General features: G+C 36.6%; 11 protein-coding genes and 1 pseudogene across 20 annotated transcripts in view; 8 read left to right on the top strand and 4 right to left on the bottom strand.

Annotated features, from left to right (window-relative positions):
- The window catches only part of LOC103951366 (calcium-dependent protein kinase 2), a 4,340-nt gene extending 1,920 nt beyond the window's left edge, over positions 1–2,420 (top strand). Inside the window, exons 2-8 of one of the 2 annotated variants that reach the window (XM_009362721.3) lie at positions 431–574; positions 688–840; positions 939–1,054; positions 1,191–1,358; positions 1,443–1,570; positions 1,810–1,909; positions 1,988–2,420. In XM_009362721.3, the coding sequence (XP_009360996.1) occupies positions 431–574; positions 688–840; positions 939–1,054; positions 1,191–1,358; positions 1,443–1,570; positions 1,810–1,909; positions 1,988–2,062 (884 nt within the window). In that variant the 3' untranslated portion in view covers positions 2,063–2,420. Of the gene's footprint in view, positions 1–430; positions 575–687; positions 841–938; positions 1,055–1,190; positions 1,571–1,809; positions 1,910–1,987 lie in introns of both variants that reach the window. The other variant, XM_018648450.2, reaches the window with a different exon arrangement.
- A 717-nt stretch (positions 2,421–3,137) lies between these two features.
- On the bottom strand, positions 3,138–4,479 carry LOC103951365 (protein translation factor SUI1 homolog). The gene is made up of 2 exons (XM_009362720.3): positions 4,323–4,479; positions 3,138–3,660 (listed from the first exon to the last, which is right to left on the bottom strand). The coding sequence occupies exon 2, from the start codon at positions 3,615–3,617 to the stop codon at positions 3,279–3,281; it is 339 nt and encodes a 112-aa protein (XP_009360995.1). The 5' UTR covers positions 3,618–3,660; positions 4,323–4,479; the 3' UTR covers positions 3,138–3,278.
- Positions 4,480–11,735: 7,256 nt separating this feature from the next.
- LOC103951364 (uncharacterized protein At4g14342) lies at positions 11,736–14,009 on the top strand. Its single transcript, XM_009362719.3, has 4 exons — positions 11,736–11,893; positions 12,704–12,789; positions 12,891–13,014; positions 13,692–14,009. Exons 1-4 carry the CDS (start codon positions 11,888–11,890, stop codon positions 13,737–13,739), a joined length of 264 nt encoding a protein of 87 aa, XP_009360994.1. The 5' UTR covers positions 11,736–11,887; the 3' UTR covers positions 13,740–14,009.
- Positions 14,010–14,078: 69 nt separating this feature from the next.
- LOC103951362 (AUGMIN subunit 4) lies at positions 14,079–18,784 on the bottom strand. 3 transcript variants are annotated; one of them, XM_048573283.1, is made up of 13 exons: positions 18,459–18,784; positions 18,338–18,385; positions 18,159–18,230; positions 16,727–17,056; positions 16,409–16,508; positions 15,702–15,771; positions 15,264–15,357; positions 15,096–15,167; positions 14,886–14,944; positions 14,705–14,773; positions 14,576–14,627; positions 14,405–14,482; positions 14,079–14,328 (listed from the first exon to the last, which is right to left on the bottom strand). In XM_048573283.1, exons 1-13 carry the CDS (start codon positions 18,594–18,596, stop codon positions 14,251–14,253), a joined length of 1,260 nt encoding a protein of 419 aa, XP_048429240.1. In that variant the 5' UTR covers positions 18,597–18,784; the 3' UTR covers positions 14,079–14,250. The 3 variants fall into 3 exon arrangements, with proteins under 3 accessions (XP_048429240.1, XP_048429241.1, XP_048429242.1); XM_048573284.1 differs by having other exon boundaries at positions 16,727–17,050; XM_048573285.1 differs by lacking the exon at positions 16,727–17,056.
- Positions 18,785–19,575: 791 nt separating this feature from the next.
- LOC103951361 (syntaxin-61) lies at positions 19,576–24,521 on the top strand. Of its 5 annotated transcripts, none has more exons than XM_009362714.3 (8): positions 19,576–19,728; positions 20,660–20,734; positions 21,031–21,144; positions 22,442–22,555; positions 22,903–23,087; positions 23,581–23,671; positions 23,902–23,967; positions 24,122–24,521. In XM_009362714.3, exons 2-8 carry the CDS (start codon positions 20,681–20,683, stop codon positions 24,230–24,232), a joined length of 735 nt encoding a protein of 244 aa, XP_009360989.2. In that variant the 5' UTR covers positions 19,576–19,728; positions 20,660–20,680; the 3' UTR covers positions 24,233–24,521. The 5 variants fall into 5 exon arrangements, with proteins under 5 accessions (XP_009360989.2, XP_009360990.2, XP_048429277.1 ...); XM_009362715.3 differs by having other exon boundaries at positions 19,591–19,728; positions 20,665–20,734; XM_009362716.2 differs by having other exon boundaries at positions 19,618–19,728; positions 20,665–20,734; positions 22,438–22,555.
- Positions 24,522–24,680: 159 nt separating this feature from the next.
- On the bottom strand, positions 24,681–29,818 carry LOC103951452 (aconitate hydratase, cytoplasmic). Its single transcript, XM_048573321.1, is given in 21 exon segments — positions 24,681–24,915; positions 25,074–25,085; positions 25,088–25,318; positions 25,394–25,492; positions 25,581–25,651; positions 25,654–26,059; positions 26,162–26,260; positions 26,470–26,591; positions 26,930–27,051; positions 27,125–27,192; positions 27,363–27,548; positions 27,855–27,863; positions 27,865–27,931; positions 28,013–28,092; positions 28,182–28,222; positions 28,352–28,510; positions 28,598–28,631; positions 28,633–28,743; positions 28,971–29,132; positions 29,329–29,514; positions 29,706–29,818. Coding segments are annotated over 21 exon segments (2,427 nt in total). The 5' UTR covers positions 29,802–29,818; the 3' UTR covers positions 24,681–24,849.
- Positions 29,819–30,835: 1,017 nt separating this feature from the next.
- Positions 30,836–34,816, bottom strand: LOC103951367 (NADH dehydrogenase [ubiquinone] 1 alpha subcomplex assembly factor 2). 2 transcript variants are annotated; one of them, XR_007254110.1, is made up of 9 exons: positions 34,389–34,816; positions 33,498–33,554; positions 33,207–33,259; positions 32,895–32,946; positions 32,097–32,162; positions 31,956–32,015; positions 31,603–31,698; positions 31,475–31,519; positions 30,836–31,244 (listed from the first exon to the last, which is right to left on the bottom strand). XR_007254110.1 is itself a non-coding variant. In XM_009362723.3 (9 exons), exons 1-9 carry the CDS (start codon positions 34,498–34,500, stop codon positions 31,181–31,183), a joined length of 552 nt encoding a protein of 183 aa, XP_009360998.2. In that variant the 5' UTR covers positions 34,501–34,811; the 3' UTR covers positions 30,836–31,180. The 2 variants fall into 2 exon arrangements, 1 of the variants encoding a protein (XP_009360998.2); XM_009362723.3 differs by having other exon boundaries at positions 31,656–31,698; positions 34,389–34,811.
- A 690-nt stretch (positions 34,817–35,506) lies between these two features.
- Positions 35,507–41,209, top strand: LOC103951453 (annotated as a pseudogene).
- Positions 41,210–48,721: 7,512 nt separating this feature from the next.
- LOC103951368 lies at positions 48,722–49,834 on the top strand. The gene is made up of 3 exons (XM_048573289.1): positions 48,722–48,977; positions 49,115–49,178; positions 49,385–49,834. The coding sequence occupies exons 1-3, from the start codon at positions 48,823–48,825 to the stop codon at positions 49,397–49,399; spliced, it is 234 nt and encodes a 77-aa protein (XP_048429246.1). The 5' UTR covers positions 48,722–48,822; the 3' UTR covers positions 49,400–49,834.
- Positions 49,406–50,034, top strand: LOC125468004 (nucleolin-like). The gene is made up of 2 exons (XM_048573314.1): positions 49,406–49,517; positions 49,562–50,034. Exons 1-2 carry the CDS (start codon positions 49,406–49,408, stop codon positions 50,032–50,034), a joined length of 585 nt encoding a protein of 194 aa, XP_048429271.1.
- A 6,533-nt stretch (positions 50,035–56,567) lies between these two features.
- LOC103951369 (probable beta-1,3-galactosyltransferase 2) lies at positions 56,568–61,590 on the top strand. Of its 2 annotated transcripts, none has more exons than XM_048573338.1 (11): positions 56,568–57,140; positions 57,973–58,066; positions 58,150–58,211; positions 58,288–58,499; positions 58,592–58,655; positions 59,250–59,322; positions 59,494–59,614; positions 59,850–59,937; positions 60,020–60,145; positions 60,235–60,344; positions 60,540–61,401. In XM_048573338.1, exons 1-11 carry the CDS (start codon positions 57,028–57,030, stop codon positions 60,557–60,559), a joined length of 1,083 nt encoding a protein of 360 aa, XP_048429295.1. In that variant the 5' UTR covers positions 56,568–57,027; the 3' UTR covers positions 60,560–61,401. The 2 variants fall into 2 exon arrangements, with proteins under 2 accessions (XP_048429295.1, XP_009361000.2); XM_009362725.3 differs by having other exon boundaries at positions 56,578–57,140; positions 61,159–61,590.
- Positions 61,591–63,204: 1,614 nt separating this feature from the next.
- LOC103951370 (CASP-like protein 2D1) lies at positions 63,205–64,797 on the top strand. Its single transcript, XM_009362727.3, has 3 exons — positions 63,205–63,532; positions 63,730–63,841; positions 64,353–64,797. Exons 1-3 carry the CDS (start codon positions 63,393–63,395, stop codon positions 64,614–64,616), a joined length of 516 nt encoding a protein of 171 aa, XP_009361002.2. The 5' UTR covers positions 63,205–63,392; the 3' UTR covers positions 64,617–64,797.
- The last annotated feature ends 3,110 nt before the right edge of the window (positions 64,798–67,907 follow it).

The raw sequence follows: 67,907 nt of genomic DNA, 5'->3' as shown, positions 1-67,907 counted from the left end.
AAGTTTCCCATAACTATAAATTGTGTTTACTTTTAGCACCATAATTAGAAACATGTATTTTAACACTTTTGTCGAACTTGGTTTTTCTGGAACAGGCCAAATATGTTGTTTGTCGTCTTTTGGACCTTCTTAATATGTTCTCTACTTTCATGGGTTTCACAGTTATCCTTAAGATGACATCATAGCGTCACTAGATTGTTTGCTTAAGATTTTCTTTTGTCAAATTTGCTTATGATTTTGGTGTTTCTCGTCTTTTAAAACTAGAGATGAGTAGATTCTGTATTTTCTTTGTAATTTACTAATTTACCACAGATATATGTACTATGCTCGACAACTGTTAGCATTTGGTGAATATTTTTCTTTATTGTGTATGTTATGCTTCCACTTGTAGCATAGCTATTCATTATCTTTTATGATAAACTCTTGTCAGGAAAGGTGTATCGTGATATGGTTGGGAGTGCTTACTATGTTGCTCCAGAAGTATTGCGACGCAGATATGGGAAGGAAATAGACATTTGGAGTGCAGGAGTTATATTGTATATTTTACTAAGTGGAGTGCCTCCATTTTGGGCAGGTAAAGACACAGTATTTTGTTTTGCTTAACATAATATCTTTGTGTACTAGTTTATAGGTTCTGTATTTTTCGTGTTGGTTTAAACAATTAATAGTTTCCAATGACTGATTTAGAAACGGAGAAGGGGATATTTGATGCCATAATGGAGGGAGAGATTGACTTTTCAAGTTCACCGTGGCCATCTATATCAAACAGTGCCAAGGACCTAGTCCGGAAGATGCTAACACAGGACCCTAAAAAACGTATCACTTCGAGTCAGGTTCTAGGTATAGATCTCTTCCTTTTACTTGATACTTTACTTGGCTTATTGTGTCTAGCAGATATATCTTGTAACTAAAACTTTTGAATTTGGGTGGCCAACCAGAACATCCATGGATCAGAGATGGCGGAGAAGCTTCAGACAAACCCATAGACAGTGCAGTGCTTTCTAGGATGAAGCAGTTCAGAGCTATGAACAAACTGAAAAAACTTGCATTGAAGGTATGTTGATCAAGAGGTTTTCGGACACAGACTACTTTGAATTTTGAATTGTGCTGTGATGGTACCATATACTCTGTAGATTGGATCTGATTGTGCTTCGATTCTAACTGTGTATAATTGATGAATATGGTTATAGGTTATTGCCGAAAATCTTTCTGAAGAAGAAATACATGGGCTGAAGGCAATGTTTACAAACTTGGACACTGACAATAGTGGAACCATCACTTATGATGAACTCAAGTCAGGATTGGCTCGACTTGGTTCTAAGCTCACAGAGGCTGAAGTCAAGCAGCTAATGGAAGCTGTACATATCATTCAATTTAAAATATCCAAGTTTTCTTTTACCTTTCGCATCCCACCCAACTCATATTCTGCATTTGCATTTCAGGCTGATGTGGATGGGAGTGGATCAATTGACTACCTTGAATTCATCACTGCTACAATGCATAGACACAGGCTAGAGAGGGACGAACATCTTTACAAAGCCTTTCAATATTTTGACAAAGATAATAGCGGGTAAGCTTTTTCTTCAAATCTCTAAGAATTGCGCACGCTTTCTTGGATGTTCATTTTCAAAGAACTAGAAAGTTGTAGGATGCTGCAGTTAATTACAATTCTGCGATAACTGACCTCAGCTCCTAGTCGCTCTGGATCCAGTTCTCATATTCTTAACCGCTAAATTAGATAAGATCAGGCTTATGGGTAAGCATGAATGATCGATTACCTAATGCTTTTTTTGTGTGTGTTTATTACAGGTTTATCACAAGAGACGAGCTAGAATCAGCAATGAAAGAGTATGGAATGGGTGACGAAGCTACGATTAGGGAAATAATATCGGAAGTTGATACAGATAATGTAAGTCAACATCCACACAACATTTTTGAATTTCTCCATTATCATGCACATTAGTACTCAATTCCATTGGGATTACAGGATGGTCGGATCAACTATGAAGAGTTCTCCACGATGATGAGAAGTGGAATGCAACCACAGGCCAAGCTATTCTAAAGTTTCGTTTTGTTGCCAATCTCCGACTGTTGCAAGCCATGAGTTCTGCTCGTAGAATATATATGTGTGAACTGAGGGAGGACCACGAGTCGCATGAGTGGTACTTCATGCTTGCTGCCGATTGCTTGCCGGAGAAATGAACGTTTTAGTTCGGATTGGTTCTGAGTTACAAGTGCAACAGTTTGTGCTGCACAAATTGTGCATAACAAGTCAGCATCTCTATTTTATCTTGTATTTGTCTTTGTTGTCTTGTCTACATTCTGGCGTGTCGATATTTTGAGGTAAATCATTTTAGCTCTCATGTTTGGCTCCGTACATTCTTTTTCACATTAATAAATGATGAGAAATAATTTTTGCACGTCTTTTTTCACCCCTACGCACTGTTTATTTTGGATTAAACAAATCGATGGAGAATCAAGTGTCAGAATTGAGAAGGCTGTGAAAAAGGTGAAAATGATAGATGCATAAATCACTTTCCTAAATGAAGGCTTCCTTGTACAGGGATTTGTAGGAAGGGAGGTGGTTTTACGCAATTATTTTTAGCTTCTCACACATCTATTTTATTTTCAGCTTCTGAATAATTAACAAGATTAAACAAGGATGTGTAAATTTCTCTTGTAAGAAATGCTATAGTTTTAATGTTAGCAACTCAACCCGTGTCGAAATAATTTGCACCGTCAGATCTTTGTCTCTCATCATGTAGTGGGTTTGTTAGTTGGTTTAGCCAGTCTATCTCTCTCGACACGAGCTGGAGTCCTCCACCTATTATTAGCTAGTCTAGCCAGTCTATCCCTCTCGTCAGGTGGAGTTCTCGACCTATTATTAGCTAGTGTATCCAGTATATCTCTCTTTTTGGTTTAGCCAGTCTATCTCTCTCGACACGAGCTGGAGTCCCCCACCTATTATTAGCTAGTTTAGCCAGTCAATCCCTCTCGTCACGGTGACGAGGTGGAGTTCTCGACCTATTATTAACAGAAAAAACATTAGAGTTGATTAACAATGAAATCCCATAAAATTGAACTGAAATCCTCATCAACCAACAAAAATGGAAGCAAATTAACAAAGACCAGCATCATGCATCAGAAGTCCATAAATTCCATATTATATAGACAATTCTGTTATTACAACCCCAGAACATCCAAACAAGCCAGGAGGTTCTGGGAGGTAGTAGCAAACTTAATACAACGGTAACAAACTCGACTACGACTCCAAGTCCTCAGAAACCATGAATCTTGATCTGATCCTTCTTGACAATCTTGGCCTGAACGAGAAACTGCAGCACGTTCTTGCGCTGATCGCCTTGGAGCTGAATTATCTTGCCGAGCTCTTTGTCCTGAACGACATTCCCGTTGCAGCAGAACTCTTTCTTAAGGTCCTTGAGGATCTTGTCGTAGCTGAAGTCCTTCTTCAGCCCTTGAACTGTCGTCAAGCACTTCTTTCCATTTCTCTGCTGCACCCGGATATGCACATACTCCTTGGCTCCGGGGGCATCTACGTCTTTGGCTTCGGCGAACGGGTCAAAAGCAGTTGGGATCTGAACGTCTCGTTCAACCATATATGTACTTTGCTTTGACTTGAGAAATCTACTGCAAATTCAGCTGCACACACACAACAAACAAAACATTGTTAGCCCTCCTCCCATGTCCTGTCCTCCACAAATATTGCTTCAATACCAAGTTACCAACAATCTTCCAACTAACTCGGATGATGGACACATGAAATTCAATTTATAAAACCATGATTAGCTCCATCTATGCCACAAATTATAATGACAGTTTTTGTTTATTTATCAATTCATAAAATCGTAAAGTTTCCCAAATCAAAAAGAAGAAAATTTAGCACTTGTAGAAATAAATGCATCGTGCTCATCTTATGGCGCCAATATCAACCCACAACAAAGCACATGGGCTTTGTGTAAATCCTCCAAGATCCAATTTTGCACGCTTATTTTCTCCTTCGGCACACCGTGTAGACATGATTTTGTTCTTGAATTGTCCGATCATTCATTCAATCCAAGGGCTGGAATAACCAAAGGTGTGCAGGGGAAGAAAAAAAAAGTGTGGACAAATCACATCCCAAGCACATGAAGAACATAACTTAATTTGTTCATGCATGATATGACATCCCAAACACCATATGACAGATTCACAGAAGCATCAGTATTTACAGACACACAAAAACATATAGCATCAACATCCTAAAACATCACTCGACAAAGAAATTAAAGAAAGAAAAACAAATCATTGGAATTGGATCGTACCAGAATAACAGAAAGCTGGAAGGAGTAAGGCTTCTTTTCGTTTTTTGTCGGGAAACCTTACTCAACGAACAAGCTTTGGAGGAGACAATATGAAGAAACTTGGGAGTCCTGGGGTCTATTTATATAGGCCTCGAGAGCCGTTGGCTGTAGCACCAGCACCACAAATTCAACAAAACACGGTTAACCTGAGCCGTTGGCTGTAGCAACTGGACGGACGAGATCGAGTGTCTGTTGACTTGAACGGTGAGATCAACCTGACGTGTGTGATTACTGATTAGTGGATTAAAATATATTTTTTAATTAGTTAATCTTTCCGGGGGAACGCTTACAATGAACGCACCCAGGCTGGCAAAATCCATGCAACTATGCAAGTGCAAGGAAAGCAACTTTAGAGCATCTTCAAAGAAGATATCAAAAAGATCATATCAGTAATAACGGTAATAAAAGACATCTTAGTCTTTTTCAACTGAAATGTCAATTCCTATAAGCCATGACATGGAAAGGCAGCAGAGGAAGTTGTTGTCAAATTTAATAGCAGCTTCAAATCTATTTTTAGTAATTAATAAATATTTTTCATAATTTTTATACTTGTCTTTTGTTTCAAAATACTAATTACAACTATACAAAGTAAATAATATAATAAATAATAGTTTAAATTTGACATATCAGTTAGAGAACAAAATTTATAAAAAAATCAATGTGCCACATAAGCCTTCAAATTTAAATTTTGTATTTAAACTTTAACATTTCCTTTGAAGAAAGTCTTATATGCAACATGTTTCTATGTTATTGTGGCATCGGGTCAACAACACATTGTTATTTGAAATTGGAATATCACGTGACTATTTCATGTAAGTTGTTCTTGATAAAAAGTAAGAGAAATTTATTCACTATTGCGTTAGCATTCTGTTTAATAATATATTATTATTTAAAATTCAAATATCAGTAGCGTTTCACGTAAATTGTTCTCGTGAGAAAAGGAAGACATTCGGTGGGAAGAAAGAAAGGAGGGTAAAGCGAGTGGGGGGCCACGACGAAGAATCCAGAACATTTGAGTTGATATAATAAAATGGGAACAAAGGGGTCCATCCAATCGGCATATCAAGATACGTGTGAATAATTGAACTGATTGGTTTGGTGGTACCTACACAGTTGGATAAGAAGCAAAGACCGTCTAAATCGGGCATTTTCTTTTTGTCAACTAAAGGCAGGAATTTTTATTAAACACACAATATAAATTTACAAACCACTGGGCCACGTACAAAATATACAAACCAAAAAGAACCATCCCAAATAACAGAAAAAGCCCTACCAAAGGTTGAGCTGAAACCAGAAAAGAACACCCTAGATCTCTGCTGCAGCCGTTTCCACATCAGAAAATCACATCCAGCAGCCCGCTTCCACGCTAACGACAAAGCATCCCCACTTCGATCGCCTTTATTAGCTGAGAACAGCTCTTCAATCGCAACCACAAGCTGGAAAAAAACCAGCCATGAGGCCTGTGGAGATCCACATGCAACGCTGCCAAAGGCAGAGAGACAAGGTGGTGGTGTGGATAACACCCGAACCAATAAGAACACTGGAATTCGATACACTGACTTGATAAATCACGACGAATCGCGATGAAAAGTTGCTACAGATTGAATTGGAAATGACCCAGAAAAAGGGATGCCAAAGAATTGTGGAGAACAGACTGGAAAAGGATTGGTAGGAAAGGGAAAACACAGTAGAAAATCACAAAGGGACAAACAGAAGGAACAGAAAAAGAAAAGAGCTAGGATTAGCGACAACGTAAAGTGATGAAATTTTGAACACTCGCACGAGACAGTGAGAAAGACTCTCAAGCAGAGAGAAAGGAAAGCGGCGTGTAAATCTTTGTAGCTAGCTAGTTAGATAGCCATCAATTTCTATGATCTAAATCGGGCATATTTTGCCTAATGGGATTCATGTGACTAATCTTGGAATGTTGTTCTTTAAAACTCGAGAAATTTAGTATCATAGAAATAACATGAATCAAATTAGGAGGATCTTTCTCCACCACAATTGATAAAATTATTCAAAGCTATTATGAAACGGGGTAATTTTGTGAGGACGTGAAACTTTTTTATCTTTACATCTTCATAAATTTGAGACAAAAAGTAAATTTTGATAAATATTCGCTAACTGTATGGGTAAAATTGTACTTTGACGTGGCCTAGCGTGCGCACATCGCCTCACGTAAAACAATCCGATAGGCCACCCCACTTGGCAGAGTTGGAAGGCTTAGCGGGCCAAGTAAAGGGCCTAAATGGACTCATGTCTTTCGTATTCATCCCTTGTTGACTAAATGAGCAGAACAATGCGGCGTTAAAGCCAACCATTTAGAGAGCTCTACATGTGCCCTAATGAGTCACATTCAAATTCATGCCTAAATCTATATAAAGGCATGCATACACACAATAAAATGTAATTGTTCCTAACCAAGAAAATTAGTGCTTGAGAATCATTCTCCTGCAATTAAATCTAACTTACGTATCGTATAGTATTTGGCTCACACACACGGGTATGGATGTGATAAGGCCTCACTTATTGTTTCTTTCTTGGTTGCAGAGACATCAAAGTAGTTTTACACTTGTGTAGAATTTGTTCTCTACAATAGCAACCATGAAAAAAAATTTAAACTTTGGATATCCAATGAGGTGATGGAGCTTTGTTTGTTCGTATATGAGTGGGTTCCTAGTTTTTGTTTGAAAAAAAATAAATTAAATAGTTTATAAGGCCTTTTAGAGCAACTCCAGCGTTAAAGCCCTCCCCCCAGGTTATTCACTATTCAATCCACCTGATGAACAGTAACTACCCTTAATGAACAATAATCACCTTTTGCATCTCCACCGTTACACTTCAATAGCCCTGACAATAGGTAATAAAATATTAGTATTCTTTTTATTTATAAAATAATATAAAATAATTTTAATTGTAATTTCGGATAAGATTTTTAATCGTTCTTGTTGTGCCATGTGTCATTATCCAAAATATTATTAAATAATCCAAAATGATTTTATTTGTAATTTCGGATAAGATTTTTAATCGTTCTCGTTGCGCCACTTGTCATAAAATCCGAAAAGACAATTATTGGGGATGCATTTCCGATAAAATTTTTAATCGTACTCGTTATGCCACGTGTCATTATCCGAAAATACAATTATTGGTGATGGATTTCTAATAAGATTATTAACCAATCACGTCGCGCCACGTGTCATAATATGTTTACAATCTTTGAGGATAGATTTCCATCAGATTTTGAACGAATGACGGCATGCCACGTGACATTATCTACAACCTAATCCTTTCTAAATCCTCAGTATAATCCACCATCCATCCTCACAAATCTCACACCAATTTTCTCTAGATCTCTATCATTATTCATAGTTTCTGCTTCCTTCTTCACAAAAATCTGTATCATTATTCATAGTTTCTGCTTTTTTCTTACAATGTCTTCTTCTTCCTCAAGGATGATGTGGGAACTCGATCAGGAAGAGGAAGAATTGTTTAACCAATCAGAAGGAATGTTCAATCACCATGTGGCAAAAAATGAGAGAAAAGATGATGATGAGCGTAGAATGAGAGATGACGAAGTAAGAATTGGCAGAGCCTCACATTCCCGTTGAGTCATCCAAGTTGTGACTTAGATCTGCAGGCCCATCCATTTCGGAAACCCTGATAGAAGCGGGCAACGACGAGATATGGAACTCTTGGACGATTATTTTGTCCCTAATAATGCATTCCCTGATACGTACTTTAGACGTCGTTTTAGAATGGAACGACATTTGTTCAACAAAATCATGATTGCTGTTTGCAACCATGATTCTTACTTTGTGCAAAAGAATGATGCTTTTGGTGTTATGGGTCTTCTTCCTCAGCAAAAAATTACTACTGCCTTGCGGATGCTTGCATATGGAACATCTGCAGACCAAGTGGATGAGATAACGAGGATGGGGAAATCAACCATTCTTGAGTCCCTGATAAGGTTTTGCGGAGCAATCGAATCTATCTACACCGCTGAGTACCTCCGCAAACCTACAAACATGGACTTGGAACGGCTTCTGAAGAAGGCCAAGATGCGTGGTTTTCCTGGGATGATTGGAAGCATTGATTGTATGCACTGGACGTGGAAAAACTGTCCAAGTGCATGGCAAGGCGCTTATGGGGACAGAAAATGAGCAAAAAGTATCATTCTGGAGGCGGTGGCATCTTTTGATACATGAATTTGGCACGCATTTTTCAGGGTTCTGGGAGCTCAAAATGACATCAACGTCCTTACCCAATCCCCAGTGTTCAACGATGTCCTGCAAGGAAAGGCACCAAAAGTCACGTATGAGGTCAATGGATGTGTGTATGACGGGCCATACTACCTAGCTGAAGGCATTTACCCGCGATGGTCAACATTTGTTAAAACAGTGCTACGTCCGCGAAGTGCAAAGGAAAAACACTTTGCAAGCTGTCAAGAGGGGTGCAGGAAAGATGTGGAGCGTTGTTTCAGTATCCTCCAAGCTCGCTGGGTGATCATCAGGGGTGCTGCCAGATTGTTTGATGTAGAGTCGCTTCAATCTATCATGATGACGTGATGAATATGAAGCCGTTGATGAACATGAGCCAGACACGATGAACAATTCAAGAACACGTATACATTGTGCTCATGACGCCACCGATGAGCCCGTGCAACATGAGCCATTACAAAGGGATGGACGTTACAATGAAAGGCTCATTCAACGATATACTGCATTTCAAATGACAAAAATGCACAATGCTCGGCAAATTAACTTGATAGAGCACCAGTGGGCATTGAAACAAGCTGAAGATAATTAAGTTCATTTAGTGTGTTTTTTTGAATTTGGTATGTTTATGTAATTTTATTTGGTGTGTTTTATTATTTGGTACGTTTATGTAATTTTTTTAGTGAGTTTTTTATTATTCAGTATGCTTATGTAATTTTATCTGGTGTGTTTTTGTCATTTCAATAAATATTCTCTTAGTATAAATAACTTACCAAATTCATTTGAATAAATATTCAATAAATTGGAAACAACATAAAGTACTATATTCAATAAATAATAAATTACAACCCAAAGTGATTGGAAAATTATGGGCTCCGATTACAAAAACTACTCTATTCATCATCACTTAATCAATTTGTGGTGCTAGGATGATATTCTCTTGTGATGCTAGGACCATCTTGGCTTGCTCTCGCTTCTCTTGCACGCCTTATTCGCACCACATCCGCTTTCTTTGACTTCCAAAAAAATTTAGAATTTGGAGACTTCCCTTCTAAAGGCGTGTTCATAATCTCACGATCTCGTTGAGCCCATCTTTCTTCTCTAACATGTTCCCTTTCTTGCCTAAGTAGCTCTCTTTATCTCTCATTAGCCTGAAATTTTCTCTCAATAGTTGCAGTTTTTGCGTCCTTTCTAGCCTTATCAGCCTCATATTTCGCCAGTTCCTTCGCCAAAGTCAATTCACCTTGGCGAGTAAGTTCTTCCATGAACTTTGCATAATCATTCTTGGAAGCACTCCTTTTTCTCTTTGAAGCCTTCTTACCTTGATGCCTAATTGGATAACGGGTCGAACCCGACGCTTGTTCAGGGAGGGGCGTTTCGGGCACTTCTTCTGCATCATCTTCATGAACATGCGAGACATGATCGAGTGTAGAGTGTGGAAGGGTGCTGTTCATGAAAACTTCTGGACCGACAAGCACAACTCTAAATTTAGGACAATCTTTGACAATATTCCAACATTCCCACCGGTTGAATGATTTATTTTTGCTTTTAGTTTTGGCAGCGTACCAAGCTTGTGCTTGAAGTTCCTACACAATGCAGGAGAAGAAATAATTATAATGAAAATAGGTAACAAATAAATAATACAAACAAATAATTATAATGTAAGTAGGTAACAATTAAATAATACAAACAAATAATTATAATGTAAATTTGGGTATAGTACAAACAAATAAATAATATATTGTTACCTGATCCGAGTAATTTTCCCCACTTCGAATATTATTACTAGCTTGTGCCAAGGTGTCTCTCCATGTACTAAACGATTGGCTAAGTAATTTCCAACGACTAGACATCGATTCTTTGATTCTTTTCCCACCAATTTTCTCAAGATAATTGGTATGAATAAGACTTCACATTTCTCGCAACTGCATCTCATTACCTGTAAGCGAACTATGAGTAACTTCAACCCAGCTAATACACAATGCAACATCTTCAAGAAGCGACCAATTCGTACCTGCATCAGTAGTCATTTTGTTGAAAAAAAAATGGATTGAAACTTTGAGAGAAAGAAAGGAATGTGATTGAAAGTAGTTGAGAAAATATGAAATGGTGGTGTAAGGTAGATGATAATGAGAATGTATTTATAGAAAAGTAATAACAATTTTTTTTCGAATTTTTTACAATTTTTTACATTTTTTTTTTAATTTTTATTCAACTAATTAATCTCTATCGTTGGATATAAAAAAAATTTGAATTCCAACACTCCAAATTGTGTCACGTGTCACAACGGTAACTTTTCTTAATTTTAAAACTATTTTTTCTTTTATTTTTTTATTTATAAAGCATATTAATATCCACCGTTGATCTCATATCGAACGGTGGATATTAAATAAGACTTTTTTTATTTTTTTTATCGTTGAGATCGAATGGTCCAAGTTAAAGATCCATTGAGATCAAACGGACCGTGGGAAGCCACGTGGCTTCCCAACGGTAACTGAAAAGTGACTGTTTTTTTTCTGATTTTGTGTCGGTGACGTGCCCCCGCGCGCAAGTGGGGTGCACGCCCCTGACAGAAAAAAAATTTAAAAAGGCCTAACGTCAGGCTGACGTCAGGCCTGACATCACATCCACTCGGGCTCTCGGGCTGGCAATTCTTCACGGGCCCGGAGCTTGGGCCTCCACCTCCACTCGGGCTCCTTCACACTGGAGTCGGTCCACAGGGCCTCGGGCCCCTTTTCTCTGGCCTGTCCCCCGAGCACCCAGCAACGCTGGAGTTGCTCTTAGAGTAGGTCCGAAAAGTGAGTCTGACACTAATATATTAGAATCATATAGGAATCACACTCTTATAGTGGGTAGGAAAATTTAAGTGTGATATCAATGCATTGAATTGATTAGTTTAATACGAGTAAACTGTAATTTGAGCCCCTAAACTATCACCCAATTGGATGCTCTTTTGTTCTCTCTCCCAGTCCTCGTCACACCTATCTGTCACTCATTGGTTTTGGCCAGCAACTTGGAGCCGTCGCCGGCGAGTGGCGGTGGAGTGGTGGGTTGGGTAGACGGGTTGGGGAGGTCAGTTGGTGTCTACGGCCAGTTTTTCTGTGGGTGAAAAGGGTAAATTTGGAAGTTTAGGTGAATAAAAATTTAGTTGGGTGTACTTATTTAGAAGTGGGGTGCCAATAAAGGCAACCAAAGTTAGACAACGAAGTGTACTTCCCAACGTTTTGCGGGTTTACATTTGGAGTTGCAGAGTCGTCTTCATAACGGTGAGCGTGATTCAGTTGAGGTGGTTGCTTCTTCTCGTTTGCCAATATGCAGGTAACTACATGTAAACTTTAATTTCTCATCTCAATTGCGATATTATGGTCCAGTTCTTGCCTAAGTACTTGGTTAAAACCCTAATTTTCTTCTAGTTTCCTGATAGAGAAGAGAAAGAAAATCAGCGTAGAACCCTAATTTCATCACGTAGAACTCTAATTTTCAGTATTAAGCATCTCCAAGAGCCTATTCAATTTTTTTGTTAGTTTGGCTGCTCTGTTGAAAAACTTTTTTAGCTATCCAGTTTAACTTAACTCTCCAACTCTCCAACGCCCCCCCTCCCCCTTAGTATAGTTTGTGCTTGTGCTAAAAAAAAACCTAGGGGTTATTTGATACCCTTCTTGGACTTGTTTTTGAAACTGATGAGTTTTAATTTAGCTACATTCGTCATTTTTTAAATAAAAAAAATAGGATCCAAGAAGGATATCAAATAAGCCCTAATATTTTGTTACTTTTCAAGAGAGAGAGTTGAATGGTTTGAGAGTTTTGAAAGTTTTTTGATGTTTAGCTAAAATTCTTTCTATTTCTCTTATGGAGTGAGAAGACGTGACACAGAACCAAGCTCAATGGCGTTCTAGGATTTATATAGCCGACCCCACTTAGTGGGAAAAAACTTTGTTCTTGTTGTTCTCTTATGGAGTGACTATTCACTATGTTAGAGTGCCATTTAAAGAGTCTCTTGAAGTAAGGTTTTGTTGGGTTTTTGCTATAGTTAGCTAATGTTGTTTTAAAGAGTCTCTTGGAGATGCTCTAATACTTGAAAGTAGTAATGAGCATGCTAATTGTTTGTTTTTCTTGTATTGGGCTCAGGCCAGTGATAGGTTCAACATCAATTCCCAGCTTGAACATCTTCAAGCTAAATATGTTGGGACCGGGCACGCCGATATGAATAGATAGTGAGTATATCTTTCCTCTTATAAAAAATTGCAATAATCTTTTGTATTTCTGATTGGGTTATGTGTTAATTTTGAAATTCTTTTTCCTTTGGAATGTCTAGTGAATGGGCTGTGAATATCCAACGCGATAGCTACGCATCCTATGTTGGCCATTATCCAATGCTTGCTTACTTTGCTCTTGCCGAGAATGAGTCCATTGGAAGAGAACGCTACAACTTTATGCAGGTTCTCTCTTGCTTTGCTGCTTTTATGACTTTGAGGACATAAATTGGGTGTTTCTCTGTACTTATTTTTACCTACAGTTAGTCTGGTTATGTTTTATCGGATTGTTACTTCTTCCTAGTATTAATGTCCCATGTCTGGTTTGCCTCTGTAATCTGTATGCATGTGACATTGTCATTGTTGTGTACTTTCATGTATGTGCTTATCGAGTGAGGATTTTTATTCGAGGGTTGTCCTTCACTGATTTCATGGCAGAAATGATCGCAACCTTTTATTGAATCATGTGTTATCTGTGAGATCATGATATAGAACTCTTGAAGGAGTCAGTGCTAATAGTTCTTTGGAATGAGCACTTAATCAACTAGTTTGGCTAACTAGAGCGAAACATATAGTATTAATTATATGTTAAACTTTCTCATCAAATTTGTATTGAACTTCTAGAAAATCAAATTACGTCAAAAATTGGTGCCGGATACGCCTTCTAAGGCTCACGGTATGTATAATGTATGCCTGAGTTAATGAATTGGACCTTGTTAGTTTGTGCTAACGAGAAGCCAAGTTGATCCCACTCAACTATTTGGTTTATGTGGCACTTGCGTGTGCATGTTTTGTTGTAAATTTTCGAACCGTTATACTTGTCTTTATGATTTTTGAATTGATTTTTTTTCTTTGTTGTGCAGAAAATGCTTTTGCCATGCGGTCCTCCTCCGGAAAGAGAAGACGATTGATTCTATATTGTCATAAGAACTTACCGCTTTATAATGTTTATCGAGAAAGACTTATATGGAATGGGTGCAACGCCACTGTGTTGTCCCATTCCAATGAAACGGTGGCATGCATAAGGTTTTCAACACGACAATGTATTATTGGATCGGAATCCCACGTGACAGCAAACCCGTTGTATACCATTTGTTGAAAAAAGAGATCATATATGACTTTGTATGTACTTGATCTTTTCAATTCATGAATCTAATGCCTTCTTGTGGCCCTTATACCTATCCATATTCGTTCATGTTAATTTTTTGTCATTGCCACAATTCATTCATCTGATTCACTAAAGCTGTTTATGAAGCTAAAAAAACGGTTCGAGTTGGGTGAAAATTGGGGCAAAATAACCCCGAGTACTAGTTACATTTGTACGCCAATCAGGCAAAGTTTATTGGAACAAATCGGGTTCGAACTGATTTCAACAAATAGAAAAATTCAAGTTAATAAAACTGCGAAAGAAACATGCTGGTTCTAGGCGTTCGGATGATCCGGGAGGCGTTTCAGGTCCATTTCAACTTGGTGGATCGTCCAATTCATGTTTTCCAGTTTCTGCACGGCAATGATGTTCTCAGAGATTTTATCAGAGGAACCAGATAGTACAGCTCAGAGCAATGCTATTTTTGACCTTTACAATATCACGGTACTGCCTTGCAATTTGATCGAAGTGAGGATCGACACCCTGATACTCATGAAGGCGCGTAACCTGGTAAAAAAACGATGAAACATCAGTTCATGATCAAGAACCATGTCGGAGGATGATACAAAAGAGAAACAGATGAGAATTAGAAGAACAGACCGCTTTATTATATGTAACCGAAGCTTCTTCCGTAGCATCAGTAAGATGCTTCCTGTAATGAACAAAATGATTCAAAGAAACTTGAACTAGTAAGCCGCACATACTTTCTACAATGTAATCGACAAGTACCTAATTTTACGTAGGGCTGGTACAGATTCCTTAGTATACGTTTGACCAACGATAGCATACTCCAGCTTCCTGAAATATGATCGGGTATATTATACTCATCATGTAGATCGACTAATATATTCAGTCAGCAGTCACTACTTTCGTTTCTCTGTTTGAAAACAATAAACAGAAAACCACGAACCTCAGTTTTGCGCTCATGGTCACACACCTTTTGCACAGCCATGTTTTTTGTAGTTCATCCTATAAAGCGTTGTTTACAATAAACGTTGCAGAATGCTCAGCACAAGAAAAGCAGAATCGTATGTACAGGATACTTACAAAAATGTTAAGTGCATATTCGGAAATCTAATTGCTGAAATCACATTAACCATCACAAACGTTAGAAGCTTACATAATTGTGTTGATGGTGCAACTTCAAATCTTTGATTAACTTGACGAGAACTCCCAGTATCTGCTCTAAGACCTAGTGCGCGTAAAAACACTTTGTCACAAAACCTCACAGACAAAATTAGCCAGTATAGATTTCAGGAACGAAAACATATATATTTTATTTTCATACGTTATAGTATTCAGAAAATTTTCTATCTGCAGAATATAGATCTTCCTGCAAAGCCTCTTCCTCCCTTTCTATCTCCTCAGTTATCAACTTTACCCTGATACAATCATGAGAAAAGTGGAATTAATATTAGATCACAGCATCACATAATCATTTAGAACAGTAGTTCCAGAAATTTATATAAGCACCAAAAAGCAGTGGTTTATGGGTGCACTACACTTGAGAGGGGTGCAGAAAATAATTGAAAATTCTAATCACTTGCAATAATTAGAGTTAGCGGTGTCAAAAATGAGGCTGTCAATGATCTTAAGAAATGGACAATCCTTCATGTTTGATGACAACTAGTCACTGTTATCTACCAGATTACATGTCAAATAAAACTGCCAAACATCGGTAGCAAGAATCTTGCTCCATGTGAAAGGGGATGTATCAAGATAAAACCTACTTAAGGAGAGTAATCCAAACCTTTCTGGAAGCTGAGAACTTGAAGTTTCATGCAGGGGTGATGAATCTGCAGCAACCAAGCAGTGGAATGAATTCTGTGTATAACCATTGTGTACTATATATGAATTGCATAATGGTTATAGCATTTGTCATAATTACGGGCTAAGTATATCAGTATGCATTATCCACTTCAAAAAAAATTGTTCAGGGCTCGTTTACTGACTAGGATTGGATTGGAGTGGATAACTCATAAAAATTCACGGTATGTTGGAGGTAGAGCTGAATGATTTTTCATTTTGAGGGGATTAGACATAAGGGGAACTTATCCCTTCCAATCCTGACAAATGGTAAAATTAGAGTGGATAAGTTTCCTTCATGTCTATTCTCGCTTCTAATGCCCTCCAAAATAAAAGAAATCATTTACCTCCACCTTCAACGTACCTTGGATTTTATGAGTTATCCTCTCCAATGCAATCCTAGTTACCAAATGAACCTTAGTGTATTATATTTTCAAGATATTCGTAAGCTTGATCAGCCCATGGACCCCTATCATATGATCAAATATTGCATTAGTAAGATTCAATGTGGGTATCCTTTCCCATAATGAATAAGGTGGAAATGAAAATGACTTGGAACTTGGAACAGCAGATTGACAAAATTACATTTGAGAGAGAGAGAGAGAGAGAGAGAGAGGAGAGAGAGACCAATGTTATCAATTACTAATGCATCAGCTAACTTGTCACATTTTTCTTCCAACCGAGCCTCAATCTCACGGGAAAGACACAACTGGTATTCTTTCATATCCTGTAGTTGAGACATCACAGATGAATCTCAATGATTCCATTAATAAGGGGCAGATCTACCAAGGTTATTTCTTCATATTAACGAATTATATATAGCAAAATTAACAGATTCAACAAGAAAAATGTTAAGTTGCAGCCATAGAAAGAAAAGCGTAGATATAAATGAATAATGAAAAAAGAACGACAACTGTTTGCATGCTAGAACCATGGTGACCATACCACACAAAAGGGAGATTGCTGGAGCTGTGTTTGCCATAAATAAGCAGGTGTAATTCCAAGAAAGCGATTGGGTACACCACCAAGTCCAGGTTCCACAATATCAGTAGCACTAAAAGAAAGACTGTTGCTTGCAGTATAATTTGTGGAGTTGGAACTTGAGCTGATTGTAACACCGGTACAAGTACTATCAAGGGAACTCCGTGACATTATACTGCATTTTTCAATCTCTTCCTCATGAACCTCACCATCTTTTGAGACAAGAGGAAGCCTAGACCTTTGGGCCGCTTCTGCAATGGTCATACGATGCTCTAATGTCTCGTACAGCTGACACCTCATGAAGATCCCACACTCATCAGTTTCAGACAACTTAAATGGCTCATATGCAGAATAAATACTAAGGGCACACTAGATTTGAGTATCATCGTCGTATGTTCTGTTCAGATAATGGATAAATAAAAGAACAAACACCTTCCACAGAATACTAATTCTCAACTGGTAACATTGCATAGTTACTTAAATATTGCCTATCGTTCCCATTTTAAATTAACCACGCTTTTGTATTCTACCAGTTTCTCCTTCAAACGGAACAAGTAGAAAAGAAACATACAACTCCTAAGTCCTATGCAAGGTGTCAAATTGGGAACCATATTATTCACCCTTTGATTCTGTTTGCACCTAAAATGTGCCTATTCCGGCTAAATATGGCATTTGGAGGATGATTGTGCAAAAAGACTAACTTGGAAAGATATTTGGCTGCAAGTGAGGTAGTTTGACGTTATAATATTGTTTTTCCCTTTTGTTTGGGTGGTGGAGGTTTGCCAAGAGCTTTGTTTAATCAAAAGAATTGCATGCTTTCTCATTGCAAATGGATTGGAAGGCCAAATACGGACATGAAAGTGGGCATCCGGTGAAAGAAGCCAACTTGCTTCTTTTAATTATTAGTTTATTGCAAGTGGTGGAGACATGTGGTGGAAGTACAAGTTGCCCTTTTTAATATCATTTCACATGCAAGCTGGCAGTGAAGTTTCTTTTGGGCGAGTTCATTGTTCTTAGCAAAGGGCTCTCTCACATCTCTATAAAACCTTGATTTGAGCCACTCCCACTCAATGACATAATTTCTTGGTTAGAAGTTGAACTCAGGCGCAACCTCAACCATTCAGATCCCGTTTACTAGCGGCATCTAGTAGTGGTACGCACGCACCCGCCAGTTCCCTTGTTCGAGTAAATTCCCGGCATGCCCGCCATGCCCATGGCGAATTTAGGGGGTGAACAGATTCTACACACCAAACACTGTAGTGTGGAGTCTCCAACAAGTTAACCGTACGCTTAAGATATCGATGATTCACTTTGAGTGTCTATCATATTTGAAAAAAAAAAAAAAAAAAAAAAAACCTTAACAGATAAAGTTAATTCAGTGTGTGAAATACAGAACCTCAGCCTCAGAAGAATGCTTCAATCCCTGTTGATACTCCTCCACCATTGCAATTGCCTCACCATAAATTGCCTACATCAGAGCTCTTAAATTTAAATTCACTGTCAAATTAGAATAACCAGTTGAATTTCGACAATTCGAAAAGAAAACAAACCCCGAAATAAGCAGAATTCAATTACCATGGCTTCCAAGTAACGGACTCTTTCCCTGCACATTTCCTCCCTGGCCTGTAAAATTCGACATTTTCTCAGAATCCAAAAAGGGCAGGGAAATTTAGAGAGAGAGCGAGAGAGAGAGTACGAGTTGGAGGTCGTAATATGCGGATTTGGAGCCGAGGGAACCATCGGGAGCCAAGCAGTGGCGTTCCAGCTGATCGACAACATGGGCCACATCCGGTGGCAGGTTTTGTCCCTGTAGTTGTTGCAGGCCCTTCGCCATTTCTCCTCTCTCGATCACCAAAATGCCGTCGTCTTCCTCCTTCTTCCTTCCTAACGATAAAGATGCCGCATTTGCCACTCTCACGCAGGAATTCAAATCAGTTACCACCACGGATTCAGCGTGGTTTGCCGTACCCTGTTCGGTTTGGTTTTGACCAAGAAAATGTCAAAGATTTTAAAAGCAACTATAACCATATCAAACCAGACCTAACCAAACCGACATATATCATTTAATTATAAATTTATTTATTTTACACGTGTGGAGCCATGATTTTCAGCGGCAAAATAAAACTGATCAGAATATGCGTACTTTAGAAGTTTGGTAATGGATTCATTAACTTCCATTGCAGTGGTTGAAGATTGGTCATGTTTGTTCTGCAAGATACGAAAACCTAATTCAGCAAAGAATCATCATGTTTTCTATAATCTTGGAGTCCTAACTATCAAAATATTGGTGTGCGCCACAAGTAATCATACTTTTAAGAAAAAGCAATATCTATTTCCAATATATTCTTTGGGATTCTCCCGATTTAATAAGAATTCTACTATTCTAAAATGTCTCTGCTCGACTGGAGTAAATACATCATTCTAGCTTCATCTCTAGTAATACAATTCTTGCATACGTATTTTCTTGGATATTGCCTGAGTCTTATATAGTTAACTAACTTGATAGTTAGAGTCTTTGACCAGTACACTCCCAGTCTTGGGATTACTCACGGTTATTTATTCTTTTATAGGTACTTAGATTTGTGCATCTCCACCTCTTGCGACTACACGAATTTGGTTTCAACGACACATATGTTAATATAGTATAGGTTATTTGAAGGGAATTGTAATTAACACTTCAAAAATCTCATTCTACACTACAAACTTTCTATATTAGGAAAGAAAAATACACTTGTGAGAAGTGCATAATGAGATTTTTGGAGTGCTAATAACACTTCTCTATTTGAATGTCTAACTATATGGGCTTATTAAAAATTAAAGCGGTTCCATTGCATGTCCAAAACCGAAGCCCAAACAGTTTCTCTCTCAACTTCGTCTTCTGAAACTTCTTCGTCTGCTTCCGTGCATTAGTCCAGACGAGGATCTCACAGATCAAGTCCCTCTGCTCCTCCGTTCAGTCCGTACAGGTAAGCCTCTCCCTCACCCCATTACATAGATACATATGTATACTTATGTCTAGATGTTGTTTCAAATCGGAATTTTGGTGCATCGGACGAGAGTTTTGATTTGTATAAGGTGTTCGGTATGCGGCAAATCAGTCGGGTTATTCAATTTTTGGGTGATTTTAATCTGAGATTCGGTCTGATTCGTTACTGATTTTAAGTGAAAATTGGATTTGATGATGTGATCAGTTGTTAATGTGATTAAGCAAGTAGTATCCATATGATATGCTTAAGTAGATCTAGTTCAGCTAATTATCCAAGTAATTTGTACTTTCATTCTCCAATTCCGTAGATTACGATGAGATGTCAGAAAATTCCGTGTTTAAATCTGCTTGTGGTAGGACTTGATTATGTTCATGTATGATTAACTTGTAATTGTAATTTAGTGGGAATATTAGTGTTGCATTGATGGCAATTGATGATTGTTCATTTTTCATGACATTAAGGATTACTCAATTTGCCAAATTACAAATATTTTTGAACTTGAAACTTAAAATGAAGAAAAAGGTGCAGGTGGGTTTTACTTAAAACTCATTTGGATATTTGGAAATCGAATTTCATTTCACGCTAATCAAAATGAAGTGGAGCTAAGGCCGACCAAACCGTTTTCAGTAACTCTTGCTGAATGTTCTGTTTTCAGTTGATTTGTTTAGTGGATCTTTCAGTAGAATTGAATTGGTTGCTTCTATATACATGTATTCTCATGTTTAGCTGCAGTCTATGATGCAGGACACGGTGGTATCCTTCGATCCCCGTGTCGTATCGTATTCACTTGTGGTCATACAACAATTCTTCTTGTTAATTTGACGTATACTCGTCTCCATGTCCATGCATCGTAGGCTGCAGTTAGGGATATGGTTTTTCTAATGGAAGTTTCTTTTTCGGATGCTCATAGGATAGACTAGTTTCGTTCACAATGCCTTCGGCTCAAGATCCATTCTATGTTGTGAAAGAGGAGATTCAAGAATCTGTAAGTTGTCAAATCACTTCAATCATTTGGAAGCTTCTGGAATGGTGTATAGTTTATATAATTCGTTTGATACATGTTTTCAGCTCAATGTGCCCCTTTAGTTGGCTCTTTTACTTTCTTTGGAGTATTACCTTTCTGCTTTTGACTCACTCTCTCTTTCTCTCTCTTTCTCTCACACACGCGCACACACAAACCCGGATGAATTTGGTACTCATTATATGTGCGGAATTTGTTTTCATGGCATTATGCTTGGGAGTAGAAATTAATCCAGCCTGTGACATTTCCTGCTTGAATAGATTGATAAGTTACAGTCTTCTTTTCACCAATGGGAGCGTATTTCATCTGATAATGGAGAGCAAGTACGTCTCACAAAGGAGCTGCTTGCTTCTTGTGGAAGCATTGAATGGCAGGTGCGCCAATATTACCACATTTGATTTAATTTTATCTGTGTGTCTTTATTATAAAGATTAGATTGTAGGTGTTTGTCATGGTATAATTATTAGAAAGTTGTGACACAGGAGTTGGGATTGTGACCACATGAATGTCTGAATGAACCAATAGAAATAGCTGGTAACACTATAGTTTTAGTGGTATTTTTTGAATTTCCATAAACATGTCAATAACAACTGAAATGTTGCAACTGAGTTTCAGTGTGCTAAAAATTTATTCTCAATGTGGGTGGCCTGTTGTAGATTGGTGATGACAATAGTTTATTTTTTTGTAATGGCCATAGGTCATGGTTTTGATTTACATTCTCGCTAAAAAAAACTGGTTATTTTGTGCTATAGAAGATGGGAAGTTGATGTGGGTGTCAAGAGGATCATTTGCTTTTTAATGGGCTGGTGCTCTTGAAACTATGATCAGTTAAACAAAAGAAAGGATGATTTACTGCTTTGAAATAGGCTGGCTTACGACCATCTAATATGGGTTTGTCAGCAAGATAGCTTCTCAAAATCATTAAAGAAATGGAGTAGTTTTCAATTTCCATAGCTCAAAGGAAAATATCTGTTATTGTAGAAAATTGCCCTTGACCACCTCAGACCTGTATGTCATTGGGATTTTATGGTATTGAGCCCAAGAATTGATCATATTTTATTTTGTTAACAAGGCTGCAAATACTCATTTAAAAAGAAAAAATGGAAAAGATAGAAGATGAGGATATATTAGCAACTAATGGTTATTTTACCGTATCCATCCATTAATCAAATATGTTAAAATAAAAATCATTTCCATGGTTGGTGCACAAAGGGACGAAACATCCAATGCATTCTTTATGTTTGTATGTGCTAAATATTGAGGACTAAATGACTTCAGATAGTTTATACATTGTAGTAGAAGCATTAGGTTCATACTGGTTAGTTGTGCGTGCTAAATTAACTTTACATGTCATATACTTGATGCATCAAAGATCGGTTTAGCAAATCTTCAAGTTTCCTTTAAATTTTCATGTTTTTAAGAAAAATATTTTATTCTGTCAATTTTTATTGATCTCTATGCATTCGTTAAAAACTCTGTAAACCAATAATAGTTTTGCAGACCAATACTTTATCCTTGTCAGAGAGAAGGTGACTTGGGGCTTACAATTAAATAATTTTCTTGTTTTGTATTTTCATTCCTTTCTTTTATCACCTAACCCGAAACTTTGAGAATAATTTGAAATTCAACTTCTGTTTGCAACTACTAAAAGGATGCTTTCTTGATAGGAAGGTAGATGAGTTGGACAAAGCGATTTCCGTAGCAGCTAGAGATCCTACATGGTATGGCATTGATGAAGTAGAACTTGAAAAACGAAGGAGATGGACAAGCACTGCTCGTGCTCAGGTATAAATGTATAATCTGTTAAGCTGTACTCTTTTAGAACATTTTAGTGACAGTGAAGATCTCATATCTGTAATCCTTGTCACCCGTGGTGTTGTCATAAGTTCATAACAAACCTTGTCTTTATGATTTACAATGATTACCTACATCTTTTACATGACGGCAGTCTGAGTGTGCGGTTTTGTAACAGAAATGTAGTTTCAGTTTTTCTTTGTTTTTTGGATATTTTGTTGCATAATGATCCTTTATTTGGTATTTTCTGCTATGTATTTATACAGCATATTACATGGTTGCTTTTTGCCTTTGGATGACTGTATAGCAGCTCCTCAATTAATCAAATAGTTTATCAGGTGGGCTCTTTAAAGAAAGCAGTCGAAGCTGGAAAGGAGTCTTCTGGAACTAGTGTGAATGGGATGCGTCAAGAACTAATGAGGGTGGCGAATTCCCAGGAGACAGAAAGGTCCAACCCGTATGGTGCGCACCATAACGACGACTTCATAACCTCAGAATCAGATAGACAATTGCTTCTCATAAAGTAAGATTTTTACTTCTATTTATTGTTTTTTGCAAACTCACAAACACAACCCGCATCCAATTGACACTTATGTGGAAAACATACGTGGTATCATTCTATTCTTAGGGAAGTCTCAGTTAAAATTCAATGTTTGGCAGGTGCTTCTTCATTCTTTATATAAGCTGGAATGAATTGTCTTATTGAATCGAATAACTGAAATTATGGAACACTTATATTCTAAAAGGAAAGAATAAAGATTCTCTCTGGGTCAAACCATCCGAGCTTGTAATTTGATTGTAAACCTTTTTTGTTGTTATTATACGGAGTTCTATGCACCTATTATGAAATGTTGCTAAGTGAAATCCGAATTCCCCCTGTTCCTTTTTCTCCCTTTCACTGGGTTGTGAAAAATGCTTACATCTACGGGCTTAATTTTTTTCTTTCCCGAATCCTTTGGCCAGTTTTCTGTATAACTCTTTCTTTTGATCTTATGTCTATCAATTGATGCTTGTAGGCAACAGGATGAGGAGTTGGACGAACTTAGTGCAAGTGTGGAGAGAATTGGCGGTGTTGGACTTACTATTCATGAAGAGCTCCTCGCACAGGTAAGAATTTTGTATGTCACTGTCCTTCCTGGTATTGTGACTACCGCATATGAACTTAGGATAGTCTGATGGAAAGGGGGCAAGGGAAAACAGATGAGCATTTTGATTCATTTTTCTTGAACCTGTATCTATTATTTACAAATGAACTCTTTCTGCCCCACCCCCCGGTGAACTTCTGGGTTATTCTTGCTTCGTTCATTTGCTAAATTGGAAGCCTGTTGGTGCTTCAGGAGAAGATTATAGAAGAATTGGGCACGGAAATGGATGGTACATCAAATCGTCTTGATTTTGTTCAGGTGAGTTTGTGTTTCCTTGATAGATTGTCCTGCCAAAGAGATTCTGTCCGCTGGAATGAGTTTAGCTTTTTCTTCAGCTTGCTAATTGACTGCAATATATAATTAATGATCCCACATGAGATGAAAAGATTTTTCGTTTTTCTGATTTTTGCAGAAGAAGGTGGCTGCAGTGATGAAGAAGGCTGGTGTGAAAGGCCAGTTGATGATGATACTATTTTTGCTGGTTCTGTTCATCATCCTTTTTGTATTGGTCTTCCTCACCTAGTCTGAAGAATGGAACGCGTCTTCCGTCATCGACCATGGCAGGAGGGATCTGCGTTCCAGATACAACTGTAGAACTCTCAAGTACAGATTATTTTTACTGGATGTATCTAGGTTTCTTCGTAAAAGCTTTTCCCCGGAAATTCTGAACCGGAAGAGTCTGCAATCTTTTAAGGTTGTTTAGAAGTTTTGAGGCTGATCAGAATTTGATGTTCAACAACCTGGAGTGTGAAACACAGGAGCTTTATGTTCGTCACATTTGTTTCTTACATGGGACTTGTTTTATGTCAAAACTCGTCTCGTTCTCGTGTGCTTGTGTTTCATCACAAAATTTTCTCTGTTTTGTCCATATCTCATGTAACCAATTCACCACATGACAAGCGTCTGACAAAAAATTATTGGTTTTCAGACGTGCTTCTGAAAGCACCCTAAACTTGAAAAAAAAAATTAAATTAACAGTGCTAATGACTAATTGACATTTCTGGCCTTTATTCTGTTACTAACACATAAATATTCATTCATTCTGTTAATATGGTATCCAACAAAAAAGAAAAAACCAAAGTTGAACTGAGACAAGTTCATAGGCGAGAGAGGCTGCAGATCCAAAAGCTCAAAAGCTTGCTATTTAATCATGTTTCGAATGACGTATGGAAGAATGCCGCCGTGGTCAAAATATGCTAACTCAACCTGCACAACCAGAGACATCAAACCTCAAACGCCGCTCAAACGACGATCAACTGAACCTTAAGGTCGGCCCTCTACAATTGTTCTAAAGCCGATGGCACGGATACATGACTCTCAGTGGGATTATACATGAACCGGATTCACAGAAGCATGTGAAGTACCTTTGTGTCGAAGCAGGAGTGTGCAGTGTAAACGATTTTGCATTGTCAGTTGTGACCTTAACATCCTGGCCAGGCTTTATCTCACTAATGTCACGAGGAAGCTCTATTGTGCAGCGCTTGTGACCGGTTAGACCAAGCGTGTCTGCATCCTCACCTGGCTTGAAAGAGAGCGGAATGATTCCCATCCCTACCAGATTACTACGATGAATTCTTTCAAAGCTTTTCGCAATGACTGCTTTCACTCCCTAATGCACAAGCTGTCCTTGTAAGGAATACAGCATTCAGAGGGAGGAGGGAGGAGGGAGGGAAGAGAAACTCACCTGTAGCATTGGACCCTTGGCAGCCCAATCTCGAGCGCTGCCGCTTCCATAATCTGCTCCAGCCGACACAATGGTGCTCTGCTCAGCAGCCTTGTACTTCTGCATATGAATGCCGACCTGAGTCTTCGGCAATAAGAAAAGATAAAAATAAAAAGATGTAGAGAATTCAAAACATCATGGAGCTCACCATTGCTGCGTCGTAAACATGAAGTTTCTCCCCTGTTGGAATGTGGATTGTCTTTGGACCGACTTCACCATCAAAAGTTTGTTCACAATGCGGATGTTGGCAAACGTTCCTCGTGTCATTACCTCATCATTGCCTCGGCAACTCCCGTAGGAATTGAAATCTTTGCGTCCCACCCCAACCTTAAGGAGATACTTTGCAGTAGGGCTGTCCTTGTGGATGTTCCCACATGTAGAAATATGGTCCGTGATTATACTGTCACCGAGGTTTAGCAAACAATAGGCATCCCTTACGCCATGAGGACCTGGCGGGGCCTTGCTCATGTCCTTGAAGTATGGGGGCTCATGAATGTATGTCGAGTTCACATCCCAAGGAAAAAGAGTCGAAGAAGGAACGGAGAGCTGGTTCCACAAAGGATTGCCCTTCGTAATGCCCTCATACATGCTCTTGAACATGTCAGGTAAGACACTAGATTGAACGAGCTACAAATGCGCATACGTCAACATTTCAACCGGATCAAATCATTAGACAAATTGTTCAAAACTTTGTATCGGTGATACAAAATCGAAGTGTAAACGTTCCACCTGTGCAATTTCTTCATTACTAGGCCATATATCCTTGAAGTATACACTCTTCCCATCCTTCCCTATTCCAACTGGCTCTGTATCAAAATCAATGTCAACCTGGAGGGATTAGAAAGAATTTAGAGTTAATTAAGAACCTCTACCACAAACTAACAAGAACAGGACATTAATTTTACTTTTTCTCCCGAGATGTGGGGTAGCGGGGAGCGTATACAGCTGTTTGCCCGAAGAGAATGATGTACTCAACAAACATAATATATAAAGCTGTTTCCATATTAGTATATACCCAAAAAAGGCTCTTCACATACCGTGCCAGCAAGCGCATAGGCAACAACCAAAGGAGGGGAAGCAAGATAATTAGTTCTTGTCAGCCGGTGACTACGGCCTTGGAAATTTCTGTTTCCAGATAGAACAGCTACAGCAACAATGTCTGCAGAAGGCAACCATGCAGTGAAAATCAGGGGAAAAAAATGAAAACAGGACTCTAAAAGGTGATATCAAGGGCCTCAAAGTTCTCTGAAACCTGAGAAATCAAATCCCATCCTCGACAAAATCACGGACAGAAACAAAAGATCAAAAGTAGTACATCAATACAATTTATTGGAGGAAAACATGGGGTTGAAAATCTGCTTAGATCATAAAATATTTTGTCAAAACATTATCTTATATGCCAACATATAATTAAAATTCACTAGCTCCTTGCAGATTACTTGCAGTAATAGTCACTGAATAAGTGAAACTTTAAGCGTAAGTTAAGATTCTTAATACCATTCTCGGAAGAAATTGCTGAAGCAACAGATTAATCAAGTTCTCCAGAATTCCCAATACATGTGGTGCAGCCGTAGCCAACAACATTGAAACCCAGCTGGTTCAAGTACTTCAGCAGGCCACTGCAAGCAGACACAACGTTTAGGCTTTCATACACTATTAGGTAACCAAACGATCGACCATTTCATGGCATACCTCTGAAGCAGATATTCTGTCACAACCCTAGAACCAGGAGCAAGACTTGTTTTAATCCATGGCTGTACCTGGTATAAAATCGCATCATCGTATTACTGTGTTAGAAATCCATATGTATAATGCACCACAGCCTTAATACTTAAGGGCGAAAGTAAGATAAAATTACTCGTCCTGCATCAAGATTTTGTAATTCTACCATTGGCATCAAATGAAACGACATATCAAAGTCAAAACCAATCTCCAAACCTAGTTCACTAGCTTTCTTTGCTACAAGTCCAACTCCAACCATGACAGTGGGATTGGATGTGATTGTGCAACTTGTAATTGCTGCAATGACGACGCTACCATGCCTGAGCTCAGCAGGTTGTCCGTGGAATGAAAACTTTTCGACTTTACCTTGTTCTTCCTTTGGTACAGCAAACCCCTGCAATGGACAGCAAGAACACAAACAACAGCGTGGATCACTAAACAGCCAAGCTAAGCTATATATTTAGAACCTAAGGTAGTAAAGTTTAGATTCAAGGACCAGAACTACGAACTTGAAACTAATTAGCTATATTAAAGTGGATAGACTGAACTACAAGGCCAAATTTTGTACGAACCAACTGTTTGATTGGGTATATATAAACCACAATGATCAAATAATCAGCCTACTTGAAGATAGAAAGAGAATCTGACTCGAAACCCAAAAAAGTCACAGTATGTTACATGATACGTTGCCAGGACTCACCTTGAATCCAACTTTTTTTATCTAAACCTGCATGCCAGTCTGCCTTCACATCTTTCAAAGGTACTCGGTCATGAGGTCTATATATAAGTGGAATGGATTAAAATTACAGAATACAAAGTCTCATTTCATGGAACACATATGTGGAATGCAACAGATACCGCTTTGGTCCGGAAACACAGGGTTCAACATCTGCAAGGTCCAACTGCAGATAGGATGTGTATGCCCTTTCTTGTCGAGGCTGGCTACAAATCCCCTAGAAGTTAGATCCAAGCAGCCATCTCAAATCGGATTCATGGTGACAAAACTGACAGGAAACAGAAACTTTACCTCATTGTAGTCTACAAACATTTTGTTTGCGCGCAATCTAATACATAAGAGTACCATTGCCGAGGGTCACATTATATCATACTAGTTCAATACAAAAACAAACTATTTCCATCACTTTTGCACTAAAAAACGAATGAAAATAAATATACAAAAATAATAAACATAAGAAACATGAAGGAGCTTCACCGTCTTATTACTTCTCCCGGTTAATTCAAGATACTGCAATGTAACATTACCTACTGGGAAGAAGCCCATGGTTGCTCCATATTCAGGAGACATGTTTGCAACAGTGGCCCTATCAGCAGGTGATAACTCACCCATCCCTTCACCTACATGCATATGCAAATGAGTTACTGTGTATGTCGATGTATGGAAACTAAAACTATAACCTTCAGCTTAATGATTACTGGACTTACCGTAGAACTCAACAAACTTGCCAACAACACCATTGTTTCTTCAACATTTGTGTGACAGTTAAAACCAAATCTGTAGCAGTAACACCGTCACGCAGTTTCCCAGTAAGCTTGAACCCAACAACACCAGGCAACAACATGCATATGGGCTAGAAAATATGAAATTTCAGTGTGAAAGACATAGCCAGGAGAGTAATTTAACTTTCACATTAAACATTCTAACCAAAAAGTGAAGGTGAATGCATTTATAAGAATACGAGACTTAACGCTGTTCGGTTCTAGATACACTACCCTTTAGATAGATGTGTTAAATTAGACACTTATCTATGACAACACACCTGCGATGGAAAGACAAAGCATAATTAGGACACTTTACCTGACCAAGCATGGCTGCCTCAGCTTCAATCCCACCGACAACCCAGCCCGCAACTCCTAATCCATCAATCATGGTTGTGTGGGAATCAGTACCAAACACACTGTCAGGGTATAGAATTCCATTGGTGTTAAAAACAACCCTTCCAAGGAATTCCAAATTAACCTGCAAAATCATAATAAAGTGAAAATTGGCATGTTATACCTCCCATAAGTGCATTTTGCCAGAAATTTACACTCAGCAACTAGAAAGCCCTAATAATCGCACCTCAACAACTAACCTAAGAGGTTAAAAATTAATAACATCAGCTAGTGGGTAGCCAAATGACCAATTATTCATGCCATACAACCAATTTCTTTACCTGATGGACAATTCCACAACCGGGAGGTACAACGAGCATGTTATGAAAAGCAGATGCTCCCCATTTGAGGAAAGCAAATCTCTCTTTATTCCTCTCAAATTCAAGTTCCATATTTTCCCTTAGTGCATTTTCAGTTCTTGCTACATCAACCTGGACTGAATGATCAACGACAAGATCTACCGGAACCTGATGAAGATGTTATGTCAAATCCCATGAAGCTAACCACTAAATAATTTCAAAATCACAAATTGTAACCTCAAAAGACAACCGAAAAAAGTAATGTAGTACACTGCATTTCCTTTCACGATTATAGCTATCTATCGATATTGAACTACTCAAGAAGTTTGTGATGTGCATGGTTGAGAGAAATTACAAACCAGTGGATTTATCTTGTTAGGATCCTTTCCAAGCTGCTTCAAGGCATCCCGGATACATGCAATGTGTACTCCAGTAAAGTCCTGGGCAACAAACATAATGCCTTATATGGAGGTAGAAGACATTTAAAAATTATAATTTTTTTTTTCCTATAACTACCTCAGCCATTAACAAATTTTTTTTCCAATTACATATCGACACGTGACATTCGAAATCCAAGACGTAAAATTATTGAGATTCCTTATCGACAAGAAATTTGTAAAGTTACTCATATATTGACACGTGACACTTGAAATCCGAGACATAAAATTATTGAGATTCCATCTCGAAAAATTATTGACATTCCAGCTAAAAAAATTATTGAGGTAGTTTAATTTAAGTAACCATATTAATTCAATTAAAATAATAAATTATATTTGGCCTATGGCCCTTTGGCCCCCTCGGTTGGAGATGGCTTTTTGTCACAGGGTTATGTTTTTGGCCTCTCGGTTGGAGATGAAAAGAAATATGGTCCGACATTGTTCATTAAAATATTAATTTCTTTGAGGGCTATAAGGCTAAAAGGAGCCCTTTGGCCCTTCTTTAGTTGGAGATAGCCTTAGGGTTGCCAAGTAGGGAATTTGTGGTCATTTCGGGAGTTCTGATCTTTTGTTTTTGTGTTAGGTTGATTTTTGATGTTTTAGATGTTCCAAATGTGTACACTAGTTGAAAAGAACAAAGAGTCTTTCTCACACGAAGCTATTGACTCTTTTAACCTAATTGACGTAATAATCTTTTAACCCACTTGACGTAATAAAATGAGAAAGGAAAAGTGCATGAGGTAAATTAAGACGCAATAAAAGACATTTTCAATTTGTACTTTTGAATAACGTTTCGATTAAGTAGATGTAAGTTTAAATTTTACTAATAAACAACATTAGTAGTTTGCATAACATTAATTTTGTGACCAGATTTGTTATTTTAATATAGCCGGTCAGAACTAATTAGTGTTAGGCGGAGCATGTTATAGTCAAATGTTTCAAAGTGTTTCTATATACCGAGTGTTCATTTATATAACTGCAGGCACTTGGAATGATATGGCATACAACCTTAAATTTATTTCTCAGGACCTTGATCACACAACAAATGTACATAAATGTAACCAAAATTGCAAGTCATAGCGACCTCGATGTACATAAATGTAACAAAAATTTGGTGTACAACTCTGTATTCACTTGTCAAAAAATTAAAAATGAAGGATGTATTGTGCTTGTTCTTTCTTTTCTTTGGATCTCAGAGAGAAAGCAAAAATCAAATGCACTGCATTGTGCCACAAAAGAAGCTCCCTACAAGGCTACAACGATACGGAGCTTCGCCAATATTCTAACAACTCAGCTATACTCTGGCCCCGGCAGAACAAATCCGTGCATTATGCTTCGACACAAGGGTTAGTGTGGTCGGACCCTTAATTATGCATTACGGCATTATCAACTCGACTTCATGTTGGTGGCTGCCATGTCCCTGGCCTGAATGTTTGACCGGATCCTGTTGGCTCTGTAGACCTGGAAAAAAAAGTTCAACATGTAGTATCATCAATCCAGCACTCATTTTTAGGGAAAATGACATTCATTTTAATATATGTCGCTTTAAACTTGAAGATTTTGGGATTCTTTGTTTATAGATTTCAGAACAAGGGAATTCACAAATTCCAGTCATTATCATATTATTTATGATTTCAAGATGTAATTAGCGATGCTTGCGCAAACTTGCGGATGAGGAATATGGAACATACTCTGGAACTTCTTTTGCTTTCTTTGCCTCTTTCTCTTTGGAGTTCCTGTGACATATTAACACAACAATGTAAGCATAAAGACATGACATGGCCATAAAGAAATATGACATATGGGTGATAAAACAAACTTGAGCAGGATGGATAGCGGTGGTGGTGTTGTTACTCATGTTAGCAGACCTACCTCACTCCTTCTGTGGCAACAGATTCTTCCTGATTTACACCACCTTTGAGAAGAAACAAGGAAAACAAATTAATATGCCATATTCTACCTCGAAAATACAATAATTAAGGCAAAATTTTTAATGCTCCGCAGAATCAATTAGGAACGAGGACTCCACAATCTTAAAAGATAGCCTTTAAATAAAAGTCCTCTTTCTGCAAAACCTTTCTGTGAAAAAATCCATATAAACTGCCTAACTATATAAATTCTCATCCTAAACAACATGTATGTGAGATGGGTAGGATACAAAAGACAAGTTACCTTCAGAAGACCCAGGAAATTGCCGAATGAAACTTTTCAAATCTGAACCTCCGACTTTATCTATAAGCATAGCTCATAATAATGAATAATTGTATGAGCACAAGGGTACAGATATCATAAAGATTCCAGTAAGAAGCTGACCGGTGTTGATGATTTTGTGCGTACTGCATTCTCTTGCTTTCCTTTCCTCTTCTTCTTTCTTTAGAACTTTGAGAAATAAAAGGCATAAAAGTTAAATATATGTTTCTTAAAATCTCTGTATCAAACAGAAAACTGAAAGTAATGCAAATCCAACTTATAAGTATGTGACACCAATTTCCCACTGAAACTTTAAAGATGTCATGATAAGGAGACAAACTTGGTGCGGGAGTTGGAGGGAATTTTCAGAAAATTATCAACAATGGGATTCATTGAGTAAAATCCAGAAAGCACTTAAAATTGATTTCAATCAACTTATCAAAATTATACGGCGGATCCCAATTTGGATCTGCATAACCCTTTCAAAGATATGGAGAACAGTGCATTAAGAGTAATCTGTTGACTGAGATTAAAACAAAATAGTTACCAGCTAACTGGTTTAAAATTGACACATAAGAAATGAAAGTATGATAACTTCTTTTTTTCCACTGTTGCCAGCATTCAAGTATTTACCACTAAGAGGCCTATATTAAGGCTGGTGAGGCTAATCTTGCACTACTAGCCATTATCTTTGGATGTGTGGACGTCTCTCACTCTCATTCTCTATCTCTTCTCTTATCTCAGAAATTCATGACAAAGATTACCACCTTAATATGCAACTATTGCATCCCTCGATTCACTTATCGTACATTTTGATTAAAATTCCAACAGAAGATGATCTTGTAATAAAAGCTTCTTAGTAAACCTATAACTCAATGGTAGCAGAAGAAACCAGAAACTAATGGTAGAAATGACACATACGAGCAACATTCTGCCGGACACGTTCACGTCTTGCTTCCAATTCTGCCAGTTCCTGAAGTGTAGAAAAGATTATCAAACAGAAGAAACGAAACAACAATAACAAAATGTCTCTTAGACAAGAATTAGATAGAGGAAATGATATCAGGACCATCTAGGAAGATAAGATGGTGATTAAAAAGAAAATATTTCAGCTTTTTTACCAACAAAAATAAACAATAACATAAAAATATTCCACCTTTTCACCAACAAAATCCAAACAAATTTCTCTTCTTTATCACACCAAGGAATTAGAGTAACATGTGTCAAGATTACCTCCTGCGTTGGAGCCCTTTTCCGCTGCCCATTGAGCCAACATATCCACTCAACTAAAATGACCAAAGAGTAAACATAAAAAGGATAGAGGAAAAAATAAGGCCACAGCAACAATGCAGTCCAAATGACATTGTATATCAAAAGTGTATATATGGATAGGTAGCCATATTTCAACAGCCCAAAATAGAGTACCTTTTTGTTGATATGATAACTCAAAGAAAAATATTTCCGAAGCAGGTGAACCAAGGATTTGAAACTGAACAAAAGTTGTATTAGGTCCAAAGAAAGTACCTGGAATTGAGGTCGGATCGTCCTCGCCCTTGAATGCCACCCATCTTTCCTCTTTCACTAGTGTGTCAACGAGAATGGACAAAAAGAAAAAAGAGCATTAGGTGTACTAGTACAGCTTCATATTCTTCATGCTATACCACATTGTAATCGATTATCTCACCTTCAACAAACAACTCAATGCAAACTTTAGTATTTATTTTCATAGAGAAGAAACACTCAGCTCAACTAATGAGAACACATGCCTTAGAAACTAATGATTGGTTACCAGGAGATATTAGCTATGATGGCTTCCATTTCATGAATCAGACAGAATTAAGAATATTGTAGATTGAGTTGCATACTTGCAGTATCAATCCAAGCGGGAAAAGGCCTCTGCCAGCAACCAAAGTAATTGCACAAAAAATTAATTGACAACTGTTTCAATGAAAAACGACAATGCTCCAGGCGCAAACTGTAACACTGATCTTTTCGTCACTCTAACTTTGGCATACGGTGGAAATGAGGGAAAGGCTGCTATTAAATCTTTCCCTGGTCCAGCAAACTCACAACTCACAAGGGAAGGTGAACTCCACTTCTCTAACTACAGTTCCTAGAGTGAAAAAACCTTTATCTAATGTGTTTGTTTGAATCCAAAACAAAATATAGGAACAGTGCAATTACCAAATTAAGAAATGCAATCAGAAATCAAAACAGAGTTCGTTTCACACCTAAAAAAAGTCAATGCAATTCCTTTATCCCAGTGTAGCAAATTTTGAAGCACAATAATGACAGCCCAATTGGCAAATTCAAGAGATTCAATCACAAAAACTCAAACTGAACAAAACCCATGAGCCATAATGCAGCATAAACGAAAGCAAAAAACAGTAGTGAGGGAGGGAGAGAGAGACTTACTGATGCCATCGACCTCCTCTTTTCTGGCGAAGTAACGGTTGCCAGCTCTGTCCATTCCCACCATAGTCCGATTGGTAAAGAACCCAGCAACCTTCTGAAACAGCTTCGACATTTCTCTCCCCCCAATTCCAAATCATATTTCAAAAGGGATTCACTGAAACATTACCAGCATCGTGTTCGATGTCCAAGAATTGCAGTCCAATGTTTGGTTTGTGTTTCTACGGCAGTCGTCGTTTGCAGGAGAAAGTGCTACAGCATCATCCTGGAGTCAGTAATTAGTCCCTCCAAAGCCAGTACTCGTCAGCGGTCCATATAACACCGCATAGGCCTCCTTGTCGCGGTGGTTGCTCGTTGGTGTTTCGGGGTGCAGCTTGTACGGTTCAAAAATGTAAATTCATTTCTTTTACAGTCCTTGTAATTATTTGCAGTCCTATAATCTTAATGAGATTCACATTTTTACTCTTCTTATATTTTTAATTTATTTATTCGAGTAAATTTTAGCAATTGTCTATTAATTTTAACTTAATTTGAGTAATGACCTCTTAATTAAAAATTATTATTGGTCTCTCAACTCACCAAAACGTGCAGCTATGGTTCATCAACTACAAATTCATTATCATTAGTCCCTCAACTTTAATCTAACTGAAGAAATAATCCCTCAACTTTTACTCATTTGGAGCAATGGTCCCTCAAACATTAACCCAATTGTAGCAAAGGTTATTTTAACATAACTCATTTTGACAAAATTTTGATGAAGTTGACAAAAAAATCATAGCTCCACGTTTTGATTAGTTGAGAGACTCCAATTGTAGCAATGGTCCTTTCAACATAACTTATTTTGACAAAATTCTAACAAAGTTAACGAAAAGGACCATAACTACACATTTTGATAAGTTGAGGGACCATTGCTCTAATTTGATTAAAATTAAGGGACCATTGCTACAATTTACTTTATTTATTCTCATGTTTTTAACGAGATTTACATTTTTCCTCTACTTCACTTAAAAGTAAGAGATCTTAGGTACCGTTTGGTACGCATATGAGACGGAACGGAATGGGATGGGACGGGACAAAATGGAACGGAACGGAGATTCTGTGTTATGTTTGGTACGCGCAAGATGGAAAGGGATGATTGTTCGGTTCTGGGTTTGGTATGCATAGGACGGAACGGAACCGAAGGATTAAATGACTAGCTTACCCATGTTCCATCAGTTGTTTGGTATAATGTTTATGCGTGGGATAGGATAGGACTTTTTTTTTTTTTTTTTTTTTGAACTTGTTCATATTTGATCACATATATGTTTATTTATGACATATTTTTTACACTAGCACATGGTCGAAGATATGTTATGCCATGAATTCCGTCATTTTTATAACAATACCATGATTAGCCTTTGGAGGTTGCAGAAGAACCAAAACGAAAAATAATGGCACAGAATTTAGAGAGAGAAAGTGAATGACTAAAAATTGTATTCTTGAACAATGAATGAATTACAGAAAAAGAGAGGTGTTTGTTATTTATACAAGTATTCTTTGCTTCACTCATTAGCTACTAACCATCACAAATTTGCCAACCTCATTTTGTATCTTACCTATTTCATCGAACACTTTGTCTGCATTCAAAACCATCACAAACTTGCCAACCTCATACATGCTGACCCAACCATTTATCTCATTCAAATAAGCATCATTCATGACCACCTTGCCATTAGTATAACATGCAAAGAAACTATGGAAAAACCAATGCCACATGGCCTTCTGATTTTTAAACTTGTAAATCAAAGATCTCAATACCTCATGTCTACGTTTGGTGGTGTTTGTATTCGTTGATGGCTACTTGCAGAGGCAAAGAATCTGTAATTTGACGCTCTTGTGTTCTCCATAGCCCTTAATGTTGATGTTATCACTGGCGTCATGTAGTAACCATTGAAAAGGGCCTGAAGCTTTGGCTTCTTCATTACTGTGAGTTAAACCCAAACACTGCACACTTGTTAAAGCTGCTCAAAAATGGTTTGCTATTATTGGTGTAGGATGCCATTGAAGCATTCGAGTTCGACTGTGGCTTGACGGACAGAGCTACGATTTCTCGCAACAATGGTGATGACGAAACCAACGGCGGAACAAAATGGACTTTGACTAGCAATGGAATTCTTGGTTGTTTGCCATCTCCTTGAAATCTAGGATTCCAATACAAGAATCAGCATGCTAACTTGTAGGCATGAAAGTTAACAAATTCAGTTATCCGCACCAATATATAGATAACTAATAGATTAACATATATCACAAGTTTCACTGTTAGCTAGAAATGAGATTCTTCTATTATACGAAATGTGAGACAGCTGCAAGATTGTCATACCTAATTAATTAAAATCCAGAAAACTTTCAACTAAAATGCAAAACAATGAAAAAAAATGAGCACAAAAAAATTTGAATCATAAAACATTCATCGATTAAAGTCAAAAACTTAGATTCAACAAGCTATCAATCACATACCTAGGTCTGCAACACGACAGTAGTGGCTCCGTGCTACTGCGTGCTAGCTGGGTGTAGTCAGCATCTACGAGAGAGGATGAGGAGGAAGGCTACGAGAAGAGAGGCAGCGGCAGAGAATGATTAGGGTTTGTTTTATGATTTGGATGGTAAATATTAAAAAAGGTAAGGGGCATTTTTGTCCTAAAATGTTTTAATTTTGTGTTCCACAGATATAGAACGAGTAGTTCCAGGGGGTAAGGTGAAAGGAAAATTCAATCAAAACTCGTTCCGCTGTTTTTGACTCATCAAAAATGGAATGGAACGTCTCATCCCACTGCATTCTGTCCCGTCCCATATACCAAACGGTACCTTAGGTTCGATTGTTGTCAAAAACGAATTTGAATCACATTATTGCTAACTCATTGTAAGGACGAATCCACTCATCATTTAGTGTAGATAATATTGTTTGTTCGGAAAAAAGAAAAAAAAAAACTTCATTAGATAAAACTTCTCTTTTCCTACCTGTCCGATGTTTCAAACTCATTATCCTTTCCGATCTGGAAGAGGAAGTGTGCGTTGGTCTCGATGAGGGAGGTGGGAGTGGGTTGGACGATGGGTTGGGAAGGAGTCGGCATGGGACGATGATTGGAGATAGTGGGGGTGGTTGATAGAGGAGAAAGGTTAGAGGAGTGACCGGTGTGGTCGGCGTCGATGAATCAACCATAATGAAAAAGAAAGGTAGTGTTTGGCTATGCGTTTAAAGTAATAGCTGGTGTTTGGTTTGATAGCAAATATTGAGAAAAAAAAATTGAAAGACGTGTTAAAATACCAGTGGGCTGCATCAAAGGGTCAGCAAATTGGGTATTGATTGATCAGTAAAGTTTAAAAATTAAAAGATATAGAAGTTTTGTTCTTTTTTTTTTGTCAAAAAAAAAAGAACATAGAATTTAACGATTAGTTTATTACTTAAGATTTGATAAACATGTTTATTCCTATTGATGATACATCATTTACAAATTTTGTCTCTAAATTTAGTTTATCTAGCATTATCCTTTTCAACGACATTGAAGACTGGAAAACCCAGGCATGCAAGTGCATCTTGCAATGAGTAATGCTGGACTTATCACCTATTTATATTATTTGTAATATTGTTCTAATAAAGGTAGAGTCCGTCAATGAATGTCGGTCCCATTTCTATTAGAGATATAATACAATTAATGGAGAAATTTTTCAATGTGATGGGAACATGACTCAGTACACCAAGTGTCATAATACAAGTGGTTGGAAACTAAAAAAAAAAAAAAAAAAAAAAAAAAAAAAAAAAAAAACTTCAACCACTTGTATTATGACACTTGGTGTACTGGTCTGTTTTCTTGACACACTAAAAATCTCTCCAATTATAATACAAATAGGTGATGAGAGTAACATTTTTGTTGTACAAAACTATCCAAAAAAAAAAAAAACATATGCACATCTCCACCGGCAAATTGACTCCCGAGTCCACAAATCTCAGGAGTAAATTTCCACCAGCAAAGATCCGATTTTCAGAGGAAAAAAAAAAAAAAAGAGGTTTCAATTGTGATGCTTTCGTAAAGTTCAATTCAATCCAATAAGGCTTTTGCAGAGATTTGAATTTCTTCAATCTATGCAAAAGTAGAACCAGAACCCAATGGTTGTGGGACCTGGCTTCTCTGCCCTCCCAGTTCCCATGCACTCTCATTTCTTTCTATTTTGTGCGGTCATAATTAAGCCACGTCAACATTTTATATTGATTTTTTTTTATAGAAATAATAAGACTAAAAGCAATAGTGATATAAAATGTTGACGTAGTTTAACCGTGACCGCACAAATATGAAAGGATGAGAGTGTATGGGAACTGGGAGGGCAGAGAAGCCTGGTCCTTGGTTGTGTCCAATTCAATCGTGTGCGTCTCTGCAAAACGAGTATATATCAAATATAACTAAAAATTAACTCTTAATTTCAAAAAAGGAATTGTTATTAGTACTCCAAAAATTTCATTTTACACTTCAAACTTTGTATGTTTGGAAAGAAAAATACACTTGTGAAGAGTGTAGAATGAGATTTTTGGAATGCCAATAACACTTCCCTTTCAAAAATTCCATTTTTTTTTATAAAAACTTGCAAATATATTCAAAATTTCACTTAAATAGACATAAATGCCCTCAAATTTAACAATCAAATAAATTAAAGGTTTTTTAGCCACAGTCGCCTCAAGCTCCAGTCCAACTTCACCTTCGCTTCTACACTCCCCCATTTTAACCCTATCCCCTTCGACCCCCTCATCACCGACATTGAGCGTTGCTGCGGTTACCGCAAGTGGGAGCACTAAAATTTCAATCATGCCTTCAACGCATTCTTTCTTCCCACGACCCGAGTCTCTGCCCTCGTCGCCAATTCATGGACACATAACTCTTTCTAAATTGCATCAATTCTTTATAATCTTCGAACCCAATTGGAAAAGGAAAATTTTAAGAAATAATCACTAAAATTATCTCAGGGTGAGGAAATTTGGATTGGAAGGTGAAGGGTTTGGATTGTGAGAGGATAAGGGTTTAGGTAGGTTAGGGTTTTGATTTGGGCATGCCCGTTAGATTTACCCACCAAATGAAGAAGACGGCTTCTTCCTTTAACTTTTTTTTTATTTTTTATTTATAATTTTTATTTTTCTTACTAATATCATTTTTAGTTTTAAATATAAAAATAATTTTTAAAGTTACTTCACATATATGATTGTATTTGTGAGACCCACGTGGCACCACATCATCGCAATAACAAGGCAATTGGCAGATTTTTCACGAAGATACTAAAATGATCACGATTGATAAATTCAAAGAAAGACTAAAATGATTCACAATAGATAAATTCAAGGATACTACTATTGATTTTCATTGTTAAGTATCAGATTAAGGAGTTATGTCAATGTCATGAATCATTTTAGCTAAAAGACCTTTAATTTATTTAATTATTAAATTTAACAGTAATTATTTTTATTTAAGTAAAATTTTGAATATACCTGAAATTTTTTATAAAAATTGACATTTTTAAATTAAAAATTAACTTTTAGCTATATTTGATAAATACTACTGCAAAACCCCCAATTTCTAACACATTAGAAACCCTAAACCCCTTTTGCCCTAAATCTACCCAGTCACCCTAACCTATCCGTTCTCAATCTTCAGCAATCCACTGCGGTCTGCGTGAGCTCCGGTCCGAATTGATTCCATAAAAAATACCCAGAAAATCACCGAAGCCATGAAGCTCGTGGCGGCTGCCAGGGTTCCAAAGGCCCAGGAAGTAGTCATTAATGGCCGACCCTTTGCTGAGACGCTTGTGGAGGTCCTATACGACATCAATGAGCGGCTTCAGTGTGGATATCCCTCTCGCAAATGTTAGGCCTGTAAGGAAGTTGCCATTGTTGTGATCACCGCCGACCGAGGCCTCTGCGGCAGTTTCAACAACTCTGTGGTAAAAAGGCCGAGGCTCGAATCGCGGAACTGAAGAAATTTGGGTTCGATATCACTCTGATCAGTGTTGGAAAAAAGGGTAACTCGTATGTTTTGCGTAGGCCTGAGATTTGTGTCGATAGGTTTATTGAAAGTGGGTTATTTGCAGCAACAAAAGAGGCTCAGGTCATTGCCGATGACATTTTTTCGCTGTTCGTTGGCGAAGAAGTTGAGCTTGTAGTAGACTAAATTCGTTTTGTTGGTGAAATCTGAACTGATTATTCATACATTGCTTCCATTGTCGCCGAAGGGAGAGGTTGTTGATGTGAATGTGAATAGTGTTGACTGCAATGGAGGATGAGTTCTTTAGGCTGACAGCTAAGTAAGGCAAACTGAGTGTGGAGGGGAGAGTGTGAAGGTAAAGAGGGAAGGGCTTTCGCCGGTTATGGAATTTGAACAAGACCCTGTTCAGATTCTTGATGCCATGATCCCTCTACTTGAACAGTTAGATTTTGAGGGCATTGCAGGAATCAGCAGCAAGAATGAATGCTATGAGCAATGCCACGGGCAATGCCTTTGACTTGAAGATGTTTACAATTGGCAACGACATGCAAAGATTACAGGGGAGATATTGGAGATTGGTGCTGGAGCCGAAGCACTAAAGGAGTTTGAGTAATCTCAGGATCTTCCTCTCCTTGTTCTTTGTCCATATTTGTGCTATTGTTCATGATGAAAGTTTTGCGATTGAATTCATTAGGCAATTTTCTAGACGAAAGCCATCAGAACAGCTAGAGAGTTTCTTAATTGTAATGATCATCGGAGCTCTCGCATTGACAACGAGATTAATAACACGGAGAAATATATCTCATTCTTGTTCAGTCCTAACAGTATAGTGCAGTTTCTTCCATGCAATGACTCATTTTCTTTCTTGTTCAAATGATTGAGAGTGCATTGCTAGTTATTGAATTCACCCTACTCTCACTCAAACACAGAAAGTAAAACAATAGCAGATCCTGTTCTTTGCGATTTTGAATTGTTTTCAGGATTGGAGATTCAAATGTGAATCAGATATTTTCATCTTCTACTTCTCTGATTAAACTTGCACAATTGATTGTGTCCATAGATCAGATTATGTGGAGTTACAGATGATATCACCTAGATTCTTGAAATCTGGTTCTTTCGTAGATGTTTCGGTTTCTTTTGTTGTATGCAGTAATCGTAGTTAGAAAGACCGTTTCGAGACACTGATGGGGAAATTTGGATAGAACTTTGTCATGCCTGGGAAAGAACTCAATCAGGAACTTATCATTTGGACGGTAATTTCTCATTTCCTAGGAAAAAAACAAGACAAAGTTATGGTTCTTATTAGCTCAACACTGTTGATTGTGACTCCGCTGTATATTTTGTACTGAAGGAGTTGTCTTTTTTTGGGGAAATAATTTAATTCATATGCAAGAATCTACGACCTTGTCAAAAATCAAGATCTTCTCCTCCTAATAAAACACGCTTCCATTGATTAGGATATATCATAATAGTGATTAGCGAGTAATATAAACTTATAATCTCAGAACAAAGGTGCTAATCCTTTTCCTGGTGGAATCCGAACTCTTGCTCTCTGCCTGCATTTACATTATCCTGCTTTGCCGATTGAAAACTTCCAAATTCCAGCAGAAGAAGCGGCCATGAATAAGGATGTTTACTTGGGCGGAACGAGTATTGAAATTATTTTGATCCTTGACTCTTTACGTGTTTATCAACGCATACAAAATAAAAAAAAGTATGTGAATCCCACAATACAATCAGTAATTCAGTGCTTATAAAAGTCAAGAACTAGATTTGATTCAGAGGGGCAATTGATCCTCTGGTCCAGATTTGATTAAGAGGGGTAATTGATCCTTTTGTCATTTTCTCTTCCGTATTTATGACTTCTTCGATTCTTGATTTTCCCATGATATAAGTTTATGGTGTCAATTTGTCGCGACCCCACTTTTAGATGACGGTCACAGCCGTAGCCGTCTTGTGCACATCATTGCACCACATTAGCAATCAGATTCAACAACTTAATTCTGATGTTTCTTGATAATTATTAAGTTTTAAGGACCCTTTTCCCTAAGATTCTTTTGCTTCTTTTTCAAGTAATCATAGGGGTGAATTTAATTGGAATTTTGAGAGTTTTAACATTTTTTTTTTTTTTTTACAAATTTAAGAGTACTCAGGATTTTAAATGATTCTTTGAAAGTCTAAGTATATTCATTCAAGATTTTAAAAGAGTTTTTAACAATCCAAGTGTGTATCCAGCAAGAATTGATTTTAAAAGATTTTAAAAAGTTGGTGAATTCGTGAAAATTTGATAATGTATTTTAAACATTTACAAATAGCACCTCTACCCCTACGAATTTGAGGAAATTCATTCAAAATTTTACTAGAAATTAATTGGGGGTGTATTCAATTAGGAAATTGAGAAATTTTAATGGATTTTATGGACTTTAACTGGTTTGTTAAGATTTCATATAAAATTTTGATTCAATTACCTCGAAATTTCATGGGGAGATGTGAGATTTCTGGATGTTTAAAATATATTACAAAATCTCTCTAATTCCCTCTCATTTCTTAACTTTTCCAAATTCTTTAAATTCAAATTATAATTGAATACATATGTATAAACTTCTTTAAATTTATAATTTAATACACCTGAATTTTTTAGGATTTTAATAAACTATCTTAAAATCCTTATTGAATACACATTGAATTTCAGATAATCACTTAAAATCCTGATTGAATATCCCTAAATTCATTAAAAGAATTAAATTCTCTCAAAATCTCAATTGAATACACATTCATCAAAATTCATCAACTTATAAATCCATTAGGATTTGTCAACATCCCGATCGAATACAACAATAAAATCTTATCTCACTAAATAAGATTCATTATATAAATTATAAAATATCACTGCATTTGATTTTGTATCATATCTTTCAATCAAATAATTAGAAGAAAATGACGGTATTTGCTCATGCTTTTTTTACCTTTGGCATGCACGAAAGATGCAACTTGGTACGTCCAAATACGATGAATGACGGCTTTCGACGTTACATGTGGGGACTCACATTGATGTTTACAACAGAATATTCCAAACTCTAGATTTCCCTTTCAATCACACAGTTTTATTTTGTTCTTGTCTTGATTCGACTCATCACTTCTTCGTTACAATTTAAACATGCATGCATCACTTTTCTTTCGTTTTTGTCCTTCTTAAAATGTCCTCAACGGCTCAAAATTTCCCCAAAATTCTCAAAATTCTTCTTTTGATATCTTTCTCTCTCTTATATATGTGTTTATAAATTAAAGGTATGTTATGAACATCAAATATTGGAATTAAATTTTATAAACCACATGATGCAATTGTTGATAATTGAATTATTATTTAAATGTTGATTAACATGCTTATTTTATATTAATGACACGTTATATGATTTGCAAATTTAATCTTCCTAACATTTGCTCATAAATTAAATATGATTTGTATGCTTTGCGTATTTTTTTTTTCAACTGATGGGTAGTTCTCTTTTCTCTTTTATTTTAATTTTTTTTGTCGAATTTTTGTTTTAACGTCTATGTTTACTTTTTTGGGAATTTTAACGAAAAGCTCCCGGTATTGTTCATTTTAAAGAAAAATCATATTTTTACACTAAAAAATCAATCATGGTATTATTCACTTTACCATTTATTTTGTTTTTATCGTTAAAACTCAAAGTTTTCAAGTCATTTTCATTAGTTTTTCTTACTTTTTTTTCACATTTAGGGGATGTATCAATTAAGATTTTGAAGGTTTTTAAAAGAATTATAAATGCGTGAAGTTTGATGGAATTCTAATGGAGTTTCATAGGCTCAATATGAATTCATTCAAAATCTTAGGAGAGAAGCCTGTTTTCCTAAAACTTAAAATACACTATAAAATCTTTCTAAATTCATCAAAATTCTTAATTTTTAGAATACTTTAAAATCAATTCCTAATTGAATATCTGAATATGCACGAAGTTTTATGAATTACTTTAAAATTTTGATTCAATAACCATAAACTTTCATAAATTCATTTAAAATCTTGATTAAATACCCTTAAATTTATAATCTCTTATAAAATCTTTTAAACTCGGAACTAAATATAACTCCTGAAGTCTTTCCATTCATTATAATTACCTAAGTACCATTTCTAACATTTTTTTTCTTTCCGGGTAACAATTTTCACTCTCGAATTCTCCTTTCTCTTAAAACCATTTTCCTTTCCTTAGTATTTATGTAAATATTTGGTTACAACTTACAACAATTGCTTAAGCCATAGCTGTTGACTCTGATTCATTGCATATAAATACATAATTATAGAATCTAACAATAGGGGAAGTAAACATTTTCCAAAGCGTAATGTTATTCATATCATGTTTTTGTACCACATTTTTATATCATCTTAGATGACATTTAATGTAGACAACCATATCATTTGAATTAATCAAAATTTTAAATTTAGTTCATTATTTAATAAACTAATAATTAAGAAAAACTAGTTAATTAAATGATGATTGTGGTATACAAGGAGTCTTTCTCCTTCATTTCTTTGGGTTTTGCAAATTTTTCAAATGATGTGGCTGTTCACATCAGATGTTACTAAGTTGGTATATAAATATGATATGAATATCATTACTCTTTTCCCTAATTTAACATGTGCACATCCGCTGCCTAAAGAAAAATGAGGAATCAAATCTGAGGAAGTAGACACAGCAACGGAAGGCAAAGAAAAATTTATTAATTAATTGTGCATCGGAATATTGCTGTATTATTTATTATAATGTCTAAAAAAAATGAAATGATATATAACTCAACAAATCCAAGTGGGTGTTGAAAGGAAGGCATCCCACCAACAACTAGTAATTTGAAGTAATCAATCGATTCAGCGTCCTCATTACTCAGCCACTCATTTGAGCATTTCCAGAGTAAAAATATCTACATCAGCAATAATAATAAATAAAAAAAATAGCATTAGTGATTTTTAATTGAAATGCCAATTTCTATGTGGTATGATATGAATTGACAACAAAAATAGTTGCTGTCAAATTCGACAACAACTTCAAATATATTTTAAATAATTAATAAATGTTTTTGGGAACTGTTATTAGCAATAAAAAAATCTCATTTTGCACTCCTCACAAGTATATTTTTCTTTTTAATTATAAAAAGTTTAGACCAACTCCAATGGTTGGGCTAAAAGTCAAATTTTTTAGCCCGGAAAATTTAGCTTTTAGCCCAAAAACAGCTTTTCTGCTTCAATCGTTATGAGCTAAAATTTTAGCTCGGAATTATTAAAGAATGAACTTAGGCTATTTTTTTCTTAAATTAAATTAAAAAAAAATAAATATATAGACTATCGTAAATTAATTTTATGAACATTTTAGTCTAAAAATATTTAAATTCCGATAAATATTGAAAAATCACTAAATTTTCCACAAAACAAGCCTTCAACTTTCACCAATCTTTCAACCCCGGGCTAACTTCAACTTTCACCAATTTGGAAATGGAAAGAAATGGTAGAAAGATAAATTGGAAGAATTGTAGGAGAAAATTGAGTTTTGTGTGAATTTTTGAACAAATACATAGGTATTTATAGAGTTTTTGGGTGAATTTTGAGTTAAATAATTTTTTTAAATTATTTTAGCCATTAGATTTAAATTTGGGCCGTTAAATCTTTTTTTTTATCGTTAGATTTGATTATATTCGATTTCAGCTGTTGGATTCAATGTATTTTAAAATAACATATCCAACGGTCCTTAAACCCCAGCCATTGGATGTCAATTATAGCCGTTGGGATGATGATGTTGGCTGACAACCACCTGATTGCAGGGCCCACCCTTGTCTAGAAAGCATTGCAGGCCCAATGCGTGAGGCGCGTACGCGTGTGGGCGAGCCGAGAATGGCCGAAGTTCCAGCAAGTCCACTCGCATGAGGGGGGAATTTGGCCCAGCTTTGGCATTTGACTTTTAGCCCAAAGATTTGGCTTAGGTTGAAGTGGGTTTTGTTTTTTGTGTTGGGGGGGGGGTAGGAAATGGAGGGAAATTTGACATTTAGCCCATTGTTGGAGATGGTCTTAGAGTGCAAATGAGATTTTGGAGTGAAAATAACAATTCTCATGTTTTTTTTTTAATCATTTTTATTAAGAAAAACTAATGAAAAGAATTTCAAAATTTTGAATTTTCACCAAAAGTCATCTTATAATTTTAATTAAGGGGAGTTTTAACGAAAAGCCCACAATTCTATTTACTTTAACGAAAAACCACATTTTTATACTAAAAAGTCAATTTTGATACTATTCACTTTACCCTTTATTTTGTTCTTATCATTAAAACTCAAAGATTTCAAGTTATTTTCATTAATTTTCCTTTTATTTAATGATAAGGACAATAAAACGGAAAAAAAAAAAAAATTAATAGTAGTCTTCAAGCGCGTGGAAGAAGCATTTATCCTTGGCTCTCTCCTTGCTCTCGTTCCGCCGTTCGTCTGTCCCATCTCCTCCCGTTGCTCTCTTGCTCCAGTTGTCCTTCAGAAGAATCAGAACAAGATAGCTGAACATGTGAAGGGGGATCATGAACCACAAATCATCGAAGCGTCCCAGTATTGTTAAATTCAAAGAAGTCAGTGAGCATAACAATCCTAGATATATAAATGAAGAAGAAAGCTTGCTGTACGATGGTGTAAATAATCCATCCGTAAAGTATTAAAGCTCTGTCAATAAAAGTGGCAAGAAAGACTTCAGAGGTTCCAAATGCTTGTAGGCTTCTCGTTTGGAAGCAGCAACATGAATCTCTAATCATTTGGAAGCAGCAAAGAAAGACTTTAGAGGTCCCAAATGTGATTTTATAAACTCAAACATGAGTAATTAAAGTGTACACACAAATCATATATGTGAACTGATCTTGTTATGCTAACAAAAAAAAACAAGTGCTAAGAACATATGAGATTAGAATTATCTGGGTTCAGTTTTAGAAATAGTGTAGTGCCCGTGTTGAATTTTAGAAATAGTTGTAGTATTTGTGTTTAGTTTCGAAAATAATTAGTGTTTAATTTTCTGAAATAGTGTAATACCGTTCAGTTTAAAAAAAATATATATGTGATAGATGCGCAGGTATCAGCACGGCAAGTTTTTATTACTTTTTCTATTTTATTTTTATTATATTAAACTTTTGTCATTTTCATTAAAGTTTAAGTCTTTTTCATTAAATAAAATTATTAGATGATTTTTTTTGTTAAAATTTTTCATTAAAGTTTAAGTCTTTTTCACTTAATAAGGTTATAAGATACTTTTTATGAAAACTAATGAAAAGGACTTAAAAACTTTGAGTTTTAACGATAAAGACAAAATAAAAGGTAAAGTGAATAGTACCATGATTGACTTTTTAGTGTAAAAATATGATTTTTCATTAAAGTGAACGGTAACGGGAGCTTTTCGATAAAGTTCCCTATTTTTTTTGTTTTTGTTAAAATAAACTTTACTCAAGTCTTTATCATTAAAGCTCTCTTTTAATTAGTATCTTTTGTTTTGAAAATACTTATCACAATTATGAAAAGTAAATTTGTAATTAATAATAGTTTAAATTTAACATATCGTGTAGGAAACAAAATTTTAAAAAGATCAACGTGCCACATTTAGCCTTCAAATTTAAATTTTATGTTTAAAATTTGACATGTTCTTTAAAGATGAACTTAGTTGTTTGCTTCTTTTTCTCCAAATAATAAATAAATAGCATCACCCGGGAAGATCCCTCCTGCCCAAATTATATTCACCAAGGAAGGCTACATTGTAGCAAAGTCCCTAATCCATACCACTAAGTTTAATCTTTTCGTTAACTTCATCAATTTCATTATTAAGTTAAGCTTGGGGGGTTAAAATAGGAATTTCATTCACAAAATAAGAATTTTTTTTAAAGAGAAAGACTTGGTTCCTGAAGAAAACTCCTCCTTAAAATATCTCGTGACTTATTCACAAAACTTTATGCTTATGATCGAAATTCTTTAAGGATTGACTAAGTGATCTTAGTTTTAAAGGGTTTTTTGCCGATATGATATTTACATAATGATTTATAATATGAACAATTCTGATCATAAACACGAAAATTTTGTGAATACTGCCATGAAGTCAACTCATCTTTAACCTTAAGGAGCCAAGTAGTTCTCTTTTTAAAATAAATTAGTTTTGTTTCTGTGTGAAAAAGAGCACTATAGCCTTAAATTTGACGGAAAAGAAGGATTTGACGGAATGACCATTCATGCAACATATATTTAAGTTGGAGGATGAGAAAAACTAATATAAGAGCGACAAACACTAAATATCAAGTAAAGTTCAAGACCTTTGCTACCACGTACCCTTAACGGGAATCTCTTTTTTTATTGTTTTTATTTACCTTTCTTCTTGAATTCAAAGTCAAAACTTGTTGGGAACCAAAAGTAAATTCATGGAAAACCATCAACTGGGAGTCCTACAAAAGGAGGTCTGTCTTGTTCATGCCACTTTTTCACCGCCCTTTTGCACCTGTGGGCCTGTGGCTGCTGCTTCACTTCTCCATAAATTCTACCCCTTCGAAGTGGTACTCTTTCAATCATCCCTCGGGTAAGATTCTTGTCAAAACCATTTTCTTCCTTGAGCTTTTCATTTTCTGGGGAAAGAAAAGAAAGGAAAAGAAAGGAAAAGAAAATCATCTTCAGAAACTCTCTCTTTAACTTGATGTTTGCTTTGCCATGTTGCAGAGATACCCCTTTGATTGGAATCTTGGGAAAGTTGTGGTGCCTGGCGGTTCTCAATCATAGAAAGGTAGATTTTTATTTCCCTCAACTGAGACACCTTTTAAACCCTCTGAAGTAATCTTTGAGGATCTCTCTACATAATCTTCTTCTGAACCCGAGTTCGAATCTCCCTCTCCATAGTTTTGACTAGATTCAAATATCGCTCGCATAAAAAGTAATCTCTGTGTTTCCAAGTTGTATTCATTTTTTTGGTATTTCAATTTCTGTGGATAGGTAGGCAGGGAATAATAAGCAATGGACAATAGGTATGGCCTATTAAGGCAGTGCAGTGGAGTTTGGAGGGCCTTGAGAGATGGAGACTTTGAGGAAGAAGATGTTTGGGAGGTTCTAAAAGAGAGGAACAATGGTAAAGACATGGCTACTGGATCCAAAAGTTCCATGTTTCTGTAGCAAGGCACCTCCCAACTGCTGCAAGAATGATTCCAAAACCCAGCAGCCACAATTACGCCAGTGGCAGCAGCTGCAGCAGCAGCAATACTACCAATCATGAAGCCAAAATTGTGCAGCAATCAGCACCTGTCAACATTCCTGATTGGTCCAAGTTGTACGGTCAGAAACCAAACAAGGCCTCCAAGAATGTTTCTTGGCGAAAATATGAGGGCGGTGACGATGATGATGAAGGCAGGGATGATGGCGGCAGAGATAGCAGTGATGATTATGAGGTGGAGGAGGAGGAGGAGGAGGAGGAGGAGGAGTATGATCCAAAGGAACCCCCTCATGAGTTTATTGCTAGGAGGCTTGCAAGGAGTCAGATTTCTTCTTTTTCTGTTTGTGAAGGTGCAGGGAGGACCCTCAAAGGGAGGGATCTCAGCAAAGTGAGGAATGCTGTTTTATCAAAAACTGGATTTCTTGAGTCACTATGATGTTTTGTAGGCCTTCTTCTCTCATCCAATGCAAATTATGAAGGTCATGTTATCATTTTCGTGTCATTGTATAGGGTTTTTTTTTGTCAGATAATTTCATGTAGTTCATGTTTTAGGGGAGCAAGAAATCCAATTTAAGTTTGTAGAATTGTCACGGAATTCATCTCCCCTTTCCCATGTTATAATTTTCATGTCATTGTATAGGGTTTTTTTTTGTTAGATAATTTCATGTCGTTCAAGTTTTAGGGGAGCAAAAAAATCCAATTTAAGTTCGTAGAATTGTCATGGAATTCATCTCCCCTTTCCCCATGAATTTAATTGCACATAATTCCCATTTTTCATATGTTTTGACCATCATAATATGTCGTTTACTTATTCGTTGTATGTATGAATAGCGTCTCGTTTGTTTTCCCTCATTTATAGGCGGTTATTACTTGTGTATGAGTCATCATTGTAAGATGTCTACTCAGACTCCATTAGGAAATCTCGATTGGGCCAAAAGAAGACTATCATTGAATAACAATATAAAATTATGGTCAAAACACCATAAGCACAGCACCAAGTAGATAAAGAAATAACATGATATTACCGATTTACGTGTGTTCTGGTCGAGTAAAAATTGGACCATTGAAAGAGTTTCATTAATTTGCCAACAAATCATGAAATCACTATGTCAGAATTAAAATGATTATCCTGAGTATTATATCATAATGCTACTAACATTATCTTGTAAACTCTTTAGTTTCTCGTTCTCCCTTTATGAATGTGGCCAAAACTGGCTCAAATTATATAAACATTTTCGTGGTTTGGCCCATCTCATCTTTATTTAAGTAATAAGGTTAGGTTTTTCCAAAAAAATAAGAAGTAATAAGGTTAGGTGGGCAAAGACGTATTAGAATACTCCTTGTACACTGGCCACACTTAAAAAAGATTTCTCTTACTCCATAATTGCAACTTAAAATTTTCTCTTACTCCATAATTGCATGACATCAATATACATCAACCCTCTGTTTAGTGATAAAAAAGCCTAATTGGATTATTAGTTCCTGTGATAATGGGATAGTCGGAACATAGTTTATGTAGTAAAAAAATTACGACCCTTATGGTGAAATCTGTTATGATTTAGGTCTAAAATTAAAAGTTTTGCTAACTCTTCGTTAATTGTTGGCACGGGAACCACACATGTGAGGTTAACTTTATATTTTTAGCCTCACGTGTGAGACTCGCATGCTAACAATTAACGAAGAGTTGACGAAACTTTAATTTTGGACCCAAATCCTAACTAACTTCACCACACAAGTTTAGACCTAATTTTTTTACTACATAAGTTATCTTTTGACTACTTTATCACTACGAAGACTATTAATCTAATTAAGCCCTAAAAGAATTAATGTGCTGTCTTAGCACAGTAAATCCATTCTGTAATCTCTCCAAAGCAAGTTGCCTTCTACCCTTTGAATGCATCCAAATATTGTTACTCTATGTCCTTGGCTCCTAAAGTATATGGAGGAAGGACCTCACCACATATAAATCTGAGAATTGAAAGAGACCTGTTACCAAATTCATGGTATTAATTATTTAATTTAATCTAATTCTTTATTTTTCTTTTTGTTTTATTTCTTAAAAAAATGAATAAAAATGGTGCAATCTCTGACTGGTTAAGCTAGAAAACAAGTTTCAATGAGCTTTTTTAATCTCTCTGCTCTTAGTGTTAGTCTTGTTTTTTAACTGTTTAAACATCATACCTCTTTTTGGCATTTGGCCTATGACCAAGAGTTACATTTTGTCTCCTAAATTTAAAATCTCCACTCTTATTATATAAGCATGCCAACTGGTCACTTATTCTTAATTTATTGGGCAATGAGTGGTTGCACTTTATTGATAAAAAATATATTGCTTTCATTCTTTACAATATGGCAAATTCTGATGAGTAAATCATGATCATCTCAATGGTAGATTAGAAATGCTACGATCAATCGTACACCTGAGCGAGAATTGATTTTGGGTGTTTATATTTGTCATTTTCCCAACACATCCTAGCGTTATTCCTTTTACTATTATAATTCAACAATTGTGCAACACATCCTATCATTATACATTTTTTGAAACTTAACTTGAGCCTTACTTAATCCTCTTAAATTCAACTCTTGTCTCACTCCCAATTTTGCAAAAATAGTTAATAAGTTTGTCAAAACGTTTAAGTAGCACAAATGAGACCCATTGTTGTTGATTTGTGTCATATAAGTGCCATATGGTTAAACAATTAGTAAAAATAAGAATTTTCATTCAAAATTTTCATTTCAAAATAAGAAAAATGAAATTCCACAACATTTTTTAGGGACACATTCAAAAGGTTCAATTAGCGCCACCAAACTTGTAACGGATTTGTTAAAGAGTTTTGATAATAAGAGGGGAAGTGAGACGAGTTGAGTTTCAGATAATTAAACAAATTTTAAGTTTCAATAAATTAAATGAGACTTGAATTGAGTTTTAAAGAATGTTTAGGTAAACCTTTTGAAACTCCTATGTTATAATTTAGAACAACAGTAATTGAAATTACTTATTTTACTTTAAATAACAGCTCTACGGATGTCTGGGAGAGGAAAATAAGAATAATCATTTTGGACTCAACCCTAAATATTTGAGAGAAATAAACAAATAACGAAATAAATAAAGCTTTACAGGTCACTTGGAGAACAATATTTATAATATTTCATAGGACATTATATAAAAACAAACTTAGCAGCCATATATGGACTAGCAATAGGACTCTATCACATTCACATGCATGGCTCTAATGTTTAGTGCGATCTTCCCCCCTTTAATCCTCTTTAATCTATTACTTGTTGCCTGCACTTTACAGCACTGGTCTCTCGACATATTTGCTTATGTAAGGATAGGAAAAGTAACTTTCTTTTCTTAGGTCAAATCTTTGCTGATAAAGTATTTTTAAACACAATCGTTCATGCACATATAAAAAACGGAATCAGAAATTTGCTACTGTAACAGTATGATTGACATACTTATGGAATTAAAATATTAAAATATAGACAAGTTTGTGCCTTTACTTTTACTTTTTATAATTTATTATTGCATTCGTCAAACAACTTGACCACTTTGATTTAAAAAGATCAAAAGAAACGTAAGAAACATTGGGGCTGGATTGCATATTCACAAAAGATTAATGAATGACTATTTCAATGTCCTTATATGTTGTGGCTTTGCCACGATAGATACACGCGTACAATGAAATTATTATACGATTCATATCAGAAGAAACAATCTTCGTCTTTTTATATGTATCGACATCAAGAGTTTGAGACATGAAGAAAACAAGATATTGCATCAGCCTTGCCAAGCTTTTCTTCACTGGAAAATTTCTAATTCCTTGAGTGCCAAACTTCTCATTCCTTCATCATTTGTTTCCATCTCTTTTTCTTCAACTATTTAAAAATGCTTGTATCATTCTCACAAACTTCTCAACTTCTTTATTTGCTTCTCACTACAGCTACACACGCGTGTAGCACAAAAATGATCCGAACCGCTGTAGGCCGGATCCATTGACTTAACGGTTTAACCATAACTATGGGGCTGGACCTTGTCTTGGGCTAGATGGACGGACAGGTGGGCAGATGTACTCATGAATGGAACTAAGAAAGCTAACAGCATGCTTACGGTGCAAGGCAGCAGCTGCAGCAGCTTTATGGCTTGTTTACTTAGTAGCGGTGGGGTGGCCGCCTACGAGCTCAGCTCACACGTGGCCCGGCACAAGGCTGGCGCGGTGGTTGGCAGGGCGGCATGCATGGGCTCAAAGACTGAGAGCGGAGGCCTCACAATTTATAAGTACATGGCATACTCTGCCTACTTTGTCACTGAGTTTTGTGTGGCTCCTTTTGTTTCCGTGTCACCTAACCTGAGGGTGAGGGTGCATATCGTAGACCACTGAAATAAGAAGGAAAAAACATGGGTAAGAAGGGTTGTGTTTGTAATGAAATGAATGGTTGTGACATGTGACTGGTCAATCTAAACACAAAATGGATAATAATGTTAGAATAGGAATGTAAATATTGTAATTAATTCTATCGAGATTTCTTTTTATAATAAGTTTTCTGTATTAATTGTGACTAGGGTCGTAAAACCTATTCACATTTCCTTCAAGTGATGAGAAGAATAATAGTGCAGCATTCATGAATTCTAAGTTGGCATCACGAGCCTAGGTTAGAAATCAAAACGACAAAAAAAAAAAAAAAAAAAAAAAAAAGAGAGAAAAACAACTGCACATGAAGAAGAAGCCATTGTTCAATTGGCTTTTTTAATTGTGAAAAGAATAAAATTGAAGCATTCACGAATTTTAAATAATCATTATCTACTAGATAATTAGTGTGTGATATACTTTGATCGATATAGTCTCGAAGATTAGATGGACTGTTGCCTAACTCAAGTACGCTCCAATCTTTCATACTCGACTCCCAAGTTTGTAGTCATTCTCGTCGACCTATATCTCATCACTTCAATTTGGCTAACCTTTTGCAGAGATAATTCATCCTCAACGCTTATCATATCGCAATAGCGTTGCAATTACCAATTGAGAAGAATGGAAAGGGCAAAAGAGGAATGTAGAAATAGAAGGTACGTAGAACTTGTTCTTTTTTTTTTTTTTTGGATAAAGGAGATTCATTACCAAGAGAACACAATTACAGACAAAGGGGCGCAAATATACAGAAAATACAAAACAAAAAGTGAACCCCCAACACTAAACAAAAGCCCAACCCGAGAGAAAGCCCCAAAACAGAAAACACCACAAGACTAGCATCCTCCTCCGCCGTCGAAGAACCGGCCGTTGACCACAATCCAGTATCCCAGGCTAGAGATCACACCAAACACAGCCCCAAAGAAGAAGGCGCCAGCGTCCTCCACCGTACACCACACAAATCAAAACCGCAGCCACCAAAGGAAGAAGCTAGAGGGAAAGAACTTTCCCCCAGCAACAAAGCCGAAAACAGCATATAAGTGGAAGGTGGTGGTGGGTACACCATATGAGCCGAAGCTCTGCACACCTTCCTAGAAAACCGCACAACGCGGGTGGAAGAGATGGTTGCAGAATTGAACATGTGTGAGAATGATGTAGGACAGAAGCAAATGGAAAAGGTAGAAAATGGTTGGAGTAGAGTCATGGAGGTGGAAAAAAGTGAGAGAGAAGAAGAAAAAGGAAGGTTGGAAGTGGGACTGTCAGATCGAGACCGATGAAAGGTGAGATCGGAGGTCGTAGTGGGGGAATAACCAGAACAAATGGGCAGAAAAATCCGGAGAAAGCCAATCACACATAGAAGGGAAGAAGGAAGAGGAAGGAGGAAGAAAAGGAGAAGAAAACAGAAGAAGAAAAGGAAAAGAGGCAACCGACTCCAGCCGAAGCCAGAGTCGGCGCCGGAGTAGGAGGAAAAGCTGAAGACCCTCACTAAAAGGGAAAGGAAACTCTCACAGAGGAGAGAATGTCTCTCAGAGGGAGGTAGAGATCAGTTGGTGCCCCTCACGTAGAACTTGTCTTTGTCTTAGAGACATGCATCCAGGATTAGGACTTATGATTTATGAATCTAAACAAAAGTTCGAGGTTCCGATTAATCATTACGACCCTAGAACGAAGGTCACAACCCTACACAAACGCCCTCGCATAGTTGCAGGTACTGGCAATTCATTTGTTGGGGTCTGTTGATCTGTACAATCCATTATTTGAATCATGATGTTCTTTACACGTCCTCCACGTGTGCGTGCCATCTTCTGGTGTGTAATGGTAGTTGGGTTTTAGAACGTGAGATTATTTCGTATGCAATTAAATTTTAATCTCATTAGTGTTATTATTTAGTAATTATTTGTTACGAGTTTAAAAAGTATGCTATTTGTTTAGACATTGTCACGTATGATGACATAAAATAATTTACAACACAGTTTTAACCCAATTCAAATTTTGTTTCCATTGCTATGTGTACTGTGCCGACCTTTTCTTATATATGTTTTGTTAAGGTATACGCAATGTTCTTGTGATGTCAGGAAGTCCGAGGCTTAGACAATAAGCAATTTAATTGACCTGAAAAGTTTACTATTGCTAGTGTGCTTTAACTTAAAATGAGTAACTTCATTGAAAATTTATTTCTGTCTCGTGTCATCAACATATTAATAATATTAATCACCTACTTATTAAGAATAAACATATTTTTTTACTTTTCTCTATCATCATATGACATATTACGCAAGTCTTCTTCCTAATTGACTTATCACATAAACTAAGAGTAAAGACCTTTCCTACCAAAACGCTAACACAATTGAAAGAAATTTTCATAGGTCTCAACAGGGCTCTAAAGAATAAAATCCCCTTCCCCCTTTCTCCAAGAATAAATGCAGCCATCTCGAACCCTAGCCAAGCGAGACAGAGAAAAATATTGTACTCACTCGGTTTCATATAAGTTTTTCACGTCATTGGCAAACTTACTAATGTTTAACACCATTTAACTGCTCATGCACACAGACGTAAACTCATAGACCTTCTGTATCAGGCCAAAAAATGACTCAAGACTCTGAGTCTCAAATGGAATTGGTCTGCCATATTTTGAGGCAGAAATGCTTCCATAGATCATTGGTTAGGTAAGAAGTCGTATCAAAGTATGGAAAACCAAGCGTACAACTTGGGACATAAAATTGAATATGAAAGGTGTGTTAAGGTCAGTTACGTAATTTTGAGTCGGAAAACGCCATGGTTGTTGGGTCCTTTCTCCCACCTCCACCTTCTCTATAACTGCAATTTACAAACATAACACCCAGAAACCCACCGACAAAACCAGAACCTCCATTGTTTGAGCACTTGGAGGAGCCACTTGGGTGTTCCTTTTTTTTAAGGAACGTGGATTTCTGGATCTGAATTTTGGGTCAAACGAGTGCGTTGACTTCATTGACTTGGGATTGGTAAATGATTTAGCTTGATTGGTCGGATTTGAGAGAAGAATGTCTTGGAAGAGCAGAGAAGGAGAGGCATCGAAGAGTGCTTTTGTGTCTCGGAAATGGACCCTTTTGTTTTGCATTGGTTGCTTTTGTGCTGGGATGCTCTTCTCTGATAGGTAAATAATTTAAATTTCCACATATTTAAAGCTTCGATTTTTCTTTGAAATCCCAGAGAAAATGATTGGTTTGGTGAAGTGGGTAGCTCTCTTCCCCTTAAATTTGCTCAAAGATTTGGGATTTGGGATTATTTTTGTAATCTGGATGTGGAGTTTGGTGGGTTTTGAATTTGATGAGTGATGATGGATTTTTGAGCGTTTTCTGGGTTTTTGTAATTAATGCATCATTGCTGTATTTTTTTAATTGTTTAGTTAGTATCTTCAAAGTGGAGATTAATGATGATGACAGACTCGTTTAAAATTTAATTAGTGTTATTAACTGCTTCCTGGTTGAGTTCCCTTATTTTGTTGGCAGAATTGGTAAGTTTGTTGTGTCCCTTACAATGATGAGATTGGGATAGATCTGAATTTCATACAACAGATCCAATGCTTCAATTCAGACATCATTCTAGTAATCAGGTTTTGTCTTAATTGTTTTGTTCAAGAGATTAATCTGTTGTCCCTTCCTCCTTAAGTACTACGACATCACCTACTGCACCGCCCGCCCTCCTTCCCTAGTCCTTTTCTTTCCCTCCCCTTGCTTCTCATTGCCGGAAAACGTACTGATGGGGCGAGTCCTACATGAATTCTAAATTTAGGATATTGGTTTTTAACGTCGTTTATCTGCTTACTCTTCATATTCTGATTACTAAAATGTGCATACATTCCCATCAAAACATGTTATTACTTTGAACTTTACCAGAAGTGAATATGGCACGTTCATGCCAGAGTTTTTTTTTTAAATTCCACGCATGTGGTATACTGATAAAAAATAAATGAATTCTGCTAACAGAATGTGGTTAGTGCCTGAAATTGAAGACATATCGAGTACAACAAGGGTTGACGATGAAACACCGAAGTTAGGTTCTGGTTGTGATCCAACAATCGTAAGTACAATTTATCTAAACAGCCGGTTCTTTACCTTTTTGTTATTTGTTTATTCATCTTTACTTTTCTTTTTGTTTAAAAGGATGTAGAAAATGAACCAAAGGACGTTTACGGGGAAGTTTCAAAGACTCATCGTGCTATACAGTAAGCCATGCTGGAGCTCATCTCATTTTGTTGAAGTTGACTCGATGTTCTGTCTTATGACTTGTAAAATTTGCAGCATGCTGGATAAAAAAATTTCAAATTTGGAGATGGAATTAGCTGCTGCAAGGGCTGCGCAGGAATCTATTCTAAGTGGTTCACCAGTTGCAGAAAATTTAAAAATTCCTGAGACAAGAAAGAAAAGAAAATATTTGATGGTTGTAGGAATAAATACTGCTTTTAGCAGTCGAAAGCGCAGGGATTCAGTCCGTGCTACTTGGATGCCTCAAGGTTTTTTTTATCGATAACCTGCTTTCTTTATATTTTCTAACTATATGTGAATGCCTCTGACATTTCCTTTCTACTTTGTCTTCACTATATAGCCGATAAAAGAAAGAAGCTTGAGGAAGAAAAGGGCATTGTAGTTCGCTTTGTAATAGGTCACAGGTGGGTATTTGAACTCAAATATATTGGTTTTACTTTTGATTTGGTGTTTTAAGTTTTTACTGATATGAATTTCATGAAAGTGTCAGTCTTTCAGTAGAATATCGTGGAATTTGATTCTATCCCATTGGGATCTTTATCATGGGATAAACAACAATCTACTTGGAGCACTTTTTATTAGAAACATTTTGGAAATTATTTTGATAGAGTTCAATATTTTTTGTTCTCTGATTGTTTGGTGTCTTAGAATTGTGAATTTATTTTCCCCTCCCCTCCACCACCTGCATTATAATCCTACTCTCCATCATGTAAAGCAATAGTAATGCCAGACTACTGTCAGCTCCAATGTTTCTGTTATAGGTCCTTATATGCATACGTACGCATTTTATTTTGACTCCTGCATTTCTTAAACAAATAAAAACCTACATTTATTCTGTCTTTCAAAGTTAATGTTGTTCACATGATTTACCCTCGATTGTCTACGTTTTTATTTATCATACATAGTGACCTCAACGTTGAAATATTTTCCTTTTCTTAAACAAATAAAAACCTTTAACAAATAAAGCCTGATTTGTTTTTTCTTTTATCGATTGCTAGTGCTACATCAGGTGGTATCCTTGATAGAGCTATTGAAGCAGAGGAGAATAGGCATGGTGACATTATGCGGCTGGTAAAGCCTTTGTCTTTTCAGCTAGTTCAGTTAATCATTTTCATCTGGCAGAGGAACGCATATATTTGATGAAAAAGCTAATCAATTTTGTCTTCATATGAGGTATCTTCGTAATGTGTTGGTCTGAGAAAAAGCTAATCGATTTTGTCTTCATAAATTTGATGAAAGCAGGATCATGTTGAGGGCTACCTTGAATTGTCAGCGAAGACAAAAATATTTTTTGCCACTGCTGTTGCTTCATGGGATGCAGATTTCTATGTTAAAGTTGACGATGATGTACACGTAAATATAGGTATATAATCATCAGGCTTCTCTGTTCAAAATATGTCTTTTCAATGTTTACAAACTGGAAATTGGCTTTTCTAGAACTCATCTGAAATGGTGAAATCAGTCCTGTTTAAGGAGTCACTTGTGTTGGCATTTTTACTGGCACATTCTGATCTCCAGCTAGTGTGTAATAATTTTTGCTGTTATCATTCTCCCTTTTTTCTCTCAATGTTGATTTCATTCATCATATATAATTACAGGAACACTTGGAGCAACTTTAGCTAGGCATCGACCAAAGCCGAGGGTGTATATTGGTTGCATGAAATCTGGTCCCGTCCTTGCTCAAAAGTGAGCTGTGCACGCTTAATTTATTTCTTCCAGCTGGACATTTTTGGCAATCTCTCCCTTACCTTATTTTTTTTATTGACAGGGGAGTAAGGTATCATGAGCCCGAGTATTGGAAATTTGGCGAGGAAGGGAACAAGTATTTCCGTCATGCCACAGGCCAGCTCTATGCTATCTCAAAAGACTTGGCTACTTACATATCAATCAACCAGTATGTTTCTGTATTCTATATGGTAGAAGTCCTGCTGCTCAAATTATGTCTACCCTTTACTTATTTCTAATGTTATGCTAATCATCTAGGCATGTGCTACACAAGTATGTGAATGAGGATGTTTCTTTGGGATCGTGGTTCATTGGATTGGATGTGGAGCAGGTTGATGACCGGAGATTATGTTGTGGAACACCACCTGGTAATCTCATATCCATCTGTTTTTTCCCCCGCTTCTTTTTAACTTGCTTGGTCTTAATGAGGTTCCAATGGCAATAGTTTTGGAGACAAAAAGTTCGGGTGCCAAACATCTGCTTTATATGGTCGTGTTTATTTTTGTCACCTATAGTAAAAAAGTTGAATTATTTATTTTGGTTACACATTTTTAACTATGTAGCACGCCGGGAACCGGCATAGTTTGGTGGTCGTGACGTAAACTGGGTTACATGCTATTAGGCGTAGCTGTGTATGCCCCCATGGGGAGTTATCAGTCATTTTATTGTTCATTGAAATGTCAGATTAACTTTAACTTCCAGAGCATTTAGAATTGTTTCATGGTTTGATTACTGCCCCTTAATTGCTACACTTAATGTTTAGCTGATACCAGTTGCAATACACACCTGATCATGGTGACGAGTAGCTCATCTAAGATATCATGAGATCTTTGTTTGGATCCTGCGATTGTTTGAGCATTTCTTACCATGAGAGTTCACTTACATTTATGATGTATATTCTCATATGACTTACGTCTAAGACTTCAAGGTCGGGGTTGATGATGCGCGAAATAACGTGGGTGAGAGATGCCTGTTTTAATTCCTGTGGTGCTATTTCAATGTTACTAGTGTGGTTCAGTGTGTTTTGTGTGGGTTTACGCATTCATGCGTGATAACTTTTCATGTCCAGAATTGCAAAGAAAACACAATTGGAAGAAAGGTTATGATAGTTCAAGCCAGGAATAAATATTATCATGACATAGCGCATAGTTACAAGTTTAATGCTGTTAATTGTTACCACAGATTGTGAGTGGAAGGCTCAGGCAGGCAACGTCTGTGTTGCTTCATTCGATTGGAGTTGCAGTGGGATTTGCAAGTCTTCGGAGAGGATCAAGGAGGTCCACAGGCGCTGTGGAGAAGGTGAGAATGCTTTGTGGAATGCAGCTTTCTAATTGACAAAAAGTTCTTCCAAACTCGGGAGGAACATGTAAATGGCGTGAGCTTGTATCATAAAAATCCACACAGAGAAATTTTTTTTCAACACAACGATAGTAGCTGTCCTATTTCCTGGATTCTGCTCCATTTTAGACGAGGAGTGAGATACCCAATATCGAAACTTGAAAGAGGTGATAGATTGTCGTTAAAATCATTCTTTGATTGCTTCCGGGAACATTTGTATTGTAAGTCTTCCAATGTTAATGAAGTTCCAGAATAAGTGCCTGTTGGAATTTTTTCTATCTTTTTTTCATGTTGTAGAAGAAATGTTTATGATCTCTTTCCTTGGTGATGAAGCTTCAATGTGGCATCTCTGACCACTGACTAGTTGAGGGCCGGTTTGGTGTTGCTATGATTTGAAAAAAAACTGTATCTGCTGTGCTGTGAGAATAAGTAGCTGTGAAATAAAGTAACTAGAGTGTTTGATAATTTTTTTGTAAAAGTGCTTTCTTTTTTTTTTTAAAAAAAAAGGCAGTATTATAGTGTTTAAGAAACTTTTATATAAAACAGATGTGAAAAAAAGCTGGTTTTTCAAAGTTGGGTTTTGCAGCTTTGTGTTTTTGGCTTTTTTTCACCCAAAATTGTGAAAAAAAAGCTGAAGCTGAATGTTTACCAAACATAAAAAAGCTTCTAGCTTTTTTTGATAGTCATTTGTTTTAGAATCACCTCAGTACCAAACTAGGCTCAGTTGATGCGCTCATATGCAATTACATTCTGTACCAAATGCAACTCACCATATTTATATCCCATCCACCTCCCCCAGACTGCAGTGAATTTCAGTAGGTGAACCAAGTGAATTCAGTGACCAAAGGCATATTAACTTATTAAGTGACAAAACTCAACCATATTGGTCAGAGAAATGTTCCAAAAGTAAAAAAAATGTAGGAGAAGTCAATAAGTTATTATTAATTGAAACTTTCGTGAAATGAGTTTACTGTTTTCGTAGCGTTTTTTACCACTAATACAAGACTATATAACCTTGTATAATCACTTGGAATGCTACAGTGATTGTGAACACGTTACATATAAGTTCTTTTTCACCATCACTTGGAGCATTCTTGGTGGGAAATCATGTTTTCCACTGCAAAAGATAGTTAATAGAAAAAGGAAAAGAAGCAGAGAAGAGTTTAAAGATCAAACATGTCATGGTGAGATCATGTTTAGGGTGGATTTGTAGTTGTTGAAATGTCGAAAACAACGTTTTGTATCTACCTCTCTACTCACATAAACTATATACGATAAGATAGTAATACTCCATTACAAGGAAAGATGATGATCAAAATTGTTCTGCTGTCCACTTATAATTAGGGTTAACATTTTCTTGAAAAGCACAGCCAAATCTACTTTTAATCCGCCACGCCATCTGTTCTAGATATTCATCATAACGTCATGACATTATTTGCTGCGGCTGCACTGAAAAAGCAATGCCCCACTATCTTTCCTCTCTCCACTGACAAGGACACTATCCGCACCGAAAATTTGGAGCATTAGTTCCTAAAATTTGATTCAATTGGAGTTCTAGCTTTATCAAAAATAAAAAATAAAAAGTTAGTGAACGTTGGTCTTTGAAATTGTCACAACATGAAATATTAGTTGTTTTGAGTGATTATTAGAACTTCCGTTTTCTATTTGAAACCTTTCAGTTTGGACGAAAGTTTTAACCGCATTACTTAAAAGAATCTCTGCTTTACATTATGACAAGTTCATAAATGAATAGTCTCATATCTTTAATTCAAGAACTAAAGCTCTAATTTGTCACCCAAACATTTTATTTATTTATTTATTTAATACAAAAAAATCATAATAACAAGACCAATAAATCCACATTGATGATTTTTCCAAAACAAAGGGAAAGTAAAGTAATGGTACATTAGTCATATCTAACTTCTTCCTTAAATGTTTTGTATTTATTACCACATTACCATTTTAGTCTTAGTCTCACCAACATCTTCATCTCACTCTCCCACACACTCGTATAATATAAGACCAGCCAAGCCTGCCAAGGGTTTCATGTTGCTGCTGCTCTTGCATTTCCTGCAAACATGCTGCTGAAGCTCATAGACTCCTCCCTCAGGATCTCTGTAATTCCTCTCAGTATTGCAACCATTTGGCTCACTGTCACCAACCACCAAGACAACCCCAGCTATGGCAACCTAAAATTCTCCAATTTCACAGGCCTCAAGTAACAACTCCATTCATTTACTTGGATAATTACTGTTTCTGTTTTTTGATACAAGCGATACTGAAATCCGGGGATTCAAACTTAGGACTTCGGATGCATGAGTGAATGTTCTTAAACAACTAAGCTGGAAGCTCGTTGCGTTGATGTTTATATTTTTAAGTTATTGATTGACGTTTGAAGTGTCTTTGTATCTGCAGGTATATCGTTTTCATCAGTACCATTTCTGGTGTTTATGCTTTTCTTGCAGCTTTGTCCTCATGGATCAGATGCTTTGCGACTAAAGCTTGGCTTTTCTTTGTGTCTGACCAGGTTCATTTTCTTTTTCCTTTTGGCCCCATTCAATTTCTTTTCCTTTTCATTTGGCTTTTAGACAAAAAATAGGAGGTGTGTGTTTGACAATTGACAAACATGCATAGATAAAACCGGTTGCAAACGTTCAAGGAAAATAGAACTGGATAGACACTAAACAAACAAGTAACCCTAGTTTAGTGCCTTTTGTTGTCTGTTTAAAAATTTTTATTTGTGCTTATTTCTCTTGAAAGTTTTGGGAAAAGAAAAATAGATAACACCACAATAGAGTTTTTTAAAGATAAATTTGTGCTTGTTTCTTTTGGTTGTCTTGCTTTGTGTTGAAGGCATAATCATAATGTTTTAGCCCACTAATTAAGCACAATATTGGTTCTATATTTGATAAATGTATAATCTTTAGTTTTATTTTGAAATGCTAATAACAAGTTCACACGTTTCAAATTTGACCAAAAATGTCTCATCGATCATTTTGTGTAATATATTTCTTTCTTGTTTCAAATTTTGGGTGCAGATTGTAGCTTATCTAATGGTCACATCTGGGGCAGCGGTGATGGAGATAGTGTCTTTAGCTTACAAAGGGGACAGGACAGTCTCTTGGAGTGAAGCCTGCACTTCCTATGGGAAATTCTGCAGCAGAATGAAGGTGGCATTGGTTCTCCATGCCCTGGCTCTTTGCTGCTTTCTTGTATTGGCTGTGATCTCGGCTTATAGAGTGTTTAGCATGTTTGAGCCGCCTTCTATTTCTGAGAAGGAGGTGGAAGAAGAGAGGATTTAGATTCGAATCATTAGATGGGTTTTCTTTAAGTGGTTTTTGTTAATTAATTTAAAGGTCTTTTGTGGTATACATAAGTGACAATACGTCCTTAATTTTAAGTTTTATAAATTTTAAAATAGTGATTTTATAAAAATGTCCTTAGAGGCGAGGATGTTGGACTTTCGTTGACCGTTCGAAGTCACAATTAATGTTTTTGAATAGATCTTGAAGCTACGAACGGATAGGCGAAAGTTGTTTGCGAGTCCGCATTATAACGGTATAGTTACGGACGTTTGAAATTGTTTACTCAAATTTTAGTTTTAAACTAATTAAACTCCCACCATGTGGGAATTGTAACCAATCAAATTAAAAGGGAAATGACCAATCAGAAAATAGAGAGAGGGAGAGAGAGAGCCAATTAGGAGAAGAGAGAGTGTAGCCCTCTTCTTCCCGTCTACCCATTTGCGCGACCTCCCATTTTCCGTCGCCGATTCCAGCCAACTCTGGTGGAATTTTTCGACGCCACCACCACCCTCTTGAAGCTCTCACTAAACCCAACCAACAACCACCTTGATTAACCAATGGTGCTTTGGCCACCCTTTTCATTTTTCCGGTGAATCGGCAAAGCGATGGTCGAGACCACCACTTGGGTTTTGTAGCCCATCATCCCAGGAGTAAATCCCGACCAGCCTTGACCCCATTGGACCATCATAGGCGACGAATCGACTTCGGGAAGCTTTGGGCACCCACCAGCTTTATCGCGTGAAATTAACCATCTTCCGTCCACTTTTGGACTTCATGGCAGGTATAAAACTTGTTCCTCTTGTTGAGCTCTATCTTCTTGTAAATTTTGGCAGAATTTGGAGTTAGTCAAAAAGGTGGGTTTCTAGTCACCGGAAACTGGCGCATGGGTCAAGACCCGTCCTACCCATCCTAGGTTAATTTGGATGCCCTGATTCCATATTTGACACCTGATTGACGGAATTCCATTGTTTGAGTATAATTTCGTTAAGGTCTGCCACTTGAATATTATTGCAATCGACGATCCGACCGTTGGATCGTCACTAAACTTTAATACACTATAGTACGTAATATTTAAGGATCATAGGAACTTACGGATCGGGAATCTGACATACGAAGCTTCTTGAATTGGATTTGTAAGTTTGTAAAATAAAACGTGGACTGCCACTTGAATTGTGTTTGGCAGAGATCCGACCGTTGGATCGTTCCAAAACTTTAGGATGTTGTTCTAGGAGCTTATTGAAACTCTTGGGAAGTTATGGATCAAAAATCCGAGGTGCGGACCTTCCGGATCGAGTTACGTAGGGTTGTGGACCCTATCGTAGACCTTTGACCGATGGTTAACTTTGGGTTTCAAATCATTCTAGAACGTCCTTGGGGATGTGTTTTATGTAAGTTATGTGTTCTATCGGTAAGAATTCTGAGACATGATTTGATAATTGTTCTTGGCACCGATCGTTCATGATGTCTCGATATTTGTGCTAGGGAGTTGTAGCGCAGACCTCAGGTGAGTGGGTATTTTCCTTTTAATAGTATATGTATATATATATATATATATATATATATGATTGATAGTTTTCACAAATGCTTTTGAATTGATTCATGCACTTTATGCCATGATTAAATTATGTTATGAGAAATGTTGCACTGTTGTGAAATAACAAGATGATCCTACGGGATGCACATGTAAGTTCAGGTAAGTTTATTATGTTGATTGAAATTATTTCATCATTATGGCATGCTCATATTCATATAGTTCGCTCATCATTGCTACACCGGTGTTAATGCTCGCCCCAGGCCAGGGCCAATCCTTCACGTAATGTTCACCTTGCAACCCACACTCGTCTTGGATCCAAGTAGGTGCTAGTCTTGTCGTACATGTCACATTAGTCGACTTCGACTCGTAGGTGATGCGTATAGCGCTAGTCTTCACATGATCGTAACACTAGAGCATATATTATTACACCTAGTCCTGTCGTACATGTCATATTAGGTGACTCCTACTAATGTGTTATCATAGATGGATGAGCAATAGGTGCAGTCGTACATGTCACATTAGGTGACTCCAACTGCGTGCCAATATAGATTGTTGAGCACATGATTTTATTCATATTGCCGTTGAGATATTTTATTATGGCATATTTCTGGATTTATTGTCGGCATGCATTTGATTTCATACTTATACTTAGTATGGTTTTCGGGAAACTATACTTGTTTTACGGCGAGGGGTTACAATGTTTTCAGAAAGGTTTTTATAAAACTTTATTTACAGGCCCACTCACCCTTGTTTTTCGCCCCTTCAGGTTTTAGCAGCTGAACTGTCTTATTGACAAGGATTCTTGGCAAATCTCAGTACCTTTGAGGTATAATCCTTATTTTATTTTACTATACTTTACTTATGCTCTGACATCACGTGTGAAATGGGTTCATTCCTGCTCACAGCGCACTCTTGTATTTAGGCACTTTTAGTTTTAAATTTATTCACATTTTCCACATCGCTACACTTTATGGCTTCGTCACCTTCAGGTGTTGGCTAGCACAGCTCGATTCGAAGTCCTAGTGGACATTCCGGGTCGGTGTGTCACATATGATTCAGCTTTTAGTTAAACACGTATTTGATAATTAGATTGTGAAAAACACACTTGGAGGTTATATGTTTGGTGAAATGCTAATTGTTGTATGTTCAATCCAAGCTATTTCTCAGGAAAATTTTATTTCACTTGGTGATCACTTAGTCGTTGTTATGAATCAAACAAGTTGATGATTAATCATGAGGATATTATTGGTTAGAATAACTATAGATTTGTTCGATATATATAGATGACTAATTGGTCTCCAAGTTATATCAATTTTTATAGACATGATCTTTATATGAAGATAAAGAGAATGAATAACTTATATTATGAAGTTTGTACGATGAAATAATGTCACGTCGTCATGTCAGGAGGAATGATTATTTACATGTAAGGAACCAAGTATTTTTGTTAAGGTATGTTTGGTGAGGGATTTCCAAGTCCCAAAAGACTAAGACCAACTTCGTAAGGAATAGACCATAAACAATTAGCTCGAGAGGATTAGAAATGCTCTTCACGAGCATTACAAAGACATGTTGGATAGATTAATAAATAACACCTACTAGGTAGGAATTTGCAAATCCCTCTCAAATACTTTTGTAATACTCATAAAAGACATTTCTAATCCTCTTTATCTAACATTTTAGTCTGTTCCTTATTAATTTGGTCTCAATTCCTTAATATAGTGTTTGGATGAGGAAATTTAGAATTACTAAGG

This window comes from the organism of the source record quoted next, unplaced genomic scaffold, assembly GCF_019419815.1.
Source record: "Pyrus x bretschneideri cultivar Hongxiangsu unplaced genomic scaffold, Pyrus_bretschneideri_v1 Contig66, whole genome shotgun sequence".
Lineage (NCBI taxonomy): Eukaryota > Viridiplantae > Streptophyta > Magnoliopsida > Rosales > Rosaceae > Pyrus > Pyrus x bretschneideri.
The sequence above is the reverse complement of the archived record's forward strand: the minus strand, read 5'-3'. Positions and strand labels throughout refer to the sequence as shown.

Bases quoted from the DNA above. Each gene is read 5' to 3' on its own strand.
- LOC103951369 (XM_009362725.3), top strand. From the start codon at position 57,028: ATGTCTTGGAAGAGCAGAGAAGGAGAGGCATCGAAGAGTGCTTTTGTG. The intron at 59,938-60,019 runs GTGAGCTGTGCA...TTTTATTGACAG, and splicing joins GGTCCCGTCCTTGCTCAAAA to GGGAGTAAGGTATCATGAGC. The intron at 60,146-60,234 runs GTATGTTTCTGT...CTAATCATCTAG, and splicing joins ACTTACATATCAATCAACCA to GCATGTGCTACACAAGTATG.
- LOC103951370 (XM_009362727.3), top strand. From the start codon at position 63,393: ATGCTGCTGAAGCTCATAGACTCCTCCCTCAGGATCTCTGTAATTCCT. The intron at 63,533-63,729 runs GTAACAACTCCA...TTGTATCTGCAG, and splicing joins TCCAATTTCACAGGCCTCAA to GTATATCGTTTTCATCAGTA. The intron at 63,842-64,352 runs GTTCATTTTCTT...TTTTGGGTGCAG, and splicing joins TTTTCTTTGTGTCTGACCAG to ATTGTAGCTTATCTAATGGT.
- LOC103951364 (XM_009362719.3), top strand. The intron at 12,790-12,890 runs GTGAGTATATCT...TGGAATGTCTAG, and splicing joins CACGCCGATATGAATAGATA to TGAATGGGCTGTGAATATCC. The intron at 13,015-13,691 runs GTTCTCTCTTGC...TTTGTTGTGCAG, and splicing joins AACGCTACAACTTTATGCAG to AAAATGCTTTTGCCATGCGG.
- LOC125468004 (XM_048573314.1), top strand. From the start codon at position 49,406: ATGGACAATAGGTATGGCCTATTAAGGCAGTGCAGTGGAGTTTGGAGG. The intron at 49,518-49,561 runs GTAAAGACATGG...ATGTTTCTGTAG, and splicing joins TCTAAAAGAGAGGAACAATG to CAAGGCACCTCCCAACTGCT.
- LOC103951368 (XM_048573289.1), top strand. From the start codon at position 48,823: ATGGAAAACCATCAACTGGGAGTCCTACAAAAGGAGGTCTGTCTTGTT. The intron at 48,978-49,114 runs GTAAGATTCTTG...GCCATGTTGCAG, and splicing joins CTCTTTCAATCATCCCTCGG to AGATACCCCTTTGATTGGAA.
- LOC103951361 (XM_009362714.3), top strand. From the start codon at position 20,681: ATGCCTTCGGCTCAAGATCCATTCTATGTTGTGAAAGAGGAGATTCAA. The intron at 20,735-21,030 runs GTAAGTTGTCAA...CTGCTTGAATAG, and splicing joins AAGAGGAGATTCAAGAATCT to ATTGATAAGTTACAGTCTTC. The intron at 23,088-23,580 runs GTAAGATTTTTA...TGATGCTTGTAG, and splicing joins AGACAATTGCTTCTCATAAA to GCAACAGGATGAGGAGTTGG.
- LOC103951365 (XM_009362720.3), bottom strand. From the start codon at position 3,617: ATGGTTGAACGAGACGTTCAGATCCCAACTGCTTTTGACCCGTTCGCC.
- LOC103951362 (XM_048573283.1), bottom strand. From the start codon at position 18,596: ATGGCGAAGGGCCTGCAACAACTACAGGGACAAAACCTGCCACCGGAT. The intron at 15,168-15,263 runs GTATGAAAATAA...TACGCGCACTAG, and splicing joins AATTTTCTGAATACTATAAC to GTCTTAGAGCAGATACTGGG. The intron at 14,483-14,575 runs GTCTGTTCTTCT...TTTTTTTACCAG, and splicing joins CGGTTACATATAATAAAGCG to GTTACGCGCCTTCATGAGTA.
- LOC103951367 (XM_009362723.3), bottom strand. From the start codon at position 34,500: ATGTCGAAGCTGTTTCAGAAGGTTGCTGGGTTCTTTACCAATCGGACT. The intron at 33,555-34,388 runs GTAAGTCTCTCT...TTGACACACTAG, and splicing joins AGAGGAGGTCGATGGCATCA to TGAAAGAGGAAAGATGGGTG. The intron at 31,245-31,474 runs GTATGTTCCATA...TTTTTTTTCCAG, and splicing joins AAAGCAAAAGAAGTTCCAGA to GTCTACAGAGCCAACAGGAT.